Below are 72,089 nucleotides of genomic sequence, written 5' to 3' on the forward strand. Positions count from 1 at the left end.
TCGTCACATTACAAACAACATTCATGAGAGGATTATATAAAAAAAAATCAAATTACTCAGTAAATTGAAGATGCATGTTTCAAAATCTAGGGTTTAAAAACGAAATGGAAATTCTTTCAAACCGGAGGACTTTCGTCGAACTTTTGTTGATTTTTAACTTCACCGTGAAGAAAATAATGGAAAGTCACCGATTGTCCTAGAATTTTTCTGGCGAATGAGTCGTCTTCTTCCACGCTTCACTCGGTCGAAAGTCGTTTTTTTTTTCTTTTCCTTCGATTTTCGCCGACTGTCGTGGAAATGTTTGAGCTTTTATACACACACATGAACGACAAACGACGGCTTATTGAGAACGAAACGGCATGTCGTTTCCTCAAATTTCAAACGACAAAAAATGAGGAAACGACATAGTAGGCTCTCGCCCACCGTTGACTCACCGAAAAGGAATTTCCAGCTGAAATTCCATGAAATTCGGTGATATTTTAATCCTTGGTATAAACGAGTGAAGCTAATTAAAACCAAAATAGCTATGATAACGTATATTCTATATAAAAAAAAATATAAATAAAATAGTAAGTTAAACAGACACTAGTAAACTAATTACAAGTAAACAAATATCATCACTGAAAGGGAGTTGGGTCAATTTTGAAGGCTTTTGTAGAGATGTAATATAGTACTAAATCTGCATCCACTATACTAAAGCATTAAATTTGAGAATAATAACAAAACAAAATATAATTATCCAGAATATCTGCATCAATCAATGAGCTTAATATAAATATAATATATTTTAACAAATTTATGCACAATCATACTTCCAGAAAAAAAAAAAAACATGTGATTTTGGGTCAACCGTTTAACCGCATTAATTAATTAAACGATAATTTCGATTTATTTTATTGATTGGTTAATGGATTTTAACCCTTTTTAAGAGTCAAAGGGCACTTTTAATGAAAAAATAAATAAGCGTATGGTTAACTGATACGAACCTCGGCCGACTAAGCTCCGAGACCCGATACCCCAATAGCACAGCGGCGGATCATTCTACGAATGAGGAACGAGGGTGGATCGAATGACGCCACGAACGGTTGCGAAAGACCGTCTGATGAGTCGGGTTTGAACGCCACAAGACTAGTCTTGATAAGTTCGATAAAAGTTCATAAGAACTCAAGAGAAGACTCTCATATTTTTTTTATAAAAATCTGGATGCCCTTTCATTCAGCTTGAAACCTCCTTTAAATAGGAAAATACAAAGCAAATTCGGAGTACATTGTTGCCCTAGTTTAAATGGGCCTACAAAACATTATTTAGGCCTGATAACATTAAAATTAAAAGCCTAACTTAATACCTAACACATATAGGCTTCATTAAGCATAACTAAAGCCCAAAAACACTTTAAAAAGACTCTAACTTCATCTATTATTTTAAACGACGAAAATAACAAATGAATAGCTCAAACTGCTTAAAATAACGTGAATAAGCTTTCCTTTATTTGTGCCGCCCTTGGCCTCGTGGTTGGGTTTTCTTCTTGCGTAGATTTTGGCTCTAGCTTTATATTTCTTCCATTCAGCTTTGTTCAAACCATGAAACTCTTTGTTGAAGTCTTGTACTCTTGAATTAGGAATAGGCTCGATGAAGCGCCTTTGTTCCTTTGCACGTGGGATCACATCATTAACTAATTTTGATCAATTATTTTTTACCAGTAATTAAACAAATCAATTTTTCCCAATTATTTTTAACCGATTACAGAATAAGAAAATTTTCCATAACTAAGGTGATTTGATGATTAATTATTTTAGATGGAAATAAGGAAATAGTCTTTAATACAATATTGGATTTGAATTGATACGAGTTTTAATATTAGTGGTAGTTGGTGTCAGAATCTTGTAAATTTAGTAAATAATATAGAATAAATTAGTATTAATTAGTTTATTTTCAAAATCAATTAGTTATATTATATTTAATTCTACAATACTGTTTTATGGCAAGTTTGCTGTAACCATAACACTATTTATACCAAGTTTACTAATGAGAAATTCATTCCGCTCAATTATTCTTGCTCTCATGGTATCAGAGCCATCTCAGGGCCAAACACTTATATAGGGTTTCGCCAATTCTAAATGGGCAAATCCAATACTAACACCGGTTCAACTGGTGAATCTTTTCGATCCAATGGGTCGAACTCCATCTCAAATAATGACTCTCACGAGAGTTATTCCATTACCTCACACAAACTAAATGGGGGTAATTATTGGAATGGTCTCAATCGGTCAAGCTCTATATTAAGGGAAAAGGCAAATTCGGTTATCTCTCCGGTACGACGACCAAACCAAAAGATGGTGATGAAAGCTGCGAAAGGTGGGAGACTGAAGATTCCATGATCATGTCGTGGCTGGTGAATTCAATGGAAGCACGTATGAGACGAACATACTTATTCCTCCCATCAGCAAGTGCGATCTGGTCTGCCGTGAAGGAGACGTATTCTGACCTTGGTAATTCAGACCAGCTCTATGAGATCAAGACCCGGCTGAGAAAGTCAAAGCAAGGTGAAAAATCTGTCACTCGGTACTACACTGATCTCAAGACTTTTCGGCAGGAACTTGATCTTTACTGCGAATACGAGTGGAGTTGTCCTCAAGACAGCGCCCTCTTCCAAAAGGCTATAGAGAAAGAGAGAGTCTTTGACTTTTTAGTGGGCCTAAATGAAGAGCTAGATGAAGTTAAATGGAGAATACTCGGGCGAGAGCCGCTTCCTAATAGCAGGGAGGTATTCGCTGAGGTTCGCCGAGAGGAGAGTCGTCGTCTCGTTATGCTCGGATTCGACACCACCAAAACTGCACCATTTCAACTCGAGACAGCCGCCATGATGTCTTCACGGCCACACAACCACCGATTCACAAATAGGAGTGATTGGCCAGTCTGTGACCATTGCAACAAACCCAGACATGTCAAGGAAAAGTGCTGGAAGTTACACGGTAAACCAACGACTACCAGCCTTCTAATCGATCAAAAGACAAAAGCGGCTATCAGGTTTCACAGACAACGGCCAACACCGATACCAGAGCGTCTCATTCATCCTCTAAAAAAACCTTCTTCAGCAAGGAAAACTTAGAGCAATTGTATCAGCTATGGTCCTCACATAAGTCATACCCCCTGCCTCATCCTCGCTAGCCCAAATAGGTAACTTCATAACAGCTTTAAGTATCTCGGCCAAAAATCCCGACATCTGGATCTTTGATTCAGGGGCCACAAACTACATGACTGGATCCTCCTATTTGTTTAACACCTATTTTCCATGTTCTGGTCATGAAAAAGTTAGAACTGCAGATGGATCTCTCTCGGCCATTGCAGGGAAAAGTTCTATCATTATTTCAGCCTCGATCACACTAAAAAATGTTTTACACGTGCCTAAACTAGCCTTTAATCTTTTATTTTTTCATAAACTATCCAGCGATTCCCAATGTCAACTCATTTTTATACGATCTGGTTGTGATATTCAGGACCTGCGCTCGGGGAAGACGATTGGCAATGTTGATCAGGAAGGGGGACTGTACTATCTAAACTCGGAAGACTCCTTAAGTAAACAAGTTCATAAACCTCAATATTCTAGTTTCATTTCTTTATCAGATGAAATAATGTTATGGCATTTTCGTTTAGGCCATCCTAGCTTTGGGTATCTAAAACATTTGTTTCCTGTTTTTTTTTTTTTTTAAATAAAAGCATTGATACCTTTCAGTGTGAAATATGCCAATTAGACAAACATAAAAGATCTTTTTTTCCAACTTTGAAATACATGCCTTCACAAGTAAAAAAATATTTCTGGAACTAGATAGTTCATCACTTTCATTGATGACCATACTAGAAACACATGGATCTATCTTTTAAAGGAAAAATCAGAGGCTGCCCATACTTTCAAAATCTTTTATACAATGATTGAAACTTAGTTCCAAACTAAGATTCAAGTGTTACAGACAGATAATGGAAGAGAATATTTCAATACCATCTTAGGAAATTTTTTGACTGAAAAAGGCATTATTCATCATAGTTCTTGTGTGGATACACGTCAACAAAATGGAATTGCCGAAAGAAAAAATAGACACCTACTAGAAGTTACCCGAGCTTTAAAGTTTTCAATGGATGTACCAAAATGTTTTTGGGGGGATGCTATACTAACTGCTACTTTCTTAATTAATAGAATGCCTAACAAAGTATTAAGCTATCAAACCCCGTTACAAACTCTTCAGAGTTATTTTCCAGAAAGTAAAAGCTTCACTACCTTACCTCCGAAAGTTTTTGGTTCCATTGTTTTGACCCTAGCTCGGGTAAATTCTACGTTAGTATGGATGTCACATTTTTCGAAAACAAACCTCTTTTTAAGAAAACTTCTCTTTAGGGGGAGAGCACGAATGAAGATCAGTTTTGGGAAGTAAGCGAAGCAAATGTTTTACCCAAAAATATTGATGAGTCAATTGAGAATAGTGAGGATAATAGTATTCCATCTCATAATGATATTGAAACTAATTCTAGCAAGGGACACCCTACTGATCTCCGTGTTTTCTCAAGAAGTTCAGATGAGCTTGAGCCCCCAGCATTTTCATCGTCAACCCCAAGCATTGGTCGAGGTAATGATTCTACTCTCTTAGATACTCCTCACATAAACACTGAACCATTAAAAGAAATAGAGTCTTGTGAAAATGAGGAATCAATAGAGTCTTCTCATTTTCATCGAGAATTGTTCACTGAACCTATAGCCGTAAGAAAAGGAACTAGAACTTGCACAAAATATCCCTTATATCCTCTTGAAAAATATGTCTCATATCAAAACCTACGTCCTAGTTTAGGGCATTCACTACCCAGATAACTAATGATCAGGTACCAAGGTTGATACATGAAGCTCTAAGTATTCCAAAGTCGAAAAAGGCCGCCTTAGAAGAAATGAGAGCTCTAGAGAAAAATGAAACATGGGATGTAACCACACTACCTCAAGGCAAACATGTGGTGGACTGCAAGTGGATATTTACTGTGAAGTGCAATGCCGAGGGTCAAGTGGAAAGGTACAAAGCTCGACTAATAGCCCGAGGGTTTACTCAAACCTACGGCCTCGACTACGAGGAAACTTTTGCACCCATCGTAAAACTTAACACAGTTCGGGTCCTACTTTCTTGGCTGTGAACCTAGATTGGCCATTGTTACAATTTGATGTCAATAATGCTTTCTTAAACGGAGAATTAGAGGAAGAAGTATTCATGCAACTTCCACCGGGTTTTGACAACCCTAGTAGGAAAGTGTGCAGTTTGAAGAAAACATTATACGGACTCAAACAGTCCCCTCGAGCCTGGTTCGGAAGGTTCCCGAAAGCCATGAAAGATCAAGACTACAAGCAAGCTCAGTCCGACCATACCATGTTCTACAAGCACTGTCCTGGGGGTAAAATGGTTATCTTAATCGTGTATGTTGATGATATAATCATGACAGGAAGTGATGAGATAGAATTGTCAAAGTTAAAGATGTTTCTTGCACAACAATTCGATACCAAAGACCTAGGAAATCTTAAATATTTCCTATGAATGGAGATGGAGAGGTCTTCAAAAGGACTAGTAATCTCTCAGCGAAAGTATGTACTAGATCTACTAGCCGAAACCGGTCTCCTCGAGTGCAAGATCGTTTCAACTCCAATCGACCCTAACCACAAGTTAAGCATGAGTGAAGATGACGTTCCAGCCAGTAAACCCAAGTATAAAAGATTAGTTGGAAAACTGATTTACTTAGCACATACGTGACCCGACATTGCTTATGTTGTCGGACTTGTAAGCCAACACATGCACAACCCTTCAGAAGAGCATCTGCAGGCTGTATACTGGAGCTTACACTACTTGAAAGGGAGTCCAAGCAAGGGAATAACCTTCAAGAAAAGTGAGAATCGATAGATTGAGGTCTTCACAGATCCTGACTATGTTGGATGTGTAAACGATCGCCGGTCTACTTCAGCTTATTGTACATTTGTGTGGGGAAATTTGGTGACATGGAGAAGTTAGAAGCAACATGTTGTGTCGTGAAGTAAAGCGGAAGCTGAATTCAGAGCAATGGCTCAAGGAATATGTGAAGGAATATGGCTGAAACGTATGTTGGAAGAACTAAACATGGAGATAAACTCTCATATGAAGCTCTACTGAGACAACAAATCTGCAATCACCTCACAATCTGGTCCAACATGACCGCACCAAGCACGTGGAAATTGATCGCCTCTTCATAAAAGAAAAACTTGAAAGTAAAGAAATCTGCATGCCATTCGTTCCAACAACAGAACAGCCCGCAGATATGCTTACAAAAGGTCTTTACATGCAGAAGTTTGAGGAGTTTCTATGCCAGTTGGGCATGATAGACATCTTTGCACCAACTTGAGGGGGAGTGTCAGAATCTTGTAGATTTAGTAAATAATATAGAACAAATTAGTATGAATTAGTTTATTTTCATAATCAATTAGTTATATTTAATTCTGTCGTTTTATGGCAAGTTTGATATAACCCTAACACTATTTATACCAGGTTTACTAATGAGAAATTCATTCCTCTCAATCATTCTTGCTCTCAGTTGGTATACACAATAGATAATGGCCCTCTATACTTAGGGGCGGAGCCACGTGGAGTATTGGAATAGATCTAGGGTTTAAGAAAAGATTATCGCTTCTAGCAAGAGGCGGAATATAAAAAATTTCTTTAAAAACTCGTAAAACATTTTTACAACCTAGACAAAGTGCATGAGTGTATAATATAAAATTTTAAAACTATTTTGAGTTTTCACTCGGTACCAACCTTGAATGGAGCTTGAACGTTGAGAAGCCTTAGGAAGGTTGAAACGCTCGTCTCCCCACTTAGTTCGCCTCCAACTAGTCTTCTTGAACCTGTGAGTAACCACGAAAGTTTCTATCACTAGAGTCTTTTGAGTATGGTTAGGATTTAGTGTGTGGGCACTTTTAAACACTATGACTCAAGAACTAGTCTATGAGCCAAAAGCTAAAACAAAATGCTAGGTCTAATGAGGACCTAGGTGCCAAAGCAAAAGAACAAGAAGAGATCTAGAGAGATAGGGGCGGCCAACAAAGCTAGAGAGAGAAGCTCTCAATCTCTAAAATTGTTTGTTGTGAATTGTGAATGAGGTGAGGTATTTATATGAGGAGAATTTGCCTTGAAAATGTAGATTCCTATTTTCCATTGAATATCACATATTCATGAGCAAATCCGTGTTTTGTCTTTCTCTACCCTTGCACGTTCAACATGTCTTCATGATACATGGATTTGTTTCCTCATTTGCTTGCTTCTCTCTTGGGTTGGACGAAAATGAGGCTTCTAGAACATGCTTCTAGATGTTTCTTTATTTGTTCATGACAACATAAGAAAAACACATTTAGAATTTTCACATAAAATTCCATGAAATGAAATTCAATCCTCAAGGTCCGATTCTCTAATGTGGACACGTGGCATGAATTCCTTGTCATCATATAACAATGTCAAAAAACTTATTTATTGACATTCATACCATCCTATGTCCATAAAGACAAAATTACCCTTTCGACAATTTTCGTAAAACTTGTCTAGTTCTAGTTTTGACTTAGCATTCTTGTATAACTAATCCTACTCTAATGACTTGTGGTAGTGACTGTTGTCAATGATGCCCACAAGAAGAGTAGTAGTCTTTACTTATGTACATTTGATGTAATAAAGTCTCACGAAGACTCTTGCTTGTGACTACTGAATAATTAATAAAAGTTGAAACGTTCATTCATTCTTCCTTGTCTGTTTGAAGCTTTATGATCATCTATAGTTTTTAATCCTTAAACAAACCTAACGAACATATGAAGAGACAAATGTAAATTTGCATGAACAAACTCTTCATGGTTTACTTAAAACAATATATTCGCAATCTAAGGATCAAAACACTATTGATCTTAGTATGATTGTTAGGAGGATCTATGATGTCTGCTTATAGGGCATAGAGAGTTAGAGACTCTATAGTTCTTCTAGGTATCTTCTGAACGTACTGAATTGACCAGTGCACTTTTAGAGACAGAATAAGAACAAACCATTTAACCTCTTATGTCTCGAGGTCACTACGTATGAATTGTATCATGCTTACCTCAATCCCGAAACGAGACATGTCATTTCATAGCTTACGTATTCTCATTTGAGAAAGTCAAAGTTCGGACTCACATTGTGATTCTGAACAAGACCTATTGGTGAAATACTAAGTTGTGAAGATGTCATGAGTAACTTTGTGAAGATCTCATAGATATGGAATTCATGTACAAGATTGCTGAAATGCAATGTAAATCACTTCATGCTTTGTTCCTTGAAATGTGAATAAATGAACAGGCCAGTGTCCAAATTGAGTCATGACTCTTTTGGATGAATCGATGTGACTTGTTAGCTCCCCATCAATACATTGTTTCTAACTTATTCACAAGTGACAAATGAGTTGAGGAAATAACAGCTAGAAGGGTAAAATGGTAATATTGTAAATCTCATCTAGCTGATGATATTCATGAAGGGTAAACATAGATAATATTCTGTGGATCCACTCATCGTAATTAAGTTGAATTCTTGAGTAGAAAATAAATTCATTTGAACCGAGAGATTCTCAGTGTCAACTCTTTAGTGGAGTCAGTTGACATTAAGCTAAACTTGGAAAATGTTTGTGAACTTTTGAGTCCAAGTATGTTAGCACAAGCTTTGTTCATTTTGACCCATGAGGTCACTGTCACAAGTCATTTCGTGTAGGATTAGTTGAACTAGAAGCGAAGTCGAAACAAGAACTAGACAAGCTTTACGAAAATTGTCTAAATGGTATTTTTTGTCTTTTAGGATATAGGATGGAATGAATGTCAATAAATAAGTTTTTTGAAATTGTCATATGATGACAAATGAATTAAACCACACAGCCATTTCAATCAATTTGGTCCTTGAGGATTAATTTCATTTCATGGAATTTTTCTTGAAAATTCTTAATCGGTTTTTCTTATGTTGTCATGAACAAATGAAGAAAAATCTAGAAGGCCCTTCTAGAAGGTCTTGCACGTCCAACCCAAGGACAGATAATTTTATTTTGTGCATTGATGTATGAAGATACTTGCCAAAACAAAAAGAGGAAACAAATTTCCTCTAGAAGGAAACTAGATGGGCGGCAACACAAGGCAAGAGAGAAGCAAGACAAATAAGGAAACAAATCCAAGGACTTGCATGGTAAGCCTTGGACGTGTGAAATGAGGAAGGAGAGCAAATAATTGCTCACGAATATGTGATATTCTATAGATAAGAGAAAACTATCTTTTAAAGGTAATCCTTCTCCTATAAATAGAGCCTTCATTCTCATTGTTTCTCATCCCAAAATTTTAGAGACTGAGAGCTTCTCTCTCTAGAATAGCTGTCCCCTCTCTCTCTCTCTCTTTCCTTTTCGTTTTTGTTTTGGCACCTCTAGGTCCACATTTGACCTAGTGTTTGTTTTAGCTCTTCGACTCTAAGACTTGTTCTTGAGTCGTTATGTTTAAAAGTGCCCACACACTAATTCCTTCTTACCTCGAGTGATTTATGTGATAGAAACTTTCGTGGTTACTCGAATTCTCGAAGGACGAAGAAAGACGAGGTGCATGGAGAGACGAGCGATTCAACCTCCACAAGCTTCTCAACGATCAAGCTTCATAAAGGTTAGTAAACGTGTAATCGCTCTTAGATAATTTTAATTTAAAAATAACATGTGTTTGCTCTTTGTCTAGGTTAGTAAAAATCGTTTTACTTGTTTAAAGAAATTTTTTATTTTCCGCCACTTGCTAGAAGCGTTAAATCTTTTCTTAATCCTAGATCTATTCCAATAGTGACCTCATGGATCCAAATGAACAAAGGTTGAGCTACCATACTTGGACTCAAAAGTTCACAAACCTTTTCCAAGTTCTAGCTTAATATCAACTGACTCCACTATAGTTACTCATGATATCTTCACAACTTAGTACTTCACCAATAGGTCATGTTCAAAATCACATAGTGAGTCCGAACTCTGACTTTCTCAAATGAGAATACGTAAGCTACGAAATGACATGTCTCATTTTAGGATTAAGGTAAGCATGATTCAATTAATACATAGTGACTCCGAGACAGAAGATGTTAAATGGTTTGTTCTTACAATGTCTCTAGAAGTGCACTGGTCAATTCAGTACTTTCAGAAGATACCTAAGAAGAAATATAGAGTCTCCAACTCTCTATGTCTCATAACCAGACATCATAGATTCTCCTAACAATCATACTGAGATCAATAGCCCTCTGATCCTTAGATTGTGAATATACCGTTTTAAGCAAACCATGAAGAGTTTGTTCATGCAAATCTATATTTGACTCTTCATTTGTTGTTAGGTTTATTTAAGGACTAAAGACTACAGTTTATCATAAAGCTTCAAGTTCAAACAGACAATGAAGAATGAATGAACATTTCAACTTTTATTAATTATTCATCAGTTACAAGCAAGAGTCTTCGTGAGACTTTATTACATCAAATGTGCATAAGAAATGACTACTACTCTTCTTGTGGGCACAATTGACAACATGGAGATCACTGGGTTTACGCTTCACTGGCTCGAGACTTAAAAAACTTAGCAGGTGTATAGTATGAATAATTATTAAAAATTAAATATATTACATATTAATAATTAAAACATGTAAAATAATATAAACATACATGAATATGTTTGTAGCTCAATTGGTTTTTGCGGGGCGAATGGAGTGGAAGTAGAAGCCGTTTGGAAGTGCATCGAAAAGTATCATGCTTGGTCCGGGCAAGAGGTTAATCGCCAAAAGTCCGGGATTTTATTCTCGAAGAATTGCTCGGAAGATTTGAAGAGTTCTTTGAAGGCTCGGCTTGAGATGGAGGAGTGTAATGATGGCTTGGTTTATCTTGGGAACCCGTTGTGCTTGGGTAAAAATCGGAGTGCCGCTTTTGACTTCTTGAGAAGTAAAGTTCATGGGAGGCTTGAAGGGTGGATGGAAAAGTTGATGTCAAAGGCCGGGCGTACCACGATGGAAGAGTCTGTGATTTAAGCTCCCAATTTCCTTTGTCGGAGTCTTGATAAGATGACTAGGAAGTTTTGGTGGAGTGGAAAATGTGGTCAAGGTAATTTTTTGGCGCTTTGGAGGTGGGATAGATTGTGTCAACCCCAGAATTGTGGTGGCCTTGGGTTTCAGAAATTCGAAGATACTAATTTGGCGCTTTTGGCCAAGCTTGGTTGGAAGGTGGCTACGGACCCCAATGCGATGTGGGTGAATCTTCTTAGGCAAAAATATTGTGGTATTGATTGCTTCTTCTCGGTGGAGCCTAAGAAGAGTGATTCGAGTGGTTGGAAAGATGTTTTGGGTATAAGGAATTTTATAAAGGAGTCGGCGGTTTTTCTGGTTGGGAACGGGAAAGGCGTGAGAATATTTGATGATTTTTGGTGTTTCGATGATAGATTGGTCCGACATAAAGCAGGTACCATGGGTGGTTCTACGCTTGTTAGCGAGCTTTTGCTCCCGGGTGTTTGCCGGTGGAACGTAGATTTGGTGAGATGATGGTGTGATGAGGAAGATGCTAAGGTAGTTCTTAGAACAAGAATAATGTTGGGTAATAGGCCAGATAAGCTTATATGGAAGCCTAATATGTTGGGAAATTTTTTTGTTAAGTCTGCGGCGAGATGGTTGTCTCGTGGTGGTTTCGATCCTAAGGACAAGTCGTGGAATACTCTGTGGGCGCTCCAGATTCATGAGAGAAGTAAGTTTTTTCGGTGGCGTGTGGCCGCTAGTTGTCTTCTGACGGGTGTCGTTCTGGCTAGACGTGGGCTCGTGGATAGCGAGTTGTGTAGGCTGTGTAATATGGTTCCGGAGAATGTGGTGCATCTGCTATTCTGTTGTCATGCGTCCAAAAGTTTATGGTTCTATGAGGTTTATGGTACGAGCTGGGACGGGCCGATTTTAGAGAATGGTTTTGATGTTGTCCACCTAATTCTGGAGATCAACGAAGTTTGGAATCAGAGGGGGAGAGAAGCAGATGAGTTCGTCATCAAGTCTTGCACGGTGATAGAGGAAACTTGGGCCTGGAGAAATTCGATGGTGTTCAAGTCGGGCGAAGTGGGCTATGATCAAATTCTTCGGCGCATTAGAGGGGTGGCTGCGGAGCGGAGCAATGCGCGGCGGTGTCGTGGAGTCAATCTGGCAGGGTCGGAGTGTTTTCCTCGCAGGAGTAGAGTGGCTCCTCATGTCACTCCGGTGGGTTCTGTCAAAATCTCAGTCGACGCTACTTTCCGGAATGGCGGTGTTGCAGTGAGTGTGGTGGCATGGTCTATTTCCGGTATCAAGTGGATATGAAGAGCCAGAGTCGATGCCACGTCGGTAACGGAGGCGGGGCTTCAAGGAGTTCATCTGGCAGTTCTCGTGGCGAAACTCAAGAACATCAAGAAGGTGTGTATTATGGGGATAATTGGAATGTTATGAACAGCTTAAGAAAACAACATAGTCAGCTTAGTTGGAGAGTTTTTCCTTTATTTTCTAATGTTCTTCAATTAATCTCATATTTTGATATCGCCTTAGTTTTGGTTGGATTAAGAGGAACTCCAACATTACAGCCCATTTAGTGTGTCAATGGGCTTTCATCTCTGAAAATTCGGGGTTTTGTAATGTGCGGGAGGTCCCGGCCCTTGTCCGGACAATTCCGGTTTTGGCTATCTGTCGGTTTGAGGGTTTGAGGTTTATGCAGTATCAAATTTCCAAAAAAAATATAAAAAAAAAAAAAAAAAAATTGGTTGGACCTCACTCTAGTACCCAGTGGAATTGAATCCCACTGGCAGCAATTTCAATCTTATTAATTCACATAAGCTTTTTTAATACTCGTTTTATCTTTATATATTTATAGCAATGTGGAATCCCCAATGACTCATTTATTTGAGCGTAGACACAAATTATTTATTCTTTACATATGTTATCTTCAATAGCTACACAAAAGCTTCAAATATCGACTTTTTTTTTTTTTTTTTTTTTTTATTTTAATTTTCATCATTTCAAGTCTTTTCCTTACTAGTTTATCATTAACACAGTAAGTTTTTGTTTTTTTTTTTTGAATATGTATGCATTGTTCATTATCTATTTTCATTGTTTAAGTTTTTGCACACTATTTGTTTCATGAAAGTCCAAAACTATATTGTTTACATATTATGTTTTAAAAGTAATATTTTTTCTCCCTAATCATTTGTGCGTTAATTGTTTTCATATGAGTATAGACATGGAGAAATAGTTTAAAAGAGAAGTAGATTCAACGGCCTCAAAAGAAGAATACGGTAAAAGTGCAAAGAAGAAAAGTAAAGAAGTACATAAAAATAACTTAAAAGAGGTCAAAAAATATTTTGATGAACCCACAGTAGCATATTGCGACAATTTTCAACAACCAATCTAATAAAGACAAAGCTGCGTATCTTGTTCACTTAGGGGCGTCTACAATTTTCTTTGTGTAGCGTGTTTGTCTCCTAATAATTAGTTTGTTCCTTTCGAAAAGCAAAAGTTAATTCAACTTGGCGGTTATTATCCATAAGATTTTTCTGCAATTGAACTCATTGCACCTGATGATAAACTTGAAAACTATATTCTTGATATGCTCAAGTTTAGAGTTTTCATATTTGAAGACGATTAGTCCTCTTGCAAAAATAAAAAAAAAATGGTTGAAATTGAAAGAAATAAGGTATATCACTTAATCTACCGATTATTGAAACTGTCATTGATTTTGCATGTTGCTGTAACTAGCATTGAAATAGTATTTCATGTAATGCATCTTGCAAAGACCAAGTTACACAATTTATTGAATATCTGTGGTTGAACGACATTTTAGTTATCTATATTAAAAAAAAAATCAGAATTTGAGAACTCGTCGTGAAAATTCGTAATATTTTTATTGCGGTAGATGATTTGATTATGTATTTTGTATTTTAGTTTTGTTCAGTGCAATAATAATATTGGGTTTTGATCACACATAATAAGATATAGATTTTTATAGATAATGGTCCACTATAGTATATAGCTTATAAATGCACATACATAATACTTCCACTACATTCCCAACTTAAGATAAATAAATGAACCTTAAAAAAAAAAAAGATACAACAAAAATGGGTGTGTTCGCAGTAATTATAGCACCATTCATAATATCTATATTACTCTGTGTTTCCAGTACCACAGCCAAAGTCCCTAAAAACGCCACGTTTCGATTTGTGAACGATGGCTTTTACGGTGAGAATAACAACCTTGAGTATGGCGCAACGTACCGGTTCTCGTCTGAACCGAAACTGTTCGCGAGTCCGTTTGTGGTCTGTTTTTACAATACTACCCCCGGAGTTTACACCCTCGCCATCAGAATGGGCGGCACTTTCCACCGCCGGACAACCCTCTACTGGGTTTGGGAGGCCAATCGGGGCAAACCCGTCGGTGAAAATGCCGTTTTTACCCTTCGGCCCGACGGTGACCTCGTCCTCTCCCACGCCGATGGTCGCCTTGCATGGCACTCCGATACCGAGAATAAAGGTTTGCCTTTTTTCGCTCAATATATGCGATTCACGACTAATTTTAGTTGATTTTTTTTTTTATCAGCTCAAAGGTCATCTTTATTTATATAACTTATGGATCATGTTTATAAGGAAAATTAATATTTTTTGTTTTATTTGGCGCTTAGATTTAGTAATCATGTTTTGATTTCATATAGTAAGTTATTCCAAGGGAACTTTATATATTGAAACAAAAGTGGAAAGAAACTCTTTTTTTTTTATTTTTTTTTTGGGGGGTGTTTCTAATTAACATTGATCTCATCGTTCCAACTACACAATTTTCCTTGGAATGATATTATATAAGCATAGTTATATGAGATTTTGCATTCAAACTTTGTGCTAACGTATGCGCTTGTATGTGGGTTCGAGTATTGGGACAAAGTTCCTCTTAGAAATCAAATGATTGATTGATTATTAATTTGCAGGAGTAATTGGGTTCAAATTCCTCCCAAATGGGAACATGATCCTCCACGATGCTAAAGACAAGTTTGTTTGGCAGAGCTTCGACTACCCAACTGACACCCTCCTCGTCGGACAATCCCTCCACAACTACGGCGGTGGCGCCAACAAGCTTCTCAGCCGTCTCTCTGAAAAAGACAACAAGGACGGTCCGTACACTCTCGCCCTGGAGACAAAAGGCTCAATGTCCCTCTACTTTAGTGGTCCCAATAACAAGTCTTCCCTCCTATACTACGCCTCCGCTGACTTCTCCAACATGGCTGACACAGTCACGTTTGACTTCCAACTCGACGCCAAAGCCGTAGCATACTTCTTCACCCTCGGCCCTTACATCACCGCACGAGCCTACCACAACAGCTCTCTCTCCTTCCTCCGCCTCGGCATGGACGGAAACCTCAGAATCTTCACGTACAACGAGGGCATTGAGAGGCGTGCCTTCGTCACTGCTTACACCTTTTTCGCTCGTGATGTTCCGAGGGACGAGACCGAGTGCCAGCTTCCCGGCCGGTGTGGCGGTTTTGGGCTCTGTGAGGACAGCCAATGTGTGGCTTGTCCATCTGAATCGGGTCAGCTTCTGGGGTGGAGTCAAAATTGCCAGCCGCCGAGGCTGACAACTAGAACCGGTGGTTGCAAAGTCGGTGGATCGTCAAAGTATTACAAGCTTAAAGCTGTTGACCATTTTTTGTGCAAGTACGCTAAAGGAGAGGCTATTAAGCAGAGAGACTGCGAGAAGAAGTGTTCACTGGACTGCAAGTGCGTGGGTTATTTTTATCACAAAGAAATTTCCACATGTTGGTTGACTTCTGAGTTGATGACTTTGACTAAAGTTCCAAATTCCACTCATGTCGGTTACATTAAGACGCATGCTTAGCTATAGCTAGCTGTTGGATCTCAGAACCCATAAAGAAATTGCTCCCCTATATGTATAAATACTTTGTTTGTGCGAGAATAATGGACGACACTACTATCATATTTGGATCATGTACCTTGTAAAGCGATCACGAAAGATTTATGATCGTAGGAATTCAAGCCTATATCGGTGAATGAATGCTCTGAATTTCTAATAAAGTTGTGGGCATAAGAAATTGGCCTTGATCTTAACTATTAAGGTTACTATTTGTTGATGGATAAAGTTTGCTACAACATCTGACTTAGCGAAAACTCATATACGCCGAATAACATCCCTAATAGGACATGCAAACAACATAAAAATTTATGCTGGATTATCCATATAACAAACTAATCTAATTACAATAATGAATAATAAAGAAATATTATGGGTATTCATGATATTTGTGAAACACAACGAGTGTATTGAGAGCCTCTTTTTCATTTTCTTGTTTGTTTTTTTTTTTAAATGCTTGATTTCGTTGGTCGTGGGTTGATTATTAAACCAGTGATTTAGTATTTATATATTAATAACTGTTGAGTACGCTACTTTGTAAAGTTATCTGGATATTAATGGTCGTTGATTTTGTGGTCAAAATGGTTATTTTGTAAGTACATTGCCACGTTGATTTATTCGATTGACTAGTCTTTATTTAACCGACAACTTCTTTTGCCAGTTCTGCTTGGTGATTACATTAAGACGCATGCTTAGCTATAGCTAGTCGTTGGATCTCATAACCCATAAAGATATTACTCTTCTATGTATAAATATCTAGTTTGTGCAAGAATAATGGACGACACTACAATATGATATTTGGATGCACCTCAAAGTGATCACGTACAAGAGATTTTTTAGCGTAGGATTCAAGCGTATATAATGAATGGATGATCTGAATTTCTAATAATACGTTGTGAGCATAAAAAAATTTCTACGTCATCACTCTTAGCAGAAACTCATATATACGGAAAAAAAAAATGCTGACTAGAACATGTCGATCAAGACACACCAACTACATGAATTTAATATCCATATAATACACTAATCTAGTTACAATAATTAATAATAAAGAAAATTATGGGTATTGATGATAGTTGAGAAGCATAGCGAGTATAAATTGAGAGCCTCTCTTTTTCCATTCATTAGGACAAAAAAGGGCTTTAGACGCGACAAAAATTGCGTCTAAAGCCCCAAAATGTGCATCTATTTACGAAATAGACGCGATTTTAGATGCGACTCGAGTTGCTTTTGAAGGTCCGTACCTAAAAGCAGAGAGCGGCGACGGAGAACGACATCCGAGAGAGAGAGAGAGAGAGAGAGAATATCCACTCGATGACGCGGGTTCATTTTCTCAATTTGTTTCACGGGAAGTATCTAAGTGAGGCAAACCTATCGAATAAGGTACGTGAGTTTATGAACTTGCGACAGGACACTATGTCTGTTTCAGAATGCACGGTGAAGTTCGATACGTTGGCAAGGTTTGCTCCTTCCTTGGTTTCCACTGACCAAGCTCGAAAATAAAATACATGCACGGTCTGAACGTGGATATTATGAGCCAAGTGGACAGTGGCGAACCGGACCCCGTACTTATGCCAACTCCTTGCAGAGAGCTTTACGCATTGCTTGTTGGCGTGAAAATGAACAAACTCCGGAATCGAAGCCGATTGCTGCACCGTCTTCTGAACCTGCTAAAACGGGGCAAGGTAATTAACAAGGAAGAACCACGTTTCAACCGCGATGGGAAAATTGGCAACAGAAAGGATATGGAAATAGGTCCCAACAAGGGTCAAATAATCGATCTCAGGCGAGTTCTAACAATCGATCGCATGCAGTGAACCAGAAGAAGAATCATGCAGATAACAGACGCCCATGGCCGTACAACAAGAAGCCCATGACCTTCGGGAACCAGCTGTCATCCCAGTGCCGGAGATGTGGCGGGGTGCATGACGGCGACTGTTTTGCTCGCACAATGGTGTGTTTCCGATGTGGAAAAAAGGTCATATGTCACGAGTTTGCCAAAGTTCAAAAAGAAAGGCTCCTGCACCAAAGGAACAATCGAAGGCCAATGCCAGGGTCTTCTCTATCTATGAAGATGAAGTTCGTGCAGGATCCTCTACTGCCGTTGCAGGTCAGATTTGTGTAGACTCTTTCTCAGCATATGCATTGATAGACTCATGAGCTACAAACGCATTCATTGAATCTAGAAGATCTGACCAGTTGAATAGGAATAAGGATGCCTTCTCACCCTTAGGAGATAGATATCAGTCATTATACTGGTATAAAAGTGTACCTATTCAAGTTCAGAATCGGGTCTTTGAAGCGGACCTGATTGAGTTAGAGATGGTTGACTATGATGTGATACGTGGAATGGATTGGTTAAGTAAGCATTATGCAGTCATTGATTGTAGAAAGAAGTCGGTTTTGTTTCAGAAACCGAGACTTGAACCTTTTCAGTTCCAAGGTTCCTCTCGAAAATTGAAATTTCCGATCATATCGGCACTTAAAACATTGAAGATGATGCAACAGGGATGTGCCGGATATCTCGCGAGTCTAGTGGATGTTGCAAAAGCGACCAAGCCACAGCCGCAAGATATTCCCGTTGTGAGGAACTTTCTCGATGTTTTTCCATAAGATCTTCCGAGCCTACCTCATGACTGTGAAGTCAAGTTCAATGTTGAACTCATCCCAGGTACAACGCCGATATCGAAAACCCCATATCGGATGGCTCCGGCAGAATTGAAGGAACTCAAGACGCAACTCCAAGAGTTATTGGATAAAGGATTCATCAGACCAAGCCATTCACCACGGGGAGCGCCAGTCTTGTTCGTCAAGAAGGCAGATGGTTCGTTACGGTTATGTATTGATTATTGTGGACTAAACCAAGTGACGATCAAGAAAAAGTACCCGTTTTCGCGGATTAATGATCTATTCAACCAACTTGCTGGAGCAACTGTATTTTCCAGGATTGATCTACGATCAGGGTACCATCAGCTGAAAGTTCGGGACGAGGACATTCCAAAGACGGCTTTTCGGACTCGTTATGGTCATTACGAGTTCTTAGTTATGTCGTTTGGTTTGACCAATGCACATGTAGTATTCATGAACTTGATGAATCAACTATTCGTGGATTTCTTGGACAAGTTCATCATCGTGTTTATTGACGATATCCTGATTTACTCGAAAACCAAAGAAGAACACGTGCAACATCTAGATTTGGCTCTAACGAGACTATGAGAAAAGCAACTGTATGCCATGTTCTCAAAGTGTGAATTTTGGCTGGAGCAGGTTGTTTTCCTCGGCCATGTTATTAGTAGCGCATGAATCATGGTAGATCCTGTTGGAATTGATCTAGGGCTAAGAAAAATTTAACACTTCGAGCAAGCGGCGGAAAATAAAATTTTCTTTAAACAAGTAAAACGATTTTTACTAACCTAGACAAAGAGCAAGCACATGTTATTAAAACTATCTAAGAGCGATTACACGTTTACTAACTTTTATGAAGCTTGATCGTTGAGAAGCTTGTGGAGGTTAAATCGCTCGTCTCCCCACGCAGCTTGTCTTTCTTCGTTCTTCGGGAACTCGACTAACCACGATAGTTTCTATCACATAAATCACTCGAGGTAAGAAGGAATAAGTGTGTGGGCACTTTTAAACATGACGACTTAAGAACAAGTTTAGAGTCGAAGAGCTAAAACAAAACGCTAGGTCAAATGTGGACCTAGGTGCCAAAACAAAACGAAAAGAGCTATAGAGAGAGAGAGAGAGAGAGAGAGAGAGAGAGAGAGAGAGAGAGAGCGAGAGAGAAGTGGGCGGCCACAAGGTCTAGAGAGAGAAGCTCTCAATCTCTAAATTGTGTGGGATGAGAAACAATGAGAATGAGGGCTCTATTTATAGGAGAATGATTACCTTCAAAAGGTAGTTTCCTTTTCTCTATAGAATATCACATATTCATGAGCAAATCCCTTGTTTCCCTTTTCTATTTGGACATGCAAGGCTTTGCTTCTAGAAGCAAATTTGTTTCCTATTTTGCTTGCTCTCTCCTTGGTTGGCCGCCCACTTCCTTCCTTGTAGAGGAAATTTGTTTCATCTTTTTCTTTTGGCAAGTATCTTCATACATCAATGCACAAAATTAATCTCTCTTTCCTTTGGGTTGGACTTGCAAGACATCTAAAAGGGGTTTCTAGATTTTTCTTCATTTGTTCATGACAACATAAGAAAAGCCAATTAAGAATTTTCAAGTAAAATTCTATGAAATGAAATTAATCCTCAAGGCCCAAATAACTTATTATGGCCGTGTGGTTTAATCTATTTGTCATCATATGACAATACCAAAAAATTTATTTATTGACATTCATTCCATCCTATGTCCAAAAGGACGAAAATACACTTTAGACAATTTTCGTAAAACTTGTCTAGTTCTTGTTTTGACTTAGCTTCTAGTTTAACTAATCCTACTCGAAATGACTTGTGATAGTGACCTTATGGATCCAAATGAACAAAGCTTGAGCTAACATACATGGACTCAAAAGTTCACAAACTTTTTCCAGTTTAGCTTAATGTCAACTGACTCCACTAAAGAGTTGACACTGAGAATCTCTCGGTTCAAATGAATTTATTTTCTACTCAAGAATTCAACTTAATTGTGAGGAGTGGATCCACTGAATATTATCTATGTTTACCCTTCATGAATATCATCAGCTAGATGGGATTTACAAAATTACCATTTTACCATTCTAGCTGTTATTTCCTCAACTCCTTTGTCGCTTGTGAATAAGTTAGAAGCAATGTATTGACGAGGAGCTAACAAGTCACATTGATTCATCCAAAAGAGTCATGACTCAATTTGGACACTAGCCAGTTCATGTATTCACATTCCAAGGAACAAAGCATGAGGTGATATACATTGCATTTCAGCAATCTTGTACATGAATTCCATATCTATGAGATCTTCACAAAGTTACTCATGGCATCTTCATAACTTAGTACTCTGTCTGGGTTATTGTTGACAGATTAACCAAATCATCCCATTTTCTACCTATCAAAACCACTCACACTATGAATAAGCTTGCTGAACTCTACATCAAAGAGATCATACGTCTCCATGGAATCCCTAATTCGATCATATCTGACCGAGATACTGGGTTCACTTCCAAATTTTGGAAGAGTTTGCAGGAGAACTATGGAACACGATTAAAGTTCAGTACCGCCTTTCATCCTCAAACAGATGGTCAGAGTGAGCGCACGATCACAAGTATGAGAAGATATGCTCCGGGCATGTGTCCTAGACTTCCACGGCTCGTGGAGTTGTTATCTCCCTCTGGTCGAATTTTCATACAACAACAGTTACCAAACGACAATTGGGATGGCTCCTTATGAAGCTCTCCACGGACGAAAGTGTTGCTCTCCAATTCACTGGGATAAAGCAGGCGAAAGCAAGCTGTTCGGGCCTGAATTGGTAGAGCAGACTACATAGGCAATTAAGACGATTCGAGCCCGAATGAAAACATCTCAGAATCGACAAAAGAGTTATGCAGACAAACGAAGGAGACCGTTAGAATTCGAAGCAGGAGAAAAAGTCTTTTTGAAAGTTTCACCTATGCGTGGTGCCATGAGGTTCGGAAGGAAAGGGAAGCTCAGCCCGAGATTGTTAGAATTGATCTAGGGTTAAGAAAAGATTTAACGCTTCGAGCAAGCAGCGGAATTTAAAAAATTTCTTTAAAACAAGTAAAACGTTTTTACTAACCTAGACAAAGAGCAAGTACATATAAATTAAAACTATTAATGAGCATTATATGTTTACTAACCTTTGAGAAGCTTGAACGTTCAGAAGCATTAGGAAGGTTGAAACGTTCGTCTCCCCTCGCAGTACGTCTCTCATCTCTCCTCGGGAACTCGAGCAACCACGAAAGTTTCTATCACAATAATCACTCGAGAAAGAAAGGAATTAGTGTGTGGGCACTTTTAAACACGACGAGTCAAGAACAAGTCTAAGAGTCGAAGAGCTAAAACACTAGGTCAAATGTGGACCCAGGTGCCAAAACAAAACGAAAGAAAACTAGAGAGAGAGAGAGAGAGAGAGAGAGAGAGAGAGAGAGAAGATGGGCGGCCACAAGGTCTAGAGAGAGAAGCTCTCAATCTCTAACTTATGTGGGATGAGAAAACAATGAGAATGAGGCCTCTATTTATAGGGGAGGGATTACCTTCAATAAGGTAGTTTCCTCTTCTATAGAATATCACATATTCATGAGCAAATATTGCCTTTTTCCTTCTTATGTCACAGAGCCAAGGAGTGTTCATGACACTTTGGATTTGTTTCCTCTTTTGTTTGCTTCTCCCTTGCCTTGTATTGGCCGCCCACTTCTATTTCCTTCTATAGGAAATGTGTTTCCTCTTTTTCTTTTTGCAAGTATCTTAATACATTAATGCACAAAATTTGTCTCTCTTTCTCTTTGGGTTAGACGAATTAGAGCTTCTAGGAGGGCCTTCTAGATTTTTCTTCATTTGTTCATGACAATATAAGAAAAGCCCATCAAGAATTTTCAAATAAAATTCCATGAAATGAAATTAATCCTCAAGGCCCAATTATCTTAATCTTGGCCGAGTGAAATTTATTTCATTTGTCATCATATGACAATGTCAAAAAATTTATTGACATTCATTTCGTCCTACGTCCAAAAGGACAAAAATACCCTTTAGACAATTTTCGTAAAACTTGTCTCGTTCTTGTTTTAACTTAGCTTCTAGTTTAACTATTCCTACTCGATATGATTTGTGATAGTGACCTCATGGATCCAAATGAACAAAGCTTGAGCTAAAATACTTGGACTCAAAAGTTCACAAACTTTTTCCAAGTTTAGCTTAATGTCAACTTCACTAAAGAGCTGACACTGAGAATCTCTCGGTTCAAATGAATTTATTTTCTACTCAAGAATTTAACTTAATTATGATGAGTGGATCCACTGAATATTATCTATGTTTACCCTTCATGAATATCATCAGCTAGTCAGGATTTACAAAATTACCATTTTATCCTTCTAGCTGTTATTTCCTCAACTCCTTTGTCGCTTGTGAATAAGTTAGAAGCAATGTATTGACGAGGAGCTAACAAGTCACATTGATTCATCCAAAAGAGTCATGACTCAATTTGGACACTGGCCAGTTCATGTATTCACATTCCAAGGAACAAAGCATGAGGTGATATACTTTGCATTTCAGCAATCTTGTACATGAATTCCATATCTATGAGATCTTTACAAAGTTACTCATGACATCTTCATAACTTAGTACTTCACCAATAGGTCCTGTTAAGAATCACATAGTGAATTCGAACTCTGACTTTCTCAAATGAGAATACGTAAGCTATGAAATGACATGTCTCATTTCAGGATTGAGGTAAGCATGACGCAATTCATACATAGTGACTTCGAGACATAAGAGGTTAAATGGTTTGTTCTTATTCTGTCTCTAGAAGTGCACTGGTCAATTCAGTACATTCATAAGATACCTAGAAGAACTATAGAGTCTCCAACTCTCAATGTCACATAACCAGACATCATAGATTCTCCTAACAATCGTACTGAGATCAATAGTCCCTTGATCTTTAGATTGTGAATATGTAGTTTTAAGCAAACCATGAAGAGTTTGTTCATGCAAATCTACATTTGTCTCTTCATGTGTTGTTAGGTTTGTTTAAGGACTAAAGACTATAGATTATCATAAAGCTTCAAACAGACAAGGAAGAATGAATGAACGTTTCAACTTTTATTTAATATTCAGCAGTTACAAGCAAGAGTCTTCGTAAGACTATATGACATCAAATGTACATAAATAGACACTACTAGTCTTCAAAGGGAAACAATAAGTTCTTTCGGGGTTTATCCCGTTACGCTCTCCGGTATATAAATTTAACGTGTACGCTGCTAGCTTCAGAGTACCCAAACTTTAAACTCATGTCGGTGGGTACTCACAAGTCAACGACTTGTGCTTAGCGGGCCATGCCGGTCCGTGCGCCGAGTACTCAAAGCGATGGGTGAAGGTCGCGGATCGCGAGCTCATTGCTAGCTGGAAGAATCACCGGAAGCTGCCTTGAGAGCCCCGGGGCGTAGTGGTTGAAGGTCGCAGTTCGCGAGCTCACTATGCCAGAGACCAGTTGTGCTGACGTCATGATCAAGAAAGTACCACTAGTGGATCCTAGACAGATGTTAAAACTTAGATCAGCTTACGACTGCTGCTCGAAGTCTGAAACTGGTCTCTAGTCAGACCGGGGGTTATAGCAGTGAGGAGTGTATAACCTTGCAGGACAGTCAGTGTTCTAGGATGCGCATTCATTAGTCACTTTTAGGTGATAGCTGCATCCTGCATTCTTGTTCGCTTGTTCGCACATCATATGTTCTGCATTGGCTTGTTTTCTTTCCTAAGTTAGACTCCCACTTGCTGATTCATTCGACTCATATATAGTTTTATGTCCCTTGGTAATGTAGATAAGGGCAAGGCGGCAATGTAAGCAACAGAGAAGGAAACCGGGACGGGACGGGTATCTCTTGACCTAAGGGCTATGGGTTCTGACTCGGAAAGTAATCTCATATATAATATTTTGTATAATATCGACTCTTCCTAAAATTTCATCCCGTGTATATAAGTAAAGTCGGGTGCTTCTATGTACACATGTATATATGTATAAGGGTCGCTATACGACTTCTAAGTTCTAAACTAAAAACGAAAATTTCCCCGAGATTTTTTATAACCACTTTTGTATTAAACGTTTCCGCACTTTAAATAAAATTGTATTTCATTTATTATATGTTTAATAGATTATACATTTTCCTTGAGTATTTATTACATTTCATTATTCATATGGTGACATGCTCCCGCTACGTGATGTTGGTTCCGTCGAGTCGCGGCTTGCGAGCGAGGTGACGACGCTCGCGGGTCGTGACAGTTGAATTTTACTTCGTATTATTTTATATACGAAAGTACGCGAGTCTTAAATAAGTTTGACTTTTGAAAAATCGGAGAATAATAAATTAAATTCTCGAATCCGAACCGACTCGAATCAAATCCCGACAACGAACCCTATCTTCTTCAAGTAATTTTGAATCAAATAATTAACGAACTTTCAACTCCAAATTCTAGTTCTATCATCGCTTCGACACCTGCCAAGTATCTCGTAGAACGTGAAAAGCAAGACAACTCCAGAAGTCATCAAGCTTTCTGTCGAACTATTCCGGGTAAGTGATGAGACATAAGTAAACTACTTGCCAAGGAAAAACCCTGCTTGTTTGTGCATTTATTTTTTAGTAAACAAGAATAGGTGAAAGCCGTAAAATGTATAAACCTGAAAATTAAGCCTTCGGCCACTCTTGCTTGAAAACTTAGTTCGGGTACGCCCGTTAGGTTCAAATGCTAACTTGAACCAGCCACGTTTACAATGTGTATAGTTAGACTTCTCTTCTAACTCTATGAAGTAGGTTAGAATCGAGGTGACGGAAGAGCAATTGACTCTCTAATTCAATCGGGAGTAGAAGAATCGGAAGTCCCATTTCGAGCCTTCGGCCTAAAATATTTAACGAGCAATAAAAAGGGAAATAATAAGTTCTTTTGGGGTTTATCCCGATATGCTCTTCCATATATGAGTTTAATGTGTACACTGCTAGCTGCAGAGTACCCAAATTTTAATTAAGCTGATGTCGATGGTACCCACAAGTCAACGACTTGTGCTTAGCGGGCCATGCCGGTCCGTGCGCCGAGTACTCAAAGCAATGGGTGAAGGTCGCGCATCGCGAGCTCATTGCTGGCTGGGAAACTCGACGGGGGCTGCATTGGGAGCCCCGGGGCGCAGTGGGTGAAGGTCGCGATTCGCGAGCTCACTGCGCCAGAGACCAGCAACGCTGATGTCATGACGAAGAAAGTATCACTAGTGTATCCCAGCCAAGTGTTAAAACTTAGGTCAGCTGATGACTGTTGCTCGAAGTCTGAAGTTGGTCTCTGGTCGGATCGGAGGTTATATCAGTGAGAAGTGTATAACCTTACGGAACGGCGATTATTATTTAGGATGCGGGCACATTAGTCACTTTTAGGTGATAGCTGCATCCTGTATTCTTGTATGCATGTTCGCACGTCATATGCTTTGCATTAGACTGTTTTTCTTTCCTAGGTTAGACTCCCGCTTAATGAGTCATATGACTCATAGTTCTATGTCATTTGGTAATGTAGATAAAGGCAAAGCGGAAATATAAGCAGAAGGGAGGTAGAACCGAGACCGGACGAGTATCTCTTGACCTACGGGCTATGGGTTCTAACTCGGGAAGTAATCTACTATGTAATATTATGTATAATGTCAGCCTTTCCTAAAATAATATATCGTGTATATAAGTAAGGTCGGGAATTCTATGTACACACACACGCACGCGCCCGCACACACACACACACACACACACACACACACACACACACACACACACACACACACATACGACTTTAAAGTTCTAAACAAAAAATGAAAAATTTCTCGAGATTTTTTATAACGACTTTTATATTAAACGTTTCCGCACTTTAAATTATGTTGTATCTTATTTATTATATGTTTAATAGATTATATATTTGTTTTGAGTATTTTTATTTAAATATTATTGCTTATACAACGACATGCTCGTGATACGTGATGTTAGATTCGATGAGTCGCGGCATGCGGGCAAGTTTCGTGACAACGGATTTAGGTGGTTTCGACTGAAAAATATGGGAGTAGTTTTATCCGCACAAAATTTCAGTAAAAAATAGAATAAGACACGAAAAGTTGTGTCTTAAACCCTAAAAGTCGGGTCTATAACCTAAACTTTAGATATGAATTCTCGTTTCCTACTCCTGTCGTGCCAAAAAGTTCATGCTGTTGTAGTTGCTTGCGTTTTATAATGTTTGATTTTGTTGGTTAGACCCACAATTTAGCAGTTACTTAATGATAGCTGTTGAATACATTATTTTGTAAAGTTTACTGGATAATGGTCGTCGACTTCATGGTCAAAATGGTTATTTTGTAATTATGTGGCCATATTGACTTAAAAAGAAACAAGACCTTACTGAATTTGGTGTTTAATTTCTCATTTCCCATGGGGCCAAGAACACTAAAAGCCTCATAAGCTTATTATCTCGGATGTTAGTTTATCAATGCGGAAAATACAAAACATAAAGCATAAAGCATATCAAACCAAAAATCTGAAGATAACGAGAACAAGAAGTTATATCTGTGTTTGGATGACAAGAATAGAAACACTATTTTTTATTCTTGGTTTAGGCCAAATTAGGGCTCGAGAAAATCCTAATTTTCTAGGGACCAGTATCCCAATTCGACGTTTATTCTTGAAGTTTCTCAAAATATTTGAAATGTCCCTTACCATCACTATTAATATCAGTTATATACCTAAAATGTGTTTACTTATCAAAATCCTCCCTTTTGCTAGCATTATAAAATCCTACCTAAAATATTTTTGTTAAATCACCTATTTTATTTTTATTTCCTTATAAGTAAACCAAAATAATAAATAAAATGAAAAAAAAAGAACGTTCGACCACGCCGCCAAATTCACTTTCAAATTATCACCGAAATCCTAAAAATTATCGCCTCCATCGGCGACCCCATCGAGATGGCGACGGTGGTGTTATATATTGGGCCTGAGATCTTCTCAAATAATTATTTTTTTGTTCATTTCAAATATCACATTAATATATTATAAAAAATGAATTAGTGTCTTTCTACGATTCTTAAATCATAGGATATAGTATGAAATGTTGTGGCATAATCAAATCTTTAGAACGGTGAGGAAAAATAACTAGAGTTATAGAGAGCTAAGAGATGAAGAAGAAATGTGAATGAAATTTTTTTTTTGTTCATTCATTATTAATGTTCTAATTCATCATAAGAAATTCAAAGTAAAATGGTCTATTCACCTCATTATTTTTAAAAAGTCTAACAAAATCTTTTAAAAATGGAGGATTTTGATAGGTAAACTCGTTTAAGGGTATATAATTAATATTAGGGTCAAGCGGCTATATAGCAAAATAGAACTTAAGCTTTTGCAAAATAGTCATAGTTTGCCAACTATAAGCAAACTAGCTCAAGTAAGATTAATCCAGGCTGTATTAAATTTAATCCCAACGAACTATAAAGACAGAATGTAAGCTTTATGAAGGCTGGATTAAAATTAATCGAGGTAGGATTAAAAGTCGTAGTACTCTCAATTGGCTATTTTGCTATACCTAATGAAACTATGACTATTTTGCAAAAGTCATAGTTTGAATTGGCTATTTCATATCATTTTTCCTTAATAATATTAATACTGATGTTAAGAGACACTTCAGATATTTCTAGAAACGGTAAGAATAAATGCCACATTTTGCCAAACACATGTGAGGCGTGTGATATTTTCCCAATTTTCTAGCCACTAACTTCAATGTGAGTATAATTACATGAAATTCAAACAAGCAGATCTCGGACTAGAACTCAAACTAGATTCTCACCCATCACAACTCGATTTCACTTGGTGGTGTCCTTAGATCATGACATCTTCTTGATCTTATCAACTCTCTATATCTCTCTCTCTCTATGTGGCTCTTCAAAAGTTGGGTATTATAGTTCTTCATCTTTTATTTGTTCTTCATGTTGATTTTGGTCTTCAGTTTTTCATTTTGAGTTTAGGGCTTTACATTACATTACGTATGTGTTTTATGAGAAATCACGTGATATTTGAAGTTAAAAATATAATTTCAAAGTTTTTTTTAGGTTTTTTAAATCTGTAATTTTTTCGTCTTTGAAGATCTCTCTCTCTCTCTCTCTCTCTCTCTCTCTCTCTCTCTCTCTCTCTCTCTCTCAGGTTCTTTAAAGGTTGGGTTCATCATAGTTTTTCATATTTATTTGTTTTTCACGTTGATTTCGTTTTTTATTTTTATTTAATATTATGATTTTAGAGCTTTACATTATGTATATGTTTTATGAGAAATCCAGTGATATTGAAATACTACAAATAGGGACTTGGGATCTCTCTCTCTCTCTCTCTCTCTCTCTTAGGTTCTTCAAAGGTTGGGTTCATCATAGTTTTTCATATTTATTTGTTTTTCACGTTGATTTCGTTTTTTATTTTTATTTAATATTATGAGTTTAGAGCTTTACATTATGCATAAGTATTATGAGAAATCCAGTGATATTGAAATACTACAAATAGGGACTTGGGATCTCTCTCTCTCTCTCTCTCTCTCTCTCTCTCTCTCTTTCTCTCTCTCTCTCTCTCTCCCCAATTGGAATGAGACATAAAACTAATCCGAGTTGTTTTTATATAGCTACACACACTCCCGTTACAAAGATCAGCAACTAGACTATCAACTATAATTTAATTGCTGATGTGGTTTGATGATGACACATAGACTTTTTCATGCCCGATCACCTTAACCAAACGCCATTGACACTCATCTAGCTAGCTCTCTCACAATATGGTAACAAGACTATTTTTTAAGACTCGCGCAGGTGTCCATTAATGCAAAGCCAAATTGTTCAGAGTTCGAGCGCCTACAAAACAAGCTAAATCTAACCCTTAATAATAGCAAAAAAAAAAAAAAAAAAAAAAAAAAACGATCTACAAGCATGTTCCTTGGCAAGACGTATCATTGGTTTCTCCTCCTTTTCGAGATTTAATAAGGTCCTTTTTATAAGGGATATTTGTTTCAGTCAAGGGAGGTAAAACAAAAGCTTTATGCCCTTTTTTCAAAAGGCACAAAAAAATTTCTCTTTCTCTATATGTATAAAAAATAATAAAGAAAAAATATGCATGATGAAATCGGTACAAGCAAACTAGTGAGTAGTGACACTATTAAGTATTACAAAGGGAAATCGGCTCGTATATAATCAGCCGTGGCCAGTGCATAATGGGCACATGGTTGGTTAATAACTTAATATATTAGGATTATCTCAAAATGACATCTTCAATATTTTAGGATCAAAATCTATTAAGTCAAAATTAATCTAAAAGTATGACTGCCATATATGTGTTTGTACAAAAATACTCTTTTTAAAATTTTCTTTTCTTTTCTTTATATTTAATTTTGTTATTTACGTAATAGTCACAAAAGCAAAGTTAGATACCATTTTTTGTTTAATATGTGAAGTTCAAAAAAAAAAAAAAAAACTCGGAAATTTGAAAATCTGAAAGGAAAAAAAAATTGGTTTGAAAAATTTAAAAATTCGTGTGAAAATTTATTGATATTTTGTCTTTTTATTGACATGAATGTCAATAAATCTTCAAATGATTCTGAAAAATTCTTTGAAGATTTATTGACATCGTTGTCAATAAATTTTATGCAAGTCAATAAATCTTCAACCGACCAATTTTTTTGAAGATTTATTGACATCCATAAAATTTATTGACATCAATGTCAATAGATCTTTAAAGAATTTCTCATAATCGTTTGAAGATTTATTGACACTAATGTCAATAAAAAGACAAAATGCCAGTAAATCTTCAAACGAATTTCTAGATTCTTATAACCAATCTTTTTTTTTTCAGATTTCCCAAATAATTAGGTATATACGAGACTTTGGAGATAGTGGAATCGTGAAACACGTTGATATGGACATAAATCTCTCTATCTCTCTCTCTCTCTCTCTCTCTCTCTCTCTCTCTCTCTCTCTTCGCCTCCACGCCGATTCCTCCTCTTCTCCGTCATGATTTCTTCTTCTTCTTCTTCTTCTTCTTCTTCTTCTTCTTCGTCTTCTTCTTCTTCTTCTTCTTCTTCTTCTTCTTCACCCAAAAAGACAAAGAAACACCAAAACTCAAACCCAAACCCTAAAGTTAAAACCACACTACTACAAACTGGGGATTCCACAACGGTACATAACCGTTGTGGAAAGCTTCCACAACGGTTCTGTACCGTTGTGGAATCCTCCGCTGTGGAATGTTTCCACAACGGTACTCGTCCCGTTGTGGAAAAGTAATGATTCCACAACGAGACGAGTCCCGTTGTGGAAATGTCCATGATTTCACAACGGGACAGTCCCGTTGTGAAAACATTTAGCAGAATTTAACACTTCGCCGCGGCAACGTGTATAGTTCGCCGCGGCGAATCTTTCCACAACGGTACAATCGTACCGTTGTGTAAAGTTTCGCCGCGGCGAAATATACACGTTGTCGCGGCGAAATTGTTCCTGAGAGTTATTTTTACAGTTTTCTAATTAGAAAAACCTGAAATGAAATTATATATTCAAAACCAAATATCCATAACATCCAAAACATATCCATTACATCCAAAACCAAATATATATCCAAAAACAACCAAAACAAATATATATATCATCCAAAATCAAACTAATATTCTCATTCTATAAAAGTTTGTGCGTAAAATACCCACTCCTCTTGAACGTTTCCTAAGTTATCCGGTGTATATGACTTCTTCAATTGTACGTAAAGTTTGGTTGATGTTACTTCGGGCTCCTTGGTTGTCAAGCTTGAAATCCGAAAAAAAAATCCTTAACGCACATCAACAAAAAACATTAGAAAACAAATATTCGCGTAAATGAAATACTTCAAATAACATGTACTTAATTTACCTTTTTATCAACTTCCTTGGTTGTAGTAGACATAATCTATGAAAAAACAAAATTAAATATAATCTCAATTCAAACCAATTCCAATACAAACTCAAACCGAAATTCAATTTCAATTCAAACTAATTCCGACATCAACTTAAACCGAAATTCAATTTCAATTCAAAACAATTCCAACACAAACTCAAACCAAAATTCAATTTCAATTCAAACTAATTCCGACATAAACTTAAACCGAAATTCAATTTCAATTCAAAACAATTCCAACACAAACTCAAACCGAAATTCAATCTAATATTCTAATTCGAATCCAACATAAACTCAAACCAAAATTCAATTCCACACTCATTTTCTACATAAATATCAAATTCAATATTCAATTTCAATATAATTTAGACACAAATAAACAATTCTAACCTAATTTCGACATAAAAATACAAATTAAATAAAAAAAAGACTTACCCGGAGTGAAGACGATGAGCATGGGGCGTGGTGAGTCAATGAAGTTGTCGGAGATGTGGGTTGTGGTCGGTGGCAAGGTTTTTGTTATTGTCTACTACAACAACAAAAAAACATTAGAAAACAAATATTCGTGTAAATGAAATACTTCAAATAACATGTAATTAATTTACCTTTTTATCATCTTTCTTGGTTGTAGTAGACATAATCTATGAAAAAACAAAATTAAACATAATCTCAATTCAAACCAATTCCAATACAAACTCAAACCGAAATTCAATTTCAATTCAAACTAATTCCGACATAAACTTAAACCGAAATTCAATTTCAATTCAAAACAATTCTAACACAAACTAAAACCGAAATTCAATCTAATATTCTAACTCAATTCCAACTCAAACTCAAGGTAATCAAATATTCTAACTCAAATCCAACATAAACTCAAACAAAAATTCAATTCCAAACTCATTTTCTACATAAATATCAAATTCAATATTCAATATCTATATAATTTAGACACAAATAAACAATTCTAACCTAATTTCAACATAAAAATACAAATTAAATAATAAAAAAATACTTACTTGGAGTGAATACGACGAGCATGGGGCGTGGTGAGTTAATGAAATTGTCGGAGATGTGGGTTGTGGTCGGAGGCAAGGTTTGTGGGTTTGTGTGGGGGTGGGTCGGAATGTTTGGTGGGTTTGTGAAGAGTGGGTTTGGTGGGTTTGGAAGAAGGAGAGGCGGAGAAGAAGAATGAGGGCGGAGAAGAAGAAGGGGGCGGAGAAAAAAATGGAGGACGGGGGAGAAGAAATGGGCGGAGAAGAAAAAGGAGGCTGGGGAAGAAGAAGAAGGGCGGAGAAGAAGGAGAGGGTTGCGGGGAATAAGAATGGCGGGGGAAAAAGGTGAGAAGAAGAGAAGGGCGGAGGAAGAAGAGAGAAGAGAGAGAGAGGGCGGCGACGGCGGCGGAGGAAGAAGGAGGGGCGGCGAGTGGGCGTGGGTTGGAGAGAGAGAGAGAGATAGTGGGGTTGGGTCGGGGAGTGAGAGAGAGAGAGAGAGAGAGAGAGAGAGAGAGAGAGAGAGAGAGAGAGAAGAAGAAGAGAATGAAATTTCTGAAATTTTTGAAAAAAAAATCGAGAGGGAAGTTTTTAAGTTCCAGTCTGCGACATTTCGCCGCGGCCAAATATATACGTGGCCGCGACCAAATGTTTCCACAACGGGTTATTGTACCATTGTGGAAACATTTCACCGCGGCCAAGGCTTAAGCTCGCCGCGGCGAAATGTTTGGTTTTACAGTTCTCCCACAACGGTACACTGTACCGTTGTGGAAGAGTTTGGCCGCGGCGAGTTTATGCCTTGGCCGCGGCGAGATTCAACAACGGGTCACCATCCCGTTGTTTAAACGTTAATTTTTTTTAATTCCACAACGGGACAACTGTCCCATTGTGGAATCATCAAGATTCCACAACGGGACAGTTGTCCCGTTGTGGAAACATCAAGATTCCACAACGGGACTCTTGTCCCGTTGTGGAAACGTCATGATTCCACAACGGGACAGCGTTTCGTGGTGGAATATCCGTTGTGGAATCTAACATTTGTAGTAGTGCCATGACAATTATACCTAAATCATCGCAGGTAAATGGAGAGAGGCTCGAAACGAGATTGATTTCGGATGCGTAGTTGTTGATTTTCATTTTGGTTTGCTTGAATATTTTAAGAGAGGCTCGAAACGAGAGTGATTTCGGATGCGTAGTTGCTGATTTTCGTTTGGTTTGCTTGAATATTTTATTTTCCAGATTTTCCAAGTTCCAAAAACAAAAATCGTAATGTCGACAATGTCAATAAATTAGATAGATTATTGACGACCGTTTAAATAAACTAAACAGATAAAATATAAAAGAAAATGGATATTTCATTCAGGGCAGTTTTGTACCAACAAATATAAAAAAAATCATATTTTTGGATTAATTTTGACATATTGAATTTTGATCCAAAAATATTAAGTAGGTCTTAGTTTAGGAATAATCCCTAATATATTTGTGCATAAGCCAATACATTATCATTAATACCAACTGGACCTTCCTTATAAAGCCTTTTGAAATAAATATTTCAAGTAGGACATACATACTACCATTTAAAAAAAAAAAAATAGAGTTCATCTTTCATCAATAACCAACTGCCATGCCCACGCCAAGTTACTGATGATGGACACCAATAACACTATTTATTTACCTGCGTGAAGAAGGAAAAGAATTATTAAATTCCAGTTTTATCTATCTAAATTTTATTTTCCTTTCTTTTTTGTGTGTGTATTGTTTGATCGTTTGATAAATTTGAATTAGTTTTTGTGTGTTAAAGTGTGATTTTTTTTCCCCCCGTGGAACTATAGTGGAAATTGTTTCTTGGTTTGGTTTAAAGATGTCTAGTAAGAAAAATTAGTCGGGTATGATAAAATTATGAAAATAACAAAAAAAAACAAAAAATAAAAAAGAAGAAAACTTGATTCAATAATAGACATGTTACAACTTCATGTGCATAAACAATAAAAGAAGATGAAAATTTACATAATTTAGAGAGTGACATTTGAGAAGTGTTTTGACTAGAATCATTGCTATTATTTTTAAAACTTAGCTAAGAATAACTCGGCATTTTGGGGAACCAATGAAAAGATTTATCAAGAAAATAACGGAAACGTTTTTAGTCTAGTTGAGATGGTAGCTGAACTTGATCCGGTAATGCTTACATACAAGGCGTGTTAAACACGATGAGTTTCGTAATCATTACTGACTTGGAACATGAAGTTCAAAATCAGTTCATTAAAAATGTTAGCACATGAAATGAAAACTACAATTGTAACAACAACAACAAAAAAAAAAAAAACAAAAAACAAAAAACAAAAAAAAAGGCAAAATCATTTTCTATTATACTTGATTGCCAAAAAAATTAAAAATGCTCGATTTCATATTTTTTTTCTTTAGGCTTTCAATTTCGTTAAGCCAGCCCTACTTACAACTTACTTACCACTTGATGTACTCTATTTGATTAGAGAACATATAGTTAAAGCAAATAAAAATGATATAATTAAAATAATAAAAATAGCATTTGAGTTTATGTACAAAAATAATTTAACACATATTCTTAAAAATAAAATAAAACAAACCAGTCCTCGCAAACATCATCAATGAAAGAGAGTTTGGCCAATATTATGTGGGAAATTGACACACATAATACCAATTGAATGTCCCTTACCAAATATAGCCCAAAATGAAAAAATTGACACAAGTAGTACTTTTGGTAGGTGAGAGAAATTAATTTTTCCCCATCTACCCTCACCCCTACCCTCCCTCATTTAGTTACGTTTTTTTTCTGCTGAGAACATAACCCAGGAGAAGAAGAAAAGAAAACAAAAAAGGAAAGAAAAAAATCGCGCGTCTTCAAGGACACCGGCTGAGAAGAGCTCGCCGGAGAAGAAGGAGAGAGAGACGGCGACGGAGAAGGTAATCTCGATTTTTAATTTCTCTTCCTCTATGGTTCGGATTTGAGGAAAAATGAAATTAGGGTTTTGAATTGGGATTTTCTGATTTCGTGGGTATGAGTTTGAGAGTTTGATTTCGATGATGACATAAATGAGTTTTTGATTTATGTTCGTGTTTGATTCCTTGTTTATTGGTTGGGCTCGGATTCTATTTGGTTCTGATATTGTTTCTTCTGGCCGAGTGTAATTTCGGCATTTTGACGTTGTTGATGTTCTGGTTGTTTATCATGGTTAAGGAAATTCCTTTGGAAGATGTTTGAGAATCACGTGATAGGTTTGAGTCTGGAAATTGATTTGGACGAGTTTGGGTTTGATTTTTGGGTCTTGGCCGTGTGATGATAGATTTAATTGTGATGTTGAATTGTTGATGATTCGAGACTGTTGGTGCTGTGTATTGGCTGAAATTGTTAAGCGTTTATTGTGCTTTGGACTGAAATGATGTGAAGCTGTTTTTTGTGTGTGTGTGCGTGTGTGTGTTTTTTTTAATTCACTGTCATAACATCTTGCATTGTATCATAAAATATAATATAACTAAGATAGTGATGTTTGCAGAGTGGGAGGTTTGGGAAGCTGAACAAAAGAGTGACTTTCCCAGAGAGTTTGGATCTTAGTGCTTATACGAACGAGGGAGGAGAGAGTGGGGACGATGATGATGTGTACAAGCTCTATGCAGTTGCTGTCCACGTGGACATGCTTAATGCATCGTTCTTCGGCCACTATATCTGCTATGTAAAGGACTTCTCCGGAAACTGGTATAGACTTGACGATTGCAAGGTAACCACCACAAACTGTCATCTCATCCCTCTGCCAGATCTTATGATTGGCCTTTGACAAAATCTTTTTTTTATGAATATATACTCTTGTGTGTGTGTTTTAGGTCGCCAAAGTTGAATTGGAAGAGGTGCTTTCTCAGGGAGCATATATGCTTTTCTACAGCCGGTATGTTCATATTAGTCAATTTCTTCTACCTTTTTAAGGTTATGATAGAGAATCAAATGATAAAATTAATGAAAAAATGATATAATTTAACCATTTTGAAGACGTCCCTTTCCACCTCGAAGATCTGTGGGACAATATTTTGAGGAGCATTGGGTTTTGTCCGCGTGCGATCTAGTTTGTATTTTGCTTCGTTCTAGATGAAGCTTCCCCTCTTTTTATAAACTTTTTCGATTTCTTTTGAGAAAAAGGTATTCAGCAATGTAGTTAAATTTTGACACTCTATATCAGGGTATCTACTCTATAAATTTTGTCACGAAGTGAATCCAGTTTGTGACACTTCCAGGTTTTTCCAGGGTGTCACGAACTGGATTCACTACGTTTTTCCAGGGTGTCACGAACTGGATTCACTTCGTGACACTAGTGTCACGAACTGGATTCACTTCGTGACACTAGTGTCACGAACTGGATTCACTTCGTGACACTAGTGTCACGAACTGGATTCACTTCGTGACACTAGTGTCACGAACTGAATGTTTTTCCATGTTAATAACCGTCTTTTAATACTCATTTCTAATACTGAGTGAACGTATACAGGTATGGCGGAAATATGTTTATATGCTAAGCATAGCGGGAAGTGGGTAAAACTGGGCGTATATCAAGAGGGTGGTACTCTTACGCTTTTACTTCCTACCAAATTGAATTACCAAAGTTTGATGCAAACATTGTATGCTCGGTTGAACGTGACCCCTGCAACGCATTCAATCAACGTCAAACATGAAGCTGACGGGCTCGTACCGCCAACCATAGACGACGACGAAAGTTTGCGATGTTATTTGTACTTGAGGAAGAACGAACCGAACCGGACGAAGTTGAATCTTGTACTTGAGATTAGTCCGGAGGCATTTCAGGATAAAAAAGCGGATGACGCGTCTTCTCCACGGGTTGGATCCACTCCAACAGCAAACACAAGCGAGAGTGGATTTGGTTGCAATCGAAGCAGGATCATTCCAAACATGCCGAGTCCTATATCCGAGGCACGTGAATGGGACGTACCAAGTCCGGAGGCTTTCGACAATGATACTGTTGGGTTGGATGAAATGAATACTGTTAGCCAGGCAACACCCCAACCCAGAAGGTCTCCACCACCAGTTATTTTGTCGATAGAGGCTCCACCACAGACTCAACACCAGGAAGAGCCTCCTCTTCCACCACAGCCGCCAACTCGATCACAAAGAAAAGAGAATGTATCGAGCCAAGAGAATGGGGGGTGTTCGGTTACGGCTCCCGAATTAAATACATGTGTCGAGAGTAACGATATTGAGGTGTTGGACATTTTATCTCCGGTAAGTGTTAAAAAAAGGATTATATGCAAACAAAGCGGCGTTGTTGAAGCATTTGCGGATGGATGCAATCAATAATCACTATCGGTTCAAAACGAAGAACTCATCTCCGCTCAAACTTCATGTCATTTGTGCGGGTAAAAATTGTGATTGGGCGGTCCGGGCAGTGAAGCTAAAGAACACGGATTGTTTTGAAATTAGAAGGTAAAATTTCACGACCTAAAAACTGATTTTATTTGAAATTTCATTTCTCTTCATAGATGAATCAGTCCGTGACAGATCTATCACGACATGAATCCACTCCTGACACGAGTGGATGTACTTCGTGACAGATATGTCAGGAAATGTATGCCCTTTTAATTTTAAGTTGTTTTTGATCGTGTGTATGTGTTTATGGTTCAAGATATGATCCAAAACACACTTGTTCTGTGGAGGAAAGACAAAAAGGGCAACCGCAAGCTACAGCAGAGTTGGTTGGAGAGAGGGTGAAACACAAATTTATTGATCCAACTGTACATAGTTGTACCCCAAAGGAGATTCAGAGTTACATGCGAACAGAGGTTGGAGTCAATATTTCATACAGAAAAGCATGGAGGGCAAAAGAATGTGCAATACAATCCTTGTATGGGACTGATGATGAGTCATATGCCTCTCTTGCAAAATACAAGTACATGTTAGAGCAAAAGAATCCAGGTTCTCTCATCGACCTAAAAACTGACCGTCATAAATATTTCATGTACTTTTTCGTTTCTTTGGCTCCGTTCAGAGAGGGATGGAAGTATTGTCGGCCTGTTGTAATTGTTGATGCAACCTTCTTGACAAACTATCACAAGGGCAACATGTTTACGACTTCCGCGATGGACGCAAATGAGCAAATATTCCCGCTTGCCTATGGTATTGGTGAGTCCGAAACTTCCAAGTCCTGGTTTTATTTCTTCAACAAACTTAAGGAAGCATTGGGGGAGAGGGATAACATGGTCATCGTATCCGACCGAAACACCGGAATCATTAACGCCGCGAAGAAAGTTTTTCCAAGAGCAGAACATGGTTTTTGCGCATACCACGTGAAGAATAACGTCAAGGCAAAATTCAAAAAACTTGGCAAGGAATTCAATTGGAAGTTCTACGGTGCAGCAAAAGCGTATACTATATTTGAATATCAAAAGTTTATGCGCATGTTGGACAAGGAAGACCCGTTGATACGTCCGTACCTTGTCAACGATGTAGGAAATGAGAAGTGGGCACGTTGTTTTTTCAAGACATCAAGGTATACGATCGTAACTTCAAACAACGCAGAGTCTTTGAATGCGTTAACTGTTAAAGCAAGATCATTTCCAATAGTGAAGTGCCTTGATTGGTTGAGGGAGAGAATGCAAGTTTGGTTCTACCAACGACGACAAAAGGCGGCATCAACTCAAAGTGTGTTGTCAATGGAATATCATACCGAAATGTTAAAAAAAACTTGCTGTCTCGGCCCAAATGCAGGTTATAGTGTGTTTTTAATTTTTAAATTCTGTCACGAAATGACCCGAGTCCGTGACACTTGTGTCACGGAGTGACTTCAGTCCGTGATACATGTGTCACGGAGTGAATCCACTGCGTGACACAAGTGTCACGGACTCGGGTCATTTCGTGACACATGTGTCACGGACTGAATGGTTATGTTTAAACTTTTTTTTGCTTATGTTTTAGGTCCGGCCTTCTGCAGTATACGAATTCGAGGTTTTAGACACAGAAGGAACACCATGGGCAGTGAACTTGATTGATAAGACGTGCTCGTGTCGAGAATTTCAAACTGATATATTTGTATGTGTCCATGCCATTGCGGCTTGTCGCTTACGCAACCTACCAGTTGAGAGCTATTGTGCAGAGTACTACACGACCGAGTATTGGAAATTGGCGTATGCAGGGGTTATTCATCCTCAAGGAAGTGAATCGTCATGGACTTTTCCCGACGAAATCGAGCAGATCAAAGTAAATCCGCCTAACTTCTTAGGTCGTCCGGCGGGTAGACCTAAGAAGAGAAGGATTCCCTCTCTTGGAGAATCTGATGCCCCGCTTCGTAAATGTTCCCGTTGTGGAGGTGTAGGTCACAATAGAGCTACGTGTCGCAACCCAATTCCACTGGAAATGAGGGCTCCGGGGATGGGACATTGGTTTGGTTTGTAATTCGACACGTTTTATCATTGAATATCTAGAACTTCCTTGGTGTTTTGCTATGTATTACATTTTGAATGTTTTGAACTTTATTGGTATTGAGTGTATTGTTAAGAATGGTTTATGAAACAATGTTATTGTTAAGACGTGAACACAGTCCGTGACACATGTGTCACGAAGTGATCTCATTCCGTGACACATCTGTCACGAAATGAGGTCAGTTTGTGATACATAAATTGATTTCGAAACAATACACACTTTTAAACTAAGAAATTGAAGTTCTAAGAATACATATATAAAGTTATAAACAATACATACACTTTTAAACTAAGAAATTGAAGTTCTAAGAATACATATATAAAGTTATAAACAATACATACACTTTTAAACTAAGAAATTGAAGTTCTAAGAATACATATATAAAGTTATAAACAATACATACACTTCTAAACTAAGAAATTGAAGTTCTAAGAATACATATATAAAGTTATAAACACATGCGTACAATCATAAACACATAATTTCAAGTTGCCTCAACATTGACATTTCCACGCGTGTGTAGTTTTAGCGCTCCGTGTCGGTATAATTCGGTGGTCATTTTCTGTCGATACATGATCATGTCCTCCTGTTTCAAATCAGACAATGGAAGGTCGTGCGCCAAAAACTCGGCAGTCTTGATCATAAACATGCCACAATCATTTCTGAGGGAACAAAAAACGCATGCTGTAATTGATATGTGTCATTAAGAATGTAAAATTAAGAATTAAAATATTTACCCATTGTCTTGTTGTGGCATTTGATCGTAGTGGACGACCTTGAATATGTCTTCATTGGAGAGTAGAACGCCGGCGACATGCAGAACATATGGCAAAATGGTGGCCAAGTTTCCCGCTTCAGTGTTAACGAGCGTTTGGTGTCCACCGGTGGAACTCATGGAGTCGTACACCGTTATACACCTTGAACGCACGTTGACAACAAGAAGATACCAGTGTCCTCCATCTATTACACGGATGAAGACATCATCCACCCCGTCCCATGGGTCCACCAGTTGCTCCGCTCCAGACTCTCCGGTAATGTGGTCGACGACACATTTTTTCAGTTTCTTCTTTAAGAATACACCCGGATCTTGACTAGCATTGAACTGAGTGTAACTATCTCGGAGATACTTAAAGAAGATCGTGGACATGATGGTGAAGGAGTGACGTAACAAACCCGCCTTTTTCTTCTTCCAGAGGTAGTACATCGCGACGTCCACATGCTGCACGACAAAAGATAAACATAAGCACTAAATACCTCAGTCCGTGACACAAGTGTCACGGAGTGACTTTAGTTCGTGACAGATGTGTCACGGAGTGGATTCACTTTGACTCCGTGACACATCTGTCACGGAGTCAATTCACTCCGTGACACATCTGTCACGAAGTGTACTCAGTCCATGACACATCTGTCACGGAGTCAATTCACTCCGTGACACATCTGTCACGGAGTGAATTGACTCCGTGACACATCTGTCACGAAGTGAGCTGCAAAACAAGACATATTTTAAAAATTACTGACACACATTAATATCTGATCAGACAACCAACCGTCCTCGTGCCACATGTTATAGAAGAAGGTCTTCTGGTTGATAGCCATCTGTCCAAGTTCCATAGAAGGCGCTATGGTTTCTTCCTCCGGCTTATATTTTGGTTTGCCCTGAGATATGTTCTTGTGGCCCCTCTTCAAGCCGACTTGGAACCACAACTTCATGACGTCAACGTCATCCTGGTCCGGTCGTTTGGTTACCTCCGACAGCGGCAGTTCATCAGGAAGCACGTCTGGAGCATTCGTGAACCTCAGAAAAGGCAACGCCTTTTTGGAAGGAGTAAACCTATCGGGGCTGCGTCGTTGCCGGGTCAAATGTTTCTTGATAGGTGAGTCTTCAATAAGGATATGGGGATTCGGTGTCTTCAAGTCATATATCTATCCAACAAGAGAAATAGAGTTCAAGTTTATTGTTGAGTTCAACCATAAAATAATATTTCATAACAATTATATGCTTATTTGAGTTCAAGTTTATTGTTGAGTTCAACCATAACAATTATATGCTTCTAAACAAGTCAAGAATTAAGTTCAACCATCAAATTAATGGAGGTACCTCTTGAACCCCCTGTGTCCCTAACAACTCATACTCTTCAATAGCCTCTGCATTCATTTGGGCTTCTAGACTGAGAGGCGAATCTTCATCACCCCAAGATTGTTGACCTTGTGTGTTTTCGACGTCACTTTCGTCCTCCTGACCATTCAAAATCATTTAGTTCAACATGAGTGTAATCAAAATAACGAAATTCAGCGACTCTGTGACACTGTGTCACGCACTAAGTATACTCCGTGACACATCTGTCACGGAGTGAATCCACTCTTAAATAACAAAATAATATGTCTATTGCATATCTTGTACCTCTTGTTGACTGGTTTGCTTCTTTTTCCCTTTCTCGACTTCGTTTTTCTTCTTCTTTTGGTTGCCATCCTTCTTCTCCTCCTGTTTCTTGCTCTTCTTGGTGCCATCGTCCTTCTTATTCGTGCCGTCTTTGTCCTGCTTATTTTTCTTGTCCCCGTCATCGTCCTTTTTCTTCTTGTCCTCGTCGTCTTTCTTCTTCTTCTCGTCTTCGTCGTCTTTCTTCTTCTTCTCTTCTTCTTCTTTCTTCTTCTTCTCCTCGTCTTCCTCTTTCTTCTTCTTCTCCTCTTCTTCTTTCTTCTTATCCTCTTCTTCTTCTCTCTGCTTCTTCTCTTCTTCTTCCCGCATTTTCTTCTCTTCTTCCTGCATTTTCTTCAGCTTCTCACATTTTCTTCTTCCTCTTTTTTTTTTCTTTTTCCGCTCTCTTCTTCGCCATCTCTTCTTCCCACTTCTTCAATTTGGCCGCTTTCTTCTCCCGGCGCTTCTTTTCTAACTGTAACTCGTTTCTCCAATCGTAGTACTGATCTAGTTCATCAAGAGCCACTCTGTAGCTCTTCACCGCGTCCAAAATTTCTTTTTTGAACTTCCTGTAGTCGTCTTGCATATAGCGGAAACGCTCGTCGAGATTTCCAACTGAGTTTTCGAGAGAGTCGAGCAGGGACTGTCCATGACCAAAATAACAAAGTAAGCTGGCTGACGAGTAAATCCAGTACGTGACACATCTATCACGGAGTGAATCCACTCCGTGACACATCTGTCACGGAGTGGATTCATTTAAATTAAAATAGAAACCCAAAATTGTGTTACCTCAACTATCTGTGCTTGTGAATGGGACGGTTGTTGTGGTGGTTGTGGTGGTTGTGGTGGTGGTGTTTCTGGTTGTGGGGCGTCTTTTTTGGGTTTCTTCTCCGAGCGTTTGTCCACCCCCGCTGCCGTCGTAGAAGGGGTTGCAACGCTTGAAGAAGTGTCGCCGATTCCGTGAAATTCAACCCATACGTGGGACAAATTAACAAATGAGTGTGATCAATATTAAGTATGAATTAACCTACAAATTTATTACCTCATTGAAGTTGATTCCTCTCATGGCGGCATCCTGAACAAGTCCGATAGACTTCCACCGACGCATTATTGGCCGAGCTGTGGTGGAGACTTTCTCACAAACCCCCATCTTCGTCAGGAAAGGAAGACACTCGTACCCCCAAACCTGAAGCGGCTCGACGAATCCGGGGAGATGGAGCTTCCTTTTTTTTTACCTTGCTCCATTGGCTCGCCACCCTTCTCCACAAACTTCCAGACTTCACCGAGAAGGTAGTTCCACACCACGTTGCCCCATGGATGGCGACCGAATGTGTCCGTGTCCTCCACCGCCTTAATGAGCTCTACGCACGGTGTCCTGTTCTTCGCATCATCCGCCAGGAGGACATTCAAGACGAAGTAAATTTTCAGGTAATTTACCTGAACTTCTGTCGGCCAATCTACGCTCGCCTCCAACAATTGGTTGACCAAGTTCCGACTCAAATACTTCCCCGGGAAGAATTTTTTGAAGAGGCTGTCATTAGAAACAACCCCCTCGAACTTGAATTCCTCGTAGTCATCGACGACTTTGAGGAATGTGATCTCCTGGAAGTCTCTCTTCGTGAACTCCCGGACTTGGCCTCCAATCTCAATCAGAAGCCCGTCAGTGGTTTCGCCCTCGAAGCACCCGGTCCTCAACACCAAGTGGCTTATAATCGCCGACGACCGGACTATTTTGGGTTGCCCCACGAACTGCCCAAAACATGATTGGGCGAATCCAGCTTGAGTCTCGGCGCTGCGGCCGAGTAAGAGAGCGAGGAAATTTTCCAATCCCCCGTGGAAGTTAAAGGAAAATCCTTCAACGTTGGACTCCGGTATAAACCGTCTCCACTCCTACACATATGAGTCAATGACATTATTAGTGAAACCATTATGCTTGAGTTCGTGACAGATGTGTCACGGACTCACCCACTTCGTGACGGATGTGTCACGGACTCGCTGACTTCGTGACACATCTATCACGAAGTCATCGAGTCCGTGACACATCTGTCACGAACCAGGATCAAAATGAGTTTCTGACACTCACCTTTCGGGGAATAGCAGTTGTAGGACTCTCCAAGGCGGTCGCAACGCCCGATGACTCAGCCTTGTTTTTTGGCTATATCAAACACAAAACAAAATCAAATAGCTGCACATACATCTAATTAAGTCACTTCATTTTTATTCTATACCTTCTTTATCTTTGTTGGTGCGACGACGAACGCGTCGTCATCGTTGGAACGCTTGGACGGCGAAATTATTTTCCTTTTCGAAGCCGTCCTAGGACTTCTTCGGACACTTTTTGAGGCCTCCTCGACCTTGCTTCCTTTAGACTTCGTCATTGAATCTAAAACCTAAAACAAATCAAGTCACCAATTTTCAACAACTTCAAGACCAAATACACGCACACACACACACTCGCCAAACCCTAACATTGTTCAATCAAATATATACACGAGCACGAAACACACACAAACACACACATTCTCGGCCAAACACAATACACACAAACACTCAAAGAGAACACATTCTCGGCCAAACACAAATACACTCAAACACCCGAACACAAATACACTCAAACACCCAAACCCAAATACAATCAAACACCCAAATACAACACATTCTCGGCCAAACACAACAAACACTCGCCCAAACACCAAATACACTAAAACACCCAAAAAAAATTTGAGCCAAAAACCCTGAATCAACAAACACTCGGCCGAAATAAATGAAATAGAGATACCCATACCTTTTTGAGTAAATGAAATAGGGTTTTAACAAACACTCACCCGTATTTCTAGGGTTTTAAGAGACCGAAATAAATGAAATATGTGTCACGGAGTGAATCCACTTCGTGACACAAGTGTCACGGACTCGGGTCATTCCGTGACACACTCGCCCAAACACAAATACACACAAACACTCAAAGACAACACATTCTCGGCCAAACACAAATACACTCAAACACCCAAACACAAATACACTCAAACACCCAAACCCAAATACAATCAAACGCCCAAATACAACACATTCTCGGCCAAACACAACAAACACTCGCCCAAGCACCAAATACACTAAAACACCCAAAAAAAATTTGAGCCAAAAACCCTAAATCAAAAAAATTTTGAGCCAAAAACCCTAAATCAACAAACACTCGGCCGAAATAAATGAAATATAGATACCCATACCTTTTTGAGTAAATGAAATAGGGTTTTAACAAACACTCACCCGTATTTCTAGGGTTTTAAGAGACCGAAATAAATGAAATAGAGATTTGAGTAAGCCGGCGGCCATGGGTATCGGAGTTCTACCTTTCAAAATTGCATAAGTAATACCCATACCTTTTTTTGTTATGCCTTGCGACCTGGAACGACGATGGAGGATCACTGCTTCGCTAGAGAACGTGTGAGGGAGAGAGAGAGAACGTGCGGCCGATTTCTTTGAGCGAGAAAAAAAATGGGGGGATCGTGCGAGAGAGACAGAGAGAAGATTAGAGATTTTTTTTTTGGGAAAAAGATGAAGAATACCCGAGAATGGCCGATTTTTTTTAGCGAGAAAAAAATGGAGGGATCGTGCGAGAGAGAAGATGAAGGGGTTTTTTTTTTGGGATAAAGATGAAGAATACCAGGGAAATGCCGATGTTTTTGAGCTTGAAAAGAATGGAGGGATCGTGCGAGAGAGAGAGAGAGAGAGAGAGAGAGAGAGAGAGAGAGAGAGAGAAAGAGAGAGAGAGAGAGAGAGAAGATGAGGGGTTTTTTTTTTGGGAATAAGATGAAGAATACCCGGGAATGGGTTTGCATGCGTTTAAAAGATTTCTGAGGGTATACTTGTCTTTACACAATGGCTTAGGTATTACATGTGTAAGTTTTTTCATTTTGGGTTAAATATGGTAAGTGACAACAAGATGGTATTATTGCTGTCAAAATCCCATATTATGTAGGCTTTGATTGATAAGAATAAGATAGTCAAGTACTTCATTTAAAGTTTTAATCTTTTTGTCCTCGCAAATAGCTACGTAGCATTTTGCGAATACAAAAATAAAAGTCCATAATATCTGCATCAATGTAGACCGGTCAAAAAAATTAATCATATCAAATTAAAATATAGGTATACGTGGTAATACTGATTTTCATACAGATAAGTTAGAGAAGCGTCGTAATCATATAATATTGAATTTTGGCCATTTTGTTATTTCCTTGGCGTAAATTCGTCCAACGTCATATTTGCTATTAAAATGATTGTAATGTGTACCCTTTATTACAGCTTGCATGCGTTCTTAAAATAGACAGCAGATCATTCGAATTGATACGAGTTTGAAATCAGCGAGCGTTGAATTTTCAACACGTTATCAAATAAGACTCTTATCCTATATTATGCCTTATAAATACACACACACACTCCTAACCCAATATAATATAATTTTCCAATTCAACAGAAATATGAGATCACTAATAATGACAATACTGGTCCCATTCATCTTCTCTCTATTACTCAGTGTCTCCACAGCCAATGTCTCTCAAAACGCCACGTTCCGATTCGTGAACGAAGGCTTTTTCGACGAGTACATCGACATCGAGTACGGCGCGACGTACCGGTCCTCGTCGGAGCCGAAGCTGTTTGCAAGTCCGTTTGTGGTATGTTTTTACAATACTACCCCCGGAGTTTATACCCTTGCCCTCAGAATGGGCGGAAGTTTTCACCGCCGCACAACGCTTCTGTGGGTCTGGGAGGCCAATCGTGGGAAGCCAGTCGGTGAAAATGCCGTTTTTGCCCTTCGAAATGACGGGAATCTCGTCCTTACCCACGCCGATGGTCGCATTGTTTGGCAGACCAATACCGCCAATAAAGGTATAGCTTTAGAGTCACAAACAACTTTTGTTCATAACAACCAAATACTAAAACCATGTTTTCCATTAATTCTTTTAGCTACTCAGATTTAATAATCATGTGTCTTTGGTTTCACATTTACAGTTTGTCCACCAGAACATAGCTTATTTATTCTCTTATTGAAAAAATAAAGCTTGCTAGCATGTAATTCCCTCTTCTTCTTTTTTTTTTTCTCTTAGCAAACTTTCATTTGTGGGGATGGAGTGCTTTACTAACTTATTAGCTACCCTCACTCGTCCTCTAATCCCCTCTGTTATTTTCACTTGTCACATTATTTTCTCATTACAGTGAGATGACAAAAATATAATAAAACTTAGGACTTTTTTTTTTTTTTTGTAGTCTTCTTTTCTTTAGACGGTATTTATCCTCTGTTATACCGTTATTTTATTTTATTTTTAAATTCAACTTATTTATTATTGCAATATTATTGTAAAAATAAAATAAATTGCTAAGAAAAATACTGTTGTAATGTAACGATATAATTGCAGTATATATATTTTAGATTTGTTAATGATATTTTTTCACCTATGTATTTATTATACTACTGATTATTGATTATTATTTGTAGGGGTAACCGGGTTCAAGCTGCTCCCAAACGGAAACATGGTCCTCCACGACGCCAAGGGCAATTTCTTGTGGCAGAGCTTCGACTTCCCGACGGATACTCTCCTCGTCGGCCAGTCCCTCCACGTCGGCGGCCCCGGAAACGGCACCAACAAACTCGTCAGCCGTCTCTCCGACAAAGAAAACAAGGACGGTCCGTACACTCTCGCCCTGGAGACCAAAGGCTCAATGTCCCTCTACTTTAGTGGTCCCAATAACAAGTCTTCCCTCCTATACTACGCCTCCGCTGACTTCTCCGACATGCCCTCCACCGTCAAGTTTGACTTCGAGCTCGATGCCGAGGCCGGAGCCTACTTCTTCACCCTCGGCCCTTACATCACCGCGCGAGCCTACCACAACAGCTCTCTCTCCTTCCTCCGCCTCGGCATCGACGGAAACCTCAGAATCTTCACGTACAACGAGGGCATCGAGAGGCGCGCCTTCGTCACCGCTTACACCTTTTTCGCTCGCGATGTTCCGAGGGGCGAGACCGAGTGCCAACTTCCCGGCCGGTGCGGCGGTTTCGGGGTCTGCGAGGACAGCCAGTGCGTGGCTTGTCCCTCCGACAACGGACAGCTGTTGGGTTGGAGTCGGAACTGTCAGCCGCCGAGGCTGACCACCGCTGGCTGCAAACCTAGCGGGTCGTCGTCTAGGTATTACAAGCTCGAAGGCGTTGACCATTTCCTGTGCAAGTACGCGAAAGGAGAGGAGGGTATTGGGGAGCGAGAGTGCGGGAACAAGTGTTCGTTGGATTGCAAGTGTGTGGGTTATTTTTACCACAGGGAGGTCTCCACGTGTTGGTTGACTCCTGAGCTGGGGACTTTGACTAAGGTTCCTAATTCCACTCACGTCGGTTACATCAAGACGCGTGCTTAGTTATCTACAGGAATAGCTGAATCCGTTGGAAGGCTAATCACTTGATTGATTGGGGGCGATGAATGTGCATGGTATGATCAACAATTTGCTATGTCAATGTGTGTTGATTTTGTGTTCGTGTGTTGGGTTTCACATATTTCATATTTACATAAGTTTATGTATAGGTGTCACATGAAGTAAACGAATAAATAAATAAATAAGTTGTAACTCCACATATCGTAGTCTTTTGCTGCGGCCAAATCCATTATTCATGCTATTGTCGAATTATCACCAAGGAACCTTTAATTAAGTAGATCACTTTGTTCAAGTGGCTTTGGGTTCAAAACTAAACGCGCTCTTAAATCTTCTGCCCATGCCGGATCCCCTAAAGAATTTTGTTTAAAAAAAAAAAATATATCAAAATGGATCAAAGTACGTACCCGCTTTTTGGACACAAAATTGAAAATTTTGATCGATTATGGAAGAGTTTGTAAATGCTTCCGGGAAAGTTGGCTTTTTCTTTTTCGATTAATTCATTCATTAAAAAAAAATGTCGCTTAAATATTAAAAAAATATTAGATTTGTTTTTTGTTGGATTCTAGCTATAACTGAATATGCTCATTGTAGTTATTAATAGAATTAATGATATTTTTGTGCCTTGAACTATGACAACTTTAGTAGGTGACTCTGATATTTTTAAAATTACATCTTCACCCTTTTAAATCAAACCTCAATTTATCTTTAATCCTTATGTTAGTAAAGTCGTCAAAATTGACTGAAAATGAACACGTGCTCATCACGTGTAGGGGAATTTATTATTTTTCCCTCGTCGAATATTGTCTTTATTTAATTGTACATTTAATTAAGAATATTGTTTAGAATTTATTTATTTAAATATCCCCTAATTTGTATGGAACATATATATATATATATATATATGTATATATATATATATATGTATATATATATATATATAACTATCTTAATTGTCGTGATTTCGAAAAGCCCCAAATTTTCTCTTTCAAGTAGAATCGAGATGGAATCACTACTACAAAAAATACTTTTAGAAGCGACATTTTGATATTAGAAGTGACTTCTAAAATCACTTACATGCTTCACCAAATTTTTGCCAGTCCGCTCAATATTTCATTTTTAAACAAAACGACGCCATTTAATTAGACCTAAAATTTAGAAGCGACTAGTCGCTTCTAAATATTGGTCGGACTATAAAGATCGCTTCTTCGTCCTCACCGAGAGAGTTGTGTTTTTTTTTCTTAACATATCAAATTTTCACTCTCTCTCTGATTTTTTCTCTCCATGGAAGCTCCAACTACACCACCACAACTCCGACTCCGCAACTCCGTTGAGTGTCTACCACTATCTCTTTATTTCCTTTTTCTTTCTCTCACTATGTCTCGTCTCTCATATGGAAGCTCCGGCCACCACAACCACACTCCGACCACGGCAACCAACACAAACTCAGATCAGGGCCTTCACCGGTGAGTTTAGTCTCTCTCTCTCTCTCTCTCTCTCTCTCTCTCTCTCTCTCTCTATATATATATATATATATATATATATATTAATAATTTCGGCCACCACCACCACCCTTCTCTGTTCCACCACCATTCCGACCCACCACCACCACCACCCACTCCGACCGTCCATACCACCACCACCACTCCTCTCCTACCCACATCTCAACACCATCACCACGCCTCTAACTCTCTATCTTTGTTTAGGTGCACATGCAACCTGGTCAAACCCTATCGCAGCCTCGATCGAAGCCCGTCAAAGCTCTGTCGCAGCCCCGATCGAAGCTCGCCGAAGCTCCGTCAAAGCCCCGGTCGAAGCCCGCGTTGTAGCCCATCGAAGCCTACGTCGCAGCACCGCGCCTTCTCTGCCCCGCATCTCGCCTCTTCTCTGCCCCGCAGCTTCCACCTTGCATTCGAACTCCCCACCTCTGAACCACCGGTGAAGGTTACTAAGTTAATCTACTTTTTAATTAGTTAGCTTAATATGTTAATTTAAGTAGTTAATATGTTAATTGATTAGAATAATTTTGTTAGAAATACAAATGTTTGTGTTAAGTAGATTAATTAGTTAATATCTTTATTTAATTTTTTTAATTGATTTGCATAATATGCTGAATTTGTTTAGCTTGTTAATTACTTAATGAATCATATGATAAGTTTAGGTTGTTGATTACTTAATGAATTTTTAAAGTTTATTAGTTTTGTACTAAGTTAGAAATAAAATTGTATGTTAATTTAATTAGTCGCAAATAAGTTAATTCATTAATTTAATTTTGTTAGATATACAACTGTATGTGTTAAGTTAATTCATTGGTTAGTATGTTTATTTATTTTTGTTAATTAGTTTAGTTAACTTAAACTGAAATAAAAATTGTAATAAATTAGGTACTTTAGAAACATTGTATTATTAATGAAGTTAAGTTAATAAAATTTATGTAATTAATTTATTTTAATTTATTGCTTTTTAATTGTTAAATTCTTATTACCGAGCCACTGAGGCTCGATTTAATGTTTAGTTGATCAATATGATAGTTTAGGCTAAATTAATGTGTGTGTGTGTGTGCGCGCACGCGCAGTGTGTGCTTTATTTGAAATTGCAGGTTTTGTGTTTGTCATTATTATAGGGCAAACTCTGCCGAAATTTTGATAGATATTCTAATCAAGTATTCCAATATATCTAGTTTTCTCAATCATTGCAATTACCCGACATCAAACATAAAAAAATAATGTCCACTCTCGGTCTCGTTCTCGTGTATCTTCCGTAATATTTAGAACTCTTTCTAATTTGATTTTACAATGTTCAACGTTATCTGAAATCCAAGTAGAGATTGGATTACTGAGAATGATCGAATGAGTCTCCATTACAAGTCTGGGATGATTGAGTTTATCCGTCTGGCTCGTTTTCAACTGAATAGTGATGGCAAAGCAAGATGTTGCCTTAGTTGCAATAACACAGTTACCCAATCCGATTGGAGTTGTTCGAGTTCATCTCTTATCGAAGTACTCAGTGGTATCATCACGACGAGCTACAACATGGACTAAAATCCATAGCTTAATGAATCAATCAATCTCTATAACTTAGTTATGTTTATATACTATATAATTAACCCGGTTTACGTGGCAGATGGCGAGGCATTATATTTCACGATACCATTGATCTCTCTCGAATAGTGACTATGCTGATGGTTTGGTTCTCGCCGGAGTCTCTTTTTTTTAATAAGTTTCAGCTAGCTTGCTTACCTATAAACATATATTCTTGACTTTTTTTTTAATTCATTGTTCAGATTATATTGGTTCTATGAGTTGTATTAGGCAACTAATTAGTAGAATGGGCTCTCAAAAACTAATCTATTGTGATTTTTGGTTACTGACACCTTTCATTATTAAAATATACCTATCTCATTTAAAATCTATTGTCTTATAATTTTGGATGCCTTTTACGTACGTATTTTATATGGACTAAAATAGCTGTTTAATTAATTAAAGGTTGAAACTTCTCATTATTATAGATGAAAAGTGTGCAAATGCAAACTAATATCATACAGAACACTTCGGCTAATCAAGCTTGTGATGAGAATCGTGAAATATAGAACCGCTCTCGGTGTCGAGCCATCCGATAGAGCCATATTATCAAATGTAAGTTACTTTAAAATATGTATTTTCTCATAATAACGACCACTTGAATGAGGAACATGAGAAATCAATAACAATTTTGTAAATGTAAGTGCTGTAACTATTATATTTTATATTTTACTAATAAGGTCAATATTTTGTTGTTCTATACTAACTAAAAAGAGGAGATAAAGTAATGTATAAGAAAACATCTTAACCGTTTTTTTTTTTCATTTTTCAAAAAAGAGCTAGCTAGCTAAATAATTGATGAGGAAATCGAGAAAAATAAGAATGGTTGTAAGGGGGTCAAAGAATATCAAATGTGATAATTGAAAAGACGAAAGGAATCCAAGGATAGACTATGCATGGTACGTAAAACCGGAGTGCATCATAGACATGTGGGACATATGACGTCTCGTTCTACTACAACTGTATTTGTGGGGGATATAGAAAGCTTTCAAATATGCAAGTATTTTCAGATCTACGTAACTCATGAAATATAAACAAGGTTTATCTCATAACTAGTTGAATCAGATGAATAAATCGTGACTTTATAAATTTTGTTACTTCTTTATTTATTTTCAACTAAAGATTCTTAACATGTCTTCTCAATATAGTGGTTTTTTGTGTTCATTTTTTTAGGCCGAATCTTCAACATCAGATTGGTTACCCACATAGATTTTGTTATGTGAACTATTATGTGCTTGTATCTTAAAATTAATTGGCAATATGATATATGTAACTCAAATGACCTTATAAACTTATTACTTATATTATTTTATTTTTGTATGGGATACCTCCTAACGGTAACAAACATTAATTCTGGGGAAAACTGATAGGAAATAGAATTTGAGTTTTTCTTCAGTTTGAAATCATGCTACAAGATCAGTATATTGGCTTTAAAATTTAAATTATGCAACGACTTACGTTGATACATAATAACTTGCATTTTTATTTAATACACATTCATAATATGTTTGGGTATGTGACTAAATAAATGATAGGTTCCTACAACCTAGCATATATGAAAAATAAAAACTGTGAGGTGAAAAACAGAGGTTCAAACAAAACACACACACACACACACACACACGTACACACTTATATATATATATATATATATATATATATAAATATATACATATATATTATTGGAACTGGGAAGGATATCGAAATATTAGGTCTGACTATATCTAGTACTACTCTATACAGTATATTGTGAACTTTTTTTAATTGTGCTTGCAGTATATTGTGAACATGAATGGGAGATATAAAATAGCTAGCTTTGATGCATGATATGAACGAATATATAACAGTAAAGAGCCCAGACAGGCAATAATACATTTATGCATATATATATATATATATATATATATATATATATATATGTGTGTGTGTGTGTGTGTGTGTGTATCAAGATTAGAATGTATATTTCTTGACATATATATATATTATATATATATATATATAAAACAAAAACTGAAGGATCGGATTTTGGATAAACACAATTCATTGCAAAAATGATAAAGACGAAGAGTTGTATATAGGATTAATGTATTTCTTAGGCTAATGATCGACAAAAATATTTACTCAAGAGTCACAACGATAATAATATGAAACTTAATTACAGAAAATATATATTACTAGTTTCACTTCACTGCATCTTAGACCCGTTTGGCCAAATTAAAATATATATATATATATATATATATATATATATATATATATATATATATATATATAATGCTAGCTAAGATCTTGATATATAAATAATGAAAAAAAGGACCAGAGGGAAGGAAATACTTGATTGATTCTACTGCAACAAATATACTCTTCCATTGATTTGGTGTAGCTCCATGAAAATGACGTATCATTAAACTTCAAGACCAGATTTGGATCAAGGGACCTGATGATTAGAAATTCGGGTATATAAGTTCATGTAACTAATATAAATACATACGGTACCTGTACTTAAGTATACTTGAGTAATTTATGTAGACGTAATATACAATTGCTGCAAAACATAATGTATGTATAGTTTATACTCTAATTATGTGGGGTTGATCATTGAATATATACAAACAATGATGCAGTATCTTAAATTGAAAATGTAACAGTGTTTTTCATCAATTATGTATTAGGATTTAGGACATAAAATTGTGGTATTATTGGAAGACATATATGGATAACATATTATTTATGTATGAGTTAGCTATCACAATTCATAAAATATACAGTATCCTGTCATATCAGCGATATAATTAAAATGTTAAATACTGCAATAAATTCATGATGATCATAATGGACAAAAACAAAATAACAACATGTCGCCAATGTCACAAAGAACTATAATTTTTTTATTTATTGATATTATTGTTTAATCTGCTGTTTCTTTGTTGGTGTTATAATATCAATGTGTACCAAATAATTGATAAAGTGGCAAAATATAGTAATTAGCAACGATTAATCAATTCCACTAGCTGGACATTTTAAAGACGATTTTCTGAATTCTTTGAGAAAGGAGAGGTCAGATAATTATTACTTAATAGATAAATGGCTTATGAAACAAAATGTATAATCACCAACGAAGAGGAAGAAATCATTGATAAAAGGACAAAACCAATATAAAAATAGCTGGAGCACTGAATTAAAAAACTTAATTAGAGCGTACATTAAATTATGCCTTGTAGATGTAGTATAGTACAACAAAAACTAATTAAATTAAAGAATTTTACAATTGGCCTAATGCCTCCAAGCTGGTTTTCCTTTATCTCATCCTATTGCTATAATGCTACAAGCTAGGCTATGATATATATATATATATATATATATATATATATATATATATATATGAAACACATTATTAGGTTCAGTTTTATGTCGTTCATGGAACACACAGCAATCTTACAGAATCCTGAACAAGAATTATTTTGTTTTTGCATGTGAGAGAGAAACGAGCTAACAAACAAATATTTTCAAAATTCTCATTTTGGGACCCATATATTCAAATCAAGCAGGTAAATCGTTAAAGTATTGCAAGTTAAAAAAAGAGACCAGATAAACACACACAAACAAAAACAAAAACAAAACAAACCTGGTTATAATGAATCAGTTAGAGCTTATAATATAAAAAAGTACCTAGAAAGCTAGGGTTACGCTAGCTAGGGTTATATCAGAAATAGAGAAATTAAGACAGAGAGAGAGAGAGAGAGAGAGAGAGAGAGAGAGAGAGAAATGAACAAGATGTGGTAAAATCAGACATACCTGACAAGGATGATTACGATGATGATATCAAGACAAGAAGATGATGTATGCATATATAATAATTATGATGGATCGTGGTCGTGTTTGATGTCAGAATCATCAGGATGATGAGCGGCGGCGGTGGTAGGAGAAGGGGTGGTGAGCTTGATCTTCTTCTTCTTCTTCTTCTTGGTGTAAGGGATGCCCCTGGCCTTGGCCTGGGAGTCGCGGACGTCGCGGAGGAAGAGGCGGATGGCGGGGGCGGCGAAGGGGTTGGCCTCGGGCAGGCCGCCGTGCTCCTCGTAGGCGGCGCGCAGGCGGCCCACGAGGGCGTCCAGGCTGCCCCACGCCTGGCGGAGGGGGCAGGGGCAGGGCCCGGGGGGCTCCGGCTGCCCGAAGAAGGCGCACCCCTGCGCGTGCACCTTCGTCTTCCCGAACTGGTCCAGGTACCGCATGAACTCCACCACCTGCCCCGCCCCGCACTGCCACACCGCCACCGCCGGCCTCTGGTTCCGCAGATACTGCCCGAACGTGTTCCAGTCCCGCCTCTTCTGCGACTCGTACCGGCTCGGCTGGGCCGCGGGACCCGACGACGGTGACGCTGCTGATGATGATGATCCTCCCATCACTAGCTCCTTCCCAATCCCACCGCTGCTGTCTTCCATTGGAAGGATCTAGAGAGAGATAGAGAGATAGAGAGAGAGATTTAGGGAGACATGGGATTTTGGTATTATTGCCCAATGGGACCTAGATATATTGAACACTTGCTTTACCCTCTTTCTTTTTCTTTCATTCTTTTCTTTCTATTTTTTGTTTTATTTTATAACAAATAAAGAATACTAATTAAAAAAAAACCATTGGGTCCTATAACTATTACATGTATATATTATTCTAGAATGCGATCATTAATATATATATATATATATATTTACAATTTTTTCAGATTACATGACATACAAAAAAAATCTTGTATATAATCAAATTTGTTAAACTATTTTCCTAAAAACTTATGCGTACGACTACTACTTGCTAGTTAATTAGTTTTCATTAATGATTATTTGTATATTTCCTTAAGTTTTGAATTTACACAAAAAATTATATTGGAATTGAAGTTGTAATATATTTCAATAGAAAACACAATACAAATTTTCTTTCGCTAGTCTATATTCACTTTCGACATTCATAATAATAACAAAGTTACCTACTAATATTAAGATTCAGATTTTTTATTAAAAAAATAGAAAAAAATTAAGATTATGATTTTTCCTTAAAAAAAAGATTAAGATTAAGATTAAGAGCACTACTTATTTGGCTCTTCCAATTAAATAATTTACTTTAGTGGTACTAATTAGATTACTTTATTCCCTTTCTTTCTTCTTTCTATTATCTTATTATTCGTGCTTCCATCATCACTGCAATCATTGTTGAGTATATTATGGTAATTTGGTGCTCAAGTTACTCAATACTCTTCATATATATATATATATATATATATATATATATATATATATATATATATATATATATATATATATATATATATATATATATATATATTGTGTATATATAATATTATTTAGTTACTTGACTTTCATTTGGGTGGAAAATATAATAATTTATGCAAAATGAGATCCGGTAGATTTTTTGTTAGCTTCATGTTCTCGAATTCAATTTACTCGTGTTACTGTTGGACCAATTTTAAATCTTATTGGGTGTGATTAAATTAATCATATAAAATGGAATATGATACGTTATTACGAGACTATTGTGATTGTGAATTTTAAATCATGATTGTTCGATATCAATTTAATTGAATTGAACTCAAATAAAATTGAATACGACACATTATTATGAGAATATTGTTATTGGGATGGTAAATTGTGAATTATGAGAACACCACTAGACATACTACTTAAATTAGTAATTGAAAATAACTAATTCGATACATTATTATTGCTCTCGTGAATTAAATTGGTATACTGTTGACTATATGTTATCATACGTTAATTGATATTGATATGAGTATACCTTATTTTATTTCATCATATTTTCTAATATCAATTTTATGTTTACAGTTATAAATGAATAATTTTACATATATAATAGTAATCGTGTTTAACTGAGTCGTAATCGTGTTATTACTCGTAATCGTATTAATTGGGTCATATTTGTGCGGATCGTAATCGTGTTTCGTATCGACCATTTAATAATCAAGTTAATCGGATTTTAATCGTGTTACCATAATCGTATCGTTTTGACTCATTATTTAATCGTGCTAGCATATTCGACCTAATAAAGAACCGATCCATTATTGATATCCAAATCCGCTTTAAATCTTATCGTAACCATTTCTTGTTTCGTCCCCAATCAGATTAACAATGGCGAATAAAATTATATAGCACAAATTACAAGTACAATGACTTGCAAATTATTTTTAATTTTTAATAATCATACATCAATCTGATTTTTGTACAACCAGATCTTTGACCAAAGTTGTTTTGATTTTCAATCTTTAGATTTGAACCTTAAATTTGATATGTGTTTTATTTTTTTGTGAATTTCAGTTCGGCAAAATCTCCTAAAACGTAATCAGTAATAGGCAGTGGTACATGTAACTTGAAAAAGAGTGGTACATCCATTATATTTATCAAGTATTTGTTGTAACTAGTCCATCCTTTACCTCCATTTAAGAATTTAGTCTAAGTTTTATTTTATTATGTAAATGGTCCACATATTTTTGTAAGTACATTATACCCTTGTGAAGAATAGTTAATTACTTTACACTTTCGGTTAGTTTAATTTAATCTTCAGTTAATTTAATTTATTTTTACAATTAATTTAATTTACTCCGAAGTTAATTTGATTTAATATGTAGTTGATTAAATTTTACTCTTCCAGTTAATTTTATTTACTTCAAAGTTAATTTAGTTTTCTATTTAGTTAATTTAATTTACAGTCGATCCGAGTCTTCATCATCATCGAGTCTAAACAGCCTTCGCCGATTTTAGATCAAAACTCCGCCATTTTTTTGCGCAATACGCATCATTTCCAAATGAGTCGATTCACAAAAACCTAAAGATTTGAAGAATTCACATACCTCATTTGACAAGATACAAACATGGATTTCAGTATTATCTCATTGTTTAATACACCAAATTAACTTATCAAAGGAAAAATAAAAATATGAACGGTAAAATAAATTTACTCTTCTGGTAGATTAATTAATAAAAAAAACCATAAAATACCCTCAGACTTAATTTTGCAACAGAAAGATGAGGCTAATTGGTGTTCTGCGCCCTGTTGCAGGAATCAACCACCACCGGAGACAAGCGAATCAAGACGCCATCGGAGAAATCTTTTTCTCTTTGAGAAGAGCAAATGGTCGAAGCTTCCTCCGACGAAGCCATAGGCTGATGGAGAGGCCTCATTAAATGCTTGGGATTCAGATTCATCGGAATCGAGTGCTGCAACATCGTGATCAATGTCATCGACGACGAGGACAACCGTCGATCAGAGGAGCGAGATCCTAGTTCGAAGCGGGAGTCGGATCCGGATCCGTGGCCGGAGATGAACCTCGCACCCGCGGCTCTGGCGGCAGATAGGCAGTTCCGATCTGACGTAGGAGATTCGGTGGTAGCGGGAAGGGACTGATGAGGCTACTAAAAGATTCGGAGAAGTGCGGTGGAGAGGAGGACGAGGAGGCAAGTGGTTATGTGTGTATATGTTTCAATTTGGGAGATAAGAGGGGTATTTTAGACATTGTAAAATTATGATGTATTATATTTCTGATAAAAATAAATTTTGGCTATTTTTCAAAATGTGGATCGGCTGTTGGCTGGTAGGCTTACTCATTCTATATAAATTGCATAATTATTATTGTATTTGTGATTCGCTTTTTATATTCTTTCTTAACAAGATTTGAATTTTTGTTGAGCTTAACTTTTACCATCTAAGGATGTGAACAAGGAGCCTTTTTGTCAAAAAGAGAAAGAAAAAAGTACAGTTATTTGAGCGTTTATATTACATATTCAGTTTAGATTTAGTGTCTCTCAATTGTGAAGTTTTATCTATTTTACAATCCTTACTTTCAAAGAATTCTAGAGTTTCCGATGTTTATATCTTGACACTATAGCAAACAGGACATAAATAATCTGTCTGAATAACAAAATATAAAATATAAATTTATAAATAAGAAATAAGAACAAAATTATTTATTAAAAGCTTCAAATTAAGGAATATATATATAGGTTAATATGATATGATCCAGGAATCGTACAACAAAAATGTGATTATATATATTTATATTAATATTGTATATTTTTTTCACCTATAGCCACCACATGGTAGCTGTGAGCCTGTGAATTGTACCCTAAATTCAGCTAATACATCACTTCTATTTGGACTTTTATGCGTTCGTATGAGATCATGACACGACCCCAATAAAAAAATTGAAAATTCAAAGCTTAAATTTAATCAATGGTATATTGTGTGTGCTTAGACTTTGACCTAGAAACAATGAAAAATTGGTGTCCAGGTAAATTCTAGAAAGAGGGATAAAAATGTACATTTAGATTATCATCCACTGAAAAATTTATGCTGAAATAATTTTAATGCTGACTGTTACAAAATAAATCTATTGAATAAATCATATAAAATTGAATATATAAATGAAACGTGGTGCGTCACAATTGCTCCATGAGCAATATCCAATTATATATATTTTCACAGAAAAATAATGCAACAATTTGTTCGTGCTTATTTTATTTTCCAATAAACTACTAGGACCTCCCATTCCATTCACACCTTCCGAATGCCCTAGTGGCAATCGCATTAAATTATATATATTAATAAACTATAATACAGTACTTTTTTTTAATCTCTGCACACTTCATTTACAATTAATTACAAGCTTTTAGAAATAAAATGCGTTAAGTGAAATTGATAGTTCTATTATTATTATTATTATTATTATTATTATGTCTCAAATACATCTCCTTATATAAAGCGAGATATTTACTGAGTTAGCCTCTATTATTAATTTAATCCATTTTCGTAGGGGTGAGTTTATAAAAATTCTATCAATATAATTTGGATGGTATTAGGATATATACTGCTGATTTTTTTTTTTTTTTTTTTTTTTTTTTTTTTTTTTTTTATATTATTGAGTACATTATAATACACATGGATGACTAGCATCTCGACAAGGTCACCTAGCATAGATACTTTTCGTTTTTCTTTGCTAAATAAAATGTTTTACTTGAGAACAATAAAGCAAACTCAAATAGACTATTACAACCTACAATTTTATCTCACATTTTCTTTAATCTCACTGCATTCAATACATCATTATCTCACTTCCTCTACGAGCTCGATGTGTCATCCAAGATGATCGATTGGTGCCTCTCGTACAAACCTCGTATGAGGATCTTATCTTCGATACCTATACATTAAAGATATGAACAACCCGCATTTCATTCAATCTTATATACGAGTTAACAACTATGGAGTTCTTTATAGGTTTGACTCTAATCTGGTCGTCCAGAAACATCTTGAATGGACCGATCAAAAAAAAAAACTAGCTCTCGACAGGTATGAGTTGGCCCGGCCAAAATATTCAAACCTTAGAACCCATTCTGGGACCAAGGCACAAAGTTCTCTAAGTTGAGTGGCGGCTATATGATCGAACCGGCATTCTTTAGTCTAAGCGGACCGGCCCCAACAATATAAAAAAGGGTTGGGTCGGAAGCCCGCGGACAATCCTGCCAATGATAGTACTAGGTATAATAATTATTTAGTAAAATACTGCTTTAATATAAATATTTGCAAACGGCGACGTATCATGTTTTGGCACGGATTTACACCCCTTAACACAATCAATCATTTTTAACTAAATCAAATAATTTTGACATGGATCGTTGCATAGATAAGATTTCTTTTGCGTACTAAACTATGAATGAGGTTCACACTTGTAAATTAAGTTTAACATATTAATTAGTTGTCATGAACTAGTGCCACAAACTCGGCCACATTTTTTATTGATTTGTGATGTACAAAGGCCGAGCTACATGAGATCCAATGTGGCCCATATTGTGTTAATAAATGTCAATTCCTTGAACTTTTGAAAATTGTAAATTTTGCTTTATATTTATTTTATTATTTTTATATTTTAAGATCAAATTTGCCCCGGTTTTAATTTCTAAGTCCGCCCGCCGGTGACATATATGCCTAAAAATGAAAATAAAAAAATTGAATATACTGTGTATCATTTATATATTTTTAGGTAAATATCTCTATTAGAAAGCAAAAAAAAAACGTAGATTATCAGTTATATATATACATATATATATATAGAGAGAGAGAGAGAGAGAGCGCTTATAAAAGCTAAGGATTATTTTTACAGCAATGCCCCTTGAACTCCTGCACGTGTAACACTATGCCCCCCTCAATTTGAAAACCGTACATAGCCAACCTTAAAATCTTGCATCATAACAAACATAGTCCTTCCGTCACATATTTTTGACGGACGTTGGGTGTGTGGTCACGTTTTTAGCACGTGACAAAGGAAAGTATCAAAATGTCACAATCGTTAAAGAGAAGTTAAAAAAAACCTTAGTTCATCTTCTTCTTCCGTGTTAAAAAAAAACCTTAGATACGGGTACTCGTGAAACACTAGGGCCGCCCGATCGTCTTTCGAAAGCAGTTCGGCCCCTTTGTTCTCCAAGTCCGAGAGGGACAACACTTTTGCGAGAGGTGTTGTATCGGCTCGAGATTTCGGTTCGGAAGATCTGGGCCGCTGCGGAGAGTCTCTCAGTTGCCTTGAGGATTCTCTCGACCCGGGTCTGGGAATTTGACCCGGGTTTCGATCGGCTTGATTACTGGGTTGCTGAGTACTGTTCGATTCGACTGGCAAGCCCGAGAGAAGGAGAGCTATCTTGTGGGAGAGACGCTCGTCGAGGTCCACGTCATCAGGAAGCGAAGCAAACACGCGAGTGAACAGTTTGGTCATCACATACTTCTCCAATCCCTGTGAATTACAAATCATCAATCTCCATTTTACAGTTGACTTTTCTCAATCCAAATTCAGGGACTGACCTCGCCGGCGCCGTCGAGCTCGTCGTCGGAGCAGCCGGACCAGAGCGGGTGGGCTCTGAAATCGGACTCCATACGAGAGAGGAAGTCCTGTACGGCGGCGCTGTCCCGATCCGGATCCGGAAGGTTGTTCGAGAACGAGACGATGAAGCTGCGACGCACGGGAGAGGGATGACAAATTCATTATTACTTATATTTATCCAATTACAATTTTATCCTTGTCACGTGCTAAAAACGTGACCACACACCAACGTCCGTCAAAAATATTTGACAGAAGATCTAAATTTGCTACGATGCAGGATTTTAAGGTTGGCTGTGTACGATTTTCAAATTGAGGGGGCATAGTGTTACACGTGCAGGAGTTCAAAGGGTATTTATGTAAATAATCCAAAAGCTAATTACAATTAATCAATAGTACTTTTACTGGCTTTTAATCTTTTCTTCTTTCTTTTTTTTTTATGCTCGAAATATATTGGCTTCTAATTACAAAAATCAACCCTGTTATTTATTCGCGTTGCTTCCTCTCTCGATTTTCACAATTTATCCTTTATTCCTCAACACTTTTTAGAGTTTAAGTTTCGTCAGAAAATCAAAGTGGGTCCAATGGAGTATCAAATATATACCTTTCCAATAAGCTGTTTCCCATATTAATTTCTTATTATTAGCCTGTCAAGTTTATTTCGGATTTACATATCACATTCATTCGTCATCATGCAGAGCAATATATTGGCATACATTTTCTCAGATATATATCTATCGATCTGAAAGATTAAGGGACCCACTTCCGGAGATTAATTTCTGTATGGAAACAAACAACTATAGTCTCGAGTCTCGACTCACATAAGCTATAGTATGACATGTTAGCAACATTTCGATAATACTGTGTGGAAAATTAAATACAATTTTGGATTTATTAAAATAATATGTAAACAGAACAACAAAGCAATAAAATTAAAATTGAAATAAACTTGAACCGGTAAAAACAAAAAATGAATAAAAAAGAAAATGTCGAGACCCATTGGAAAGTTCCTTTGAAACTTTTTATCGTTCTCCCACGGATGCGTATTTACTTGAGCGAAAATCTCTCAAGATACAACGATGGAATAAGACAAATTTTACACCACAAGACTCAACTTCGGCGAACTAGAACCACAATTAGATTACTACTACCGGACTAAAAAGAAAACAAAATTGAATCTATGTTTACGTTTGTGTATTGGCAATGCAACTTTTTTAGTGTTCAAGACGGTTTTAAAACTTGAATCTATGTTTATGTTTTTAACATGTGGCCATGGGTTGAGGAAACCTATTCTCTCTCACATAAATTTCCTCTTTAAGGGTAAATCCCTCTCGTCATAGGCTCGCCTCTCGTCACCGCGAAAGTAAATCCCTCATTCTCTCTCTTTGTCTTCTCTCGTCACTAGACCTATTATTGGACGTGTAGTGCTTCATGACATTTTTCAGTGCAGGAGATACACGTGAAATCATTCTTCAGTGAAGGAAACTTATGGTGGGCTTTTTGCACTGGCAAGTTTCGATCGAATGAAATTGAAGGCACGTATTACAGTTTTTTTGTTAGATATATGTTTATCATGTTAGCAATATTACATAAATAATATTGATATAAACAAATAAAGACAAATTGCTTGTAAGGAAAATACACGTAAGTAAGTTACAAAAACCCGGTTACACCTTTGTGCTTAGAACCGGAGAAAACAAAAACAGATCGGAAAAAGCCGAGGCCCATTAGACGGTTTCCTTGAGGCTTTTTATCGCCCTCCCACTGGTGCTGGAATTCGTGAGCGAAAGCCTCCCAGGATACAACGACTTCAAGCCGAGTTATGCACCACAATACTCGGCTTCGACGAACTAGTACCTGTGAGAATACTATCACCAAGACAAAGAATATTTTCTGGGAAAGAGAGAGAATCCGGGAACAGTGGGGAAAGAGGAATTTTTCTCTGTGTATATTTCGGTATACTTCCGTGTGTTCTGAATGAGAGCTGAAACTCCACTTATATAGGCGAAGGCTGTGAGGTTTGAAACTTAAAAAACGTACAGCCATAAAGGCATTAAAGCATATTATTACACTGAGTAAATACACCGTTTCAAACCCATGCAGAGCGTCCAACGTTTTTAGCATTAATGGCACAGCCATAATGCGCACTTTAAAGCCCAAAACTGAAGGCTTTAAATCGCCCCTTCGTCCGGTCGAACTCGTCCAGTCGAGCTGATCAGTTCGACCTCTCCAGTCGAGCTGATCAGTTCGACCTCGCTAGTCGATCTGATCAGTTCGACCTTGCCAGTCGAGCTGATCAGTTCGACCTTGCCAGTCGAGCTAATCCTTAGAGTACGTTGGTCTCGCCCTTGTCGAGCTACATGACATCGTCAAATCGTCCAGTTTGACCTCGCCTAGGCGAGCTATCCAGTTCGACCTCAAGTCGAGCTGATCCAGTTCGACCTCTCCAGTCGAGCTGATCAGTTCGACCTTGCCAGTCGAGTTGTTCCAGTTCGACCTGCCTTAGTCGAGCTCGCCCAGTCGAGCTGAAGTGCCTCTGTCACTTCGTCCCAGTTCGACCTATATAGTCGAACTGTCCAGCTCGTCCTATCTAGTCGAGCTAAGTGACTTCGTCCAGCTCGCCCCAGCTCGTCAATTTCTCATTCAACTTAGGTCCGATTTTGACAAACAAAATCAACCATCCACATGTTAATAAATATTATTTATTGACTTTATTTCAACAAATAAATAATATTTATTTATTTATTAACTTTATTCCAACATATCATTTTTGTGTGATAACGTGCTCCTAAGATTTTTATATGAGTATCAACATGCTGGTATGTGTCTTTTTATAATTAATCCAAGTATTATTGATAATTTAAAATTAATTTTTATATTAAAAAAAGAAGAGCAACAGCGACTCTAAACGAATCGCGGTTGCTACTTTTTAAATTTAAAAATAGATTTGTACGACAGTTTTATAACTGTCGTCCAAGACCCTCGTCGTGACGGGAAGTGTGTTAGCCACGGCGATATGTTCTTCCACTTCATCCATGTATTCTCACAAGACAACGAGGTCTTTGTACGATCGACCTCAACCAACTTTTGGTGAAATCAATGCTTCAACCATTTTCGGAGACAAATAACTTCGAAAAGGATCTAGAATGTGCCCCTTGTGGAGAATGTCGATTCTGAAGCAGCTGTTGACTCTAGCACCGCAAGAACATCTCTAGCCATACACGATAAATTAGAATACTTGATGGAATTGATCTTCTTTCATCCCAACATATCAAAGTTGTCTCTTTCCCCTCCAAAATGTTAGGAATATTGCCAACTGAAGATAATGCAAATGAATGATTACTGAATATAATAAAAAGTTTACTTTATTAGTATTATTGATTAGGGGTTGTTTTCTAGTTAAAATCATTAACAACTATCATTCAAAGTCTTGGTAGCTAGCTTGGTGTAGTGATAATCACACACATACATTGACGGAGAGGTCATGGGTTCAAACCCCATAGGCTACAGAAAATGCATGCCCCTTAGGATTTATTCTAAATTATGTAATCTTGGCCAATAGTACCACATGCACTTTGCACTGCTAATATATCATGTAATCTTGGCCAATAGTGTCATTTCTAAAATAAATAAATAAACTATCATCCGTAGTCTCCGTATTAAATTGAATTATATGATGGGCATATCTAAGTGTGAGTGGTGAGCTAAAACATGGTCGATGATTAATCTAAGCTTGGGTAGTTGGTTTGAAAAACACATGTATGGAGCACTGGTGAAAGGCTGATCACTTAGTGGGAGCATTCTATATAGGTTGTATGTATATGACTGGGAAAGATTTAGATTAGATGCTCGTTTAAATAATTTTTACAATGCACAAATCTAGGTCAAGTAATGGTCACATGATAATTTATCTAAATCCTGAAGTATTCACGGACTTCTAGGTTGTATTACTGAGTTCATGACTCATTCGTTACTAGCTAGATATAGACACCTGAATACTTATGTCTTGGGAACACGAGATATGATACAGATACAGAATCCGGTCCTACTGAAAGAGGGTCAATGTTCACTCACCTAAGTGTTGATTCCAGAATTGGTAGATTGTTGAGACTTTCGTATAGTAAGTACGTATGGGGAAGCAATGGTCCTTAAGACTTATATGTAGCAAGAAGGGTATAACGGTAATAATTAACTTTTCTCGTTACGGGGTGAACTTGGATTATTGATATCATGTAGTGACTATATCAATGGACTCTCGTAAACATCAAGTAAAATATAATTTTGATAACAAGAAGAGTGCAATTTCGGTTCATCTTGTGTTGTGACGTCAGGATTGACGAATCGAATGAATAAGATGGATAGAGATACTCGTAACAATTAGAGATACTCATATTTGTAGGAGCTTAGGTTGCTTGGTCAATAGTCTCCAAGGTGGCTTTAATAAGATGGATAGAGATACTCGTAATAATGAGATAAATGATTACACACTCACTACTGCAACTTGATTGCAATATCTTTTGCATTCGTAATAAAGTACTTTACGAATAAGTTATTAATTGTTAAATAACTTCACAATATCATTGAGATCTAAATGGGCTTGTAAAAGAGCAATTTAAATCAGCCAACACGACCCAAAAGAGCTTATGGTAAGCGTGTACAATAAGGTACATGGGCCTTGGATTTGTTTGATCAAAGCCCAATAAGATTGAAGCTTTTCTCAAATAGGAATAAAATATTATGTATAAAATATAATCCGATTTGGTGAGTATTTAATATAGTAATTGTTGTCGGTCCGTCTCGGACCGACGAGAACTAAGGCATCGCTTAGATCCACGCGACCGGTGCAAGACCCGCACAGCGGCTCCCGGCCGGCCAAGTGCCGTCCAGCCAGCTCCCGGCCGGCGGCCGCCCGGCTTATGACCGGCCCAGGATCGGCGCTGGCCAAGGCCGGCTCTCCAAGGCCGGCGCTGGCCAAGGCCGGCTCTCCAAGGCCGGCGCCGGCCAAGGCCGGCGCTCCAAGGCCGGCCCTCCACGGCCGGCGCTCCAAGGCCGGCCCTCCACGGCCGGCGCTCCAAGGCCGGCCCTCCACGGCCGGCGCTGGCCACGGCCGGCGCTGGCCACGGCCGGCGCTCCAAGGCCGGCCCTCCTCGGCCGGCGCTCCAAGACCGGCCCTCCACGGCCGGCGCTCCAAGGCCGGCCCTCCTCGGCCGGCGCTCCAAGACCGCCCCTCCACGGCCGGCGCTCCAAGGCCGGCCCTCCTCGGCCGGCGCTCCAAGACCGGCCCTCCACGGCCGGCGCTCCAAGGCCGGCCCTCCTCGGCCGGCGCTCCAAGGCCGGCCCTCCTCGGCCGGTGCTCCAAGGCCGGCCCTCCACGGCCGGCACTCCAAGGCCGGCCCTCTCCTCCAAGGCCGGCCCAACCTTGCTCACTCGGCCAAGGGGTCTCCAAGCCACCCCTTGGCTGCCTATAAATACAAGGGTCCTTCCCTTGACCCAGGTAATCCATTTTTGAGTCCCGAAACGCTGCCGAACTCGTACTTCGCTCGTTTCGCTCATCTTTGGCCTCTAAACACCCCTAAAACCTCTATACTCCACCTCAATCACACTAATGTTGAGCGTCGGAGAGGTAAACAGGGGCACCCCCCCTGTTTCCCCTTTGTAGTTCACAAGCTCTTGTTTGCTTTTCAGGTATCGAGACGAGGTGAGCTACACCCACAGCTAAGGGACGACTTGGGATACCAAGTCCGACACGCTCGAGTCAAGACGAGACCACTTGGTCCGGCCTTGGGTCTAACCGTCTTTGGCTCCTAAATCGTTGTCCGAAAAACAGCGACAACATTTTGGCGCTAGAAGGAGGGGATCTCTCGACCTTGACGACGCATTCCCTCTACCAGTTTTCTCCCTTCGTTCTCACGACTCTCGAGAGATGAGTCATCTACCCACTACCTCCGCGGGTACCCGAGCGACGAGCTCGAGGTACGACCTCCGAAACCTCGCGCACCGTCTTGAAAGGCAACCTCGCGATAGCGAGAGCCAGCCCCAAGACCCGGTGAATGACCCCGAGGCCGGGCTCCGAGAGGACACGGCCCGGCGGCTCGCGGAGCTCCTTGACCGTCCCGGCGTTGACAGCTCCCTCATAGCCGGTCTCCTCGGCTACGACGTCGAGGATCGATCAGCCCAAGATTACTCCGACCCCGAGTACGTGGAGGAGTCGAGGACCGACGAGGCCACCCCTAGCCTCGCTCAAGCGCGACCCGAGAGGGCCAACGGTGCATTGGCCGATCCTTTGTGCCCGGCGCGACAACAGGCACGGTCACAGTCCCGGGGACTCGCCCCCTCGGTCTCAAGAGGTGGCCGGACACGGCCCCTCGCCGAGGAGAGAGCGGCTCTGGTCGACGATGGAGCCGATAGCCGAAGCGCTCGCCGGGCGACCCGGCCAAGGGCGACCTCGCCTCGTCACGCACCAAGCGCGGACCTCAGAGAGCGCTTGACGGCTCAGAGAAACTCCCGAGGGGAGGATCTCCGCCAAAGGCTAAATTCTCGAAGGGGCGCGCTCCCCGCCGCAACTCTTGGCCGACCTCAGGCCAATGTCGTGGACCAAGCGTCCAATGAACGCCGACCGGTGACCCCCGTGGCCCCGACGATTGGCCCTGCCAACGGGCTTGATATGGTCACAATGATCCAGAGCCTCCAAAACCAAATCATCGAGATGAGGGAATCAGGGAGGCAAAGGCCGTACGGAGGGATCGAGGAATCATACTCTCCCTTCGCCGCACAGGTCCTCGCGCAGCCATGCGTGGGAAACTTTAAGTTACCGTCCATTCCCCCCTATGATGGACGCACGGACCCCCACTACCACGTCCAACACTATGAGACGTGGATGACGATGCAAGGGCAGACGGACGCCACCCTCTGCCAGGCCTTCAGCTTGACCCTCACAGGGTCAGGCTTTGAGTGGTTCCAAAGTTTGAAGCCTGGAAGCATCCCGTCCTTCCGGGCCTTGCGAGAGGCTTTCCTCGCTCGCTTTGCCACGCTTGTGGCACAAAAAAAATCGAAGACCCACCTCCTCTCCATTCGACAGGGGAGAGATGAGACGTTGAGACAATACCTCGCCCGCTTCACCGAGGAGTCTCACAAAGTCGAGGGCTTCGACGACAGGGACGCCATCACGGCGATTACCGAGGGAGTTCGCACGAGCGACTTCCTCAAGTCCATTGTCGGGCAAGTCCCGCGAGACATGGCGGAGCTGATGACGAGAGCCCGCACACATATGGGAATCGAGGACTATCTCGATGGCCGCGATGGCCGGAAGTCAGGAGGACAAGGTGGTCGCCATCGCGAAGAACGGGACGAAGATCGCCCCGACCCTCAAAGCAAGAGGAGCAGGGGAGGCCGTGCCCCTAACGGTCGCCCCCTCTCCGGTCCGAGATCGTCGCACGTTGATAACTTCCAAGCGTTATCGACGTACACCCCGCTGAACACTCCGCAAGAGCGGATCCTAGCTCTGCACCGCGACAAGCTAGGAAGTCCGGCTCCTCTAGCGAAGGATCCCGTGAAGAGGGATCGGAACAAGTTCTGTGAGTACCACCAGGATCACGGGCATCTGACGTCCGAGTGCTATCATCTTAGGCGTCAGATCGAGGCCCTGATTCAAGTCGGGAAATTAAAAGAGTATGTCCTAAGAACGGTCGGGGCGGCCACGGTGCACGAAGGCCGTCCACGGCGGGGAAGGAAGGGGCCGGCGACGGTGACTGACATGAACCAGGCAGCGATTGAACAACCGGAGAGCTCACAGCTGCATGTCGTGGGCTAAGCCCGCCCCCTTTTCTCATTATGTCATTTTATTTCCGGTTTTTAAGACAATCTCGAATTTCAATAAGGCCAATGGCCCAGGGATGTAAATTTTGACTATTTCTGCATGGTAATTAGATTACATTTCACCTTGTTGCATTATAATTTCTAGTCTCCTCTACAAGTACACAAGAAACTCGGGGGGCTAATGGGATACAATGCTCAACGAAACTAGAGCTCACTCGCTCAACAAAATGTGAAAAAAAAACAACAAAAAAGACGTGCTAATCGATTATGCCTTCGTTAGCAAATCGAGAACATAAGACGCGCACGATACGACAAAGACGTGCTAATCGATTATGCCTTCGTTGGCAAATCGAGAAAAGTAAGACGCGCACAAAACGACGAAGACGTGCTAATCGATTATGCCTTCGTTGGCAAATCGAGAACATAAGACGCGCACAATACAACAAAGACGTGCTAATCGATTATGCCTTCGTTGGCAAATCGAGAACATAAGACGCGCACCAAACGACGAAGACGTGCTAATCGATTATGCCTTCGTTGGCAAATCGAGAACATAAGACGCGCACAATACAACAAAGACGTGCTAATCGATTATGCCTTCGTTGGCAAATCGAGAACATAAGACGCGCACCATACGACGAAGACGTGCTAATCGATTATGCCTTCGTTGGCAAATCGAGAACATAAGACGCGCACAATACAACAAAGACGTGCTAATCGATTATGCCTTCGTTGGCAAATCGAGAACATAAGACGCGCACCATACGACGAAGACGTGCTAATCGATTATGCCTTCGTTGGCAAATCGAGAAAAGTAAGACACGCACAATACAACAAAGACGTGCTAATCGATTATGCCTTCGTTGGCAAATCGAGAACATAAGACGCGCACCATACGACGAAGACGTGCTAATCGATTATGCCTTCGTTGGCAAATCGAGAAAAGTAAGACACGCACAAAACAACAAAGACGTGCAAATCGATTATGCCTTCGTTGGCAAATCGAGAAAAGTAAGACGCGCACTAAACAACAAAGACGTGCAAATCGATTATGCCTTCGTTGGCAAATCGAGAAAAGTAAGACGCGCACTAAACAACAAAGACGTGCAAATCGATTATGCCTTTGTTGGTAAATCGAGAACATAAGACGCGCACAATACAACAAAGACGTGCTAATCGATTATGCCTTCGTTGGCAAATCGAGAAAAGTAAGACGCGCACAAAACGACAAAGACGTGCAAATCGGTTATGCCTTCGTTGGCAAGTCGAGAAAATAAGACGCGCACGACACAATAAAGTCGTGCTAATCGATCACGCCCTCATCGGCAGATCGAGAAAATAAGCCACGCACGATCAACCCGAAACAAAGGCCATCCCTTGAGACGCACAAAGGCCGTCCCTCGCGACGCACAAAGGCCGTCCCTCGCGACGCGCGAAGGCCATTCCTCATGACGCGAACCCGAGAGCGTTCATCCCGCATCCGTATAAAGGC

General features: G+C 38.6%; 3 protein-coding genes and 2 long non-coding RNA genes across 5 annotated transcripts; 2 read left to right on the top strand and 3 right to left on the bottom strand.

The window, feature by feature from the left end:
• The first annotated feature begins 14,157 nt into the window (after window positions 1-14,157).
• Window positions 14,158-16,081, top strand: LOC149401190 (epidermis-specific secreted glycoprotein EP1-like). Its single transcript, XM_089613293.1, has 2 exons — window positions 14,158-14,573; window positions 15,019-16,081. The coding sequence occupies exons 1-2, from the start codon at window positions 14,162-14,164 to the stop codon at window positions 15,921-15,923; spliced, it is 1,317 nt and encodes a 438-aa protein (XP_089469419.1). The 5' UTR covers window positions 14,158-14,161; the 3' UTR covers window positions 15,924-16,081.
• A 24,143-nt stretch (window positions 16,082-40,224) lies between these two features.
• LOC149401191 (uncharacterized) lies at window positions 40,225-40,829 on the bottom strand. Its single transcript, XR_016296289.1, has 2 exons — window positions 40,728-40,829; window positions 40,225-40,652 (listed from the first exon to the last, which is right to left on the bottom strand). It is a non-coding gene; the product is annotated as an uncharacterized LOC149401191 (long non-coding RNA).
• A 3,268-nt stretch (window positions 40,830-44,097) lies between these two features.
• Window positions 44,098-44,715, bottom strand: LOC149401192 (uncharacterized). The gene is made up of 3 exons (XR_016296403.1): window positions 44,635-44,715; window positions 44,490-44,561; window positions 44,098-44,296 (listed from the first exon to the last, which is right to left on the bottom strand). It is a non-coding gene; the product is annotated as an uncharacterized LOC149401192 (long non-coding RNA).
• A 2,118-nt stretch (window positions 44,716-46,833) lies between these two features.
• LOC149401193 (EP1-like glycoprotein 4) lies at window positions 46,834-49,075 on the top strand. Its single transcript, XM_089610290.1, has 2 exons — window positions 46,834-47,290; window positions 47,898-49,075. Exons 1-2 carry the CDS (start codon window positions 46,882-46,884, stop codon window positions 48,806-48,808), a joined length of 1,320 nt encoding a protein of 439 aa, XP_089466416.1. The 5' UTR covers window positions 46,834-46,881; the 3' UTR covers window positions 48,809-49,075.
• Window positions 49,076-54,001: 4,926 nt separating this feature from the next.
• LOC149401194 (protein LIGHT-DEPENDENT SHORT HYPOCOTYLS 10-like) lies at window positions 54,002-56,422 on the bottom strand. The gene is made up of 2 exons (XM_089612116.1): window positions 55,696-56,422; window positions 54,002-54,337 (listed from the first exon to the last, which is right to left on the bottom strand). Exon 1 carries the CDS (start codon window positions 56,337-56,339, stop codon window positions 55,758-55,760), a length of 582 nt encoding a protein of 193 aa, XP_089468242.1. The 5' UTR covers window positions 56,340-56,422; the 3' UTR covers window positions 54,002-54,337; window positions 55,696-55,757.
• Window positions 56,423-72,089: the final 15,667 nt, after the last annotated feature.

The sequence above is a fragment of the Urtica dioica genome, chromosome 4 (assembly GCF_054948205.1).
Source record: "Urtica dioica subsp. dioica isolate 48M chromosome 4, U.dioica_male_clone48M_v1_H2, whole genome shotgun sequence".
Classification (NCBI taxonomy): Eukaryota; Viridiplantae; Streptophyta; class Magnoliopsida; order Rosales; family Urticaceae; genus Urtica; species Urtica dioica.

Coding starts and splice junctions, on each gene's coding strand:
- LOC149401193 (XM_089610290.1), top strand. CDS start 46,882: ATGAGATCACTAATAATGACAATACTGGTCCCATTCATCTTCTCTCTA. Junction 47,291..47,897: donor GACCAATACCGCCAATAAAG/GTATAGCTTTAG, acceptor TATTATTTGTAG/GGGTAACCGGGTTCAAGCTG.
- LOC149401190 (XM_089613293.1), top strand. CDS start 14,162: ATGGGTGTGTTCGCAGTAATTATAGCACCATTCATAATATCTATATTA. Junction 14,574..15,018: donor CTCCGATACCGAGAATAAAG/GTTTGCCTTTTT, acceptor ATTAATTTGCAG/GAGTAATTGGGTTCAAATTC.
- LOC149401194 (XM_089612116.1), bottom strand. CDS start 56,339: ATGGAAGACAGCAGCGGTGGGATTGGGAAGGAGCTAGTGATGGGAGGA.